The sequence below is a fragment of the Frieseomelitta varia genome, unplaced genomic scaffold (genome assembly GCF_011392965.1).
Source record: "Frieseomelitta varia isolate USP_RPSP 00005682 unplaced genomic scaffold, Fvar_1.2 scaffold_786, whole genome shotgun sequence".
NCBI lineage: Eukaryota > Metazoa > Arthropoda > Insecta > Hymenoptera > Apidae > Frieseomelitta > Frieseomelitta varia.
This window is the reverse complement of record NW_025110574.1, coordinates 238,939-311,027: the sequence shown is the minus strand read 5'-3', so window position 1 is coordinate 311,027 and position 72,089 is coordinate 238,939. Positions and strand designations below refer to the sequence as shown.

The 72,089-nt window shown below is 39.0% G+C and overlaps 3 protein-coding genes across 10 annotated transcripts in view; 2 read left to right on the top strand and 1 right to left on the bottom strand.

The window, feature by feature from the left end:
• Positions 1-11,870: 11,870 nt before the first annotated feature.
• LOC122535912 (disco-interacting protein 2 homolog A) lies at positions 11,871-53,436 on the bottom strand. Of its 6 annotated transcripts, none has more exons than XM_043667822.1 (17): positions 51,990-53,436; positions 50,823-51,709; positions 43,762-43,833; positions 38,245-38,448; positions 31,368-31,505; positions 26,867-27,061; positions 24,570-25,062; positions 24,110-24,446; positions 23,207-24,020; positions 22,145-22,575; positions 21,852-22,083; positions 20,644-20,774; positions 19,412-19,798; positions 18,889-19,224; positions 18,478-18,774; positions 17,828-18,378; positions 11,871-17,102 (listed from the first exon to the last, which is right to left on the bottom strand). In XM_043667822.1, exons 1-17 carry the CDS (start codon positions 52,877-52,879, stop codon positions 16,850-16,852), a joined length of 6,648 nt encoding a protein of 2,215 aa, XP_043523757.1. In that variant the 5' UTR covers positions 52,880-53,436; the 3' UTR covers positions 11,871-16,849. The 6 variants fall into 6 exon arrangements, with proteins under 6 accessions (XP_043523757.1, XP_043523758.1, XP_043523759.1 ...); XM_043667823.1 differs by having other exon boundaries at positions 20,644-20,756; XM_043667824.1 differs by lacking the exon at positions 31,368-31,505.
• On the top strand, positions 28,888-29,374 carry LOC122535914. The gene is made up of 2 exons (XM_043667829.1): positions 28,888-29,048; positions 29,150-29,374. Exons 1-2 carry the CDS (start codon positions 28,889-28,891, stop codon positions 29,365-29,367), a joined length of 378 nt encoding a protein of 125 aa, XP_043523764.1. The 5' UTR covers position 28,888; the 3' UTR covers positions 29,368-29,374.
• A 17,079-nt stretch (positions 53,437-70,515) lies between the features above and the next one.
• Positions 70,516-72,089, top strand: part of LOC122535895 (ATP-dependent DNA helicase Q4) — a 6,403-nt gene continuing 4,829 nt past the window's right edge. Inside the window, exons 1-2 of one of the 3 annotated variants that reach the window (XR_006308288.1) lie at positions 70,516-71,031; positions 71,408-72,089. The exon at positions 71,408-72,089 is cut by the window's right edge and continues 1,571 nt beyond it. Coding sequence is in view for 2 of the 3 variants with exons in the window: in XM_043667785.1 (XP_043523720.1) it covers positions 70,921-71,031; positions 71,408-72,089 (793 nt within the window). In the remaining variant the exon portion in view is untranslated. The remainder of the gene's footprint in view (positions 71,032-71,407) is intronic. The other 2 variants (XM_043667785.1, XM_043667786.1) reach the window with 2 other exon arrangements.

Here is a 72,089-nt window from a genome sequence, read left to right as displayed (position 1 = left end):
ACGAAGAATTGCGGGTGAAACACGTACAACGTAGCAGTGTTAAAAATTACAGGCAAACGATAAAATTGTTAACCCTCGCATGACCCAAGCTACCGACTACATATATACATACACGTTATATATACATACACATAGTGGAACGATGTACGCATATATGTAATCGTTGGTAGCTGGTTCAATTTTATTTCTTTTTCGTATTTTTATTATGATTGTTATAACAATAGGATAGTAGGAAGTAAAAACACCTTTTAAAAGCTACTTTTATTACCTGTAAATAATATGATTTATTCTTGTTGTGTCTAATACGTTAGATTGCACTTATGTTTGCTACAAGCCAAATTGCGACAATTGCTACATTTAGCGCTATATTTGTTGTCACTGCCTATGCAAATAAAACATCTCGATCGTTTTAAGTTTGGAAGTTTCAAGTTTTTAAAAAATGGAAAACACTAAGAGACTAAAAAATACAAAAAATGAAAAATACTAAAGAAACTAAAGAAATATTACAAAACTAAAGAATACTACTAATGAAAAATACTGAAAACAATGCAGTGTAATACACTTTCGACCATTCGCTACGACTGCTTTTCTTCAGAACTGACTCGTACGTGACTCGTTCGTCACCGATTTGACTTCTTATTGGAAACGTAATATGATCCCATTTTTTATCGCGAATCGTATAGGCTAACTTTGTATGATTCACACACAAAGTAGAACTTCAAACGGGTCACCGTAGACCCAGCCACCGTTATGCGAGGGTTAATAATTTTGGAAAGTAACAGCAATTCCACAATAGTCTATAGTTGTAGAATCTACAGTTCTTCAACTGTTACCAAGATGTCTTTGAAGAAAACAGCATTTTTGATAAAATTACTCACTTTCATTTCAATCGACGTGAAATTTTGCTATACTAGATATAACGTATAATCTGACAACGAGTCCAGTCGAGGACGTCATCGTTGACGAATCGACGGAAAAAATCGACAGGAGAAGAGATAATTTAGTCGAAAATGATGTAACCACGTGGTACAAATATATAAACGATGGGACTCTCGTGAAATTCGACGATCATTCGAGGATAAAACAGGTTTTTCAATTCGCATACGAGATTTATTATGCGCGCAAACGCAGGAAGACACGTTTGTCGAGCCTTATTGAAACATCTTACGTGACGAGATTACATTCGCACCTGATTACACGGGCGAGCGTGTACGCACAAGGCGTGTAAATCAAAACCTGTGGAATTCGAGATACAGGCTAACAGGCGGGATGGGTGTTTCGATTTGTTTACAGCAGCCTTGATCTTTCACGGCTGATGACAGAGCAAATAGACACGCCAGTGATAATTGGAGAAACGGAAATAACGGGGAGGAGCGATGATTGGGTGATAATTAGAAAAACAGAAATAACCGTCGGCAGATCGGCCAGTCCATCGGTAACGAAATTATCGCCAGCAGAGTCGTGACCGATAAATCAATTACTTTGCAATCATTTCCGCAATCAAATAACGATTATTTTTTAATTTTATTACTTAGCGGATTTTTTTTTATGCATTTGTAGCATAAAAATTATAATTAATTATAATAATTAGTTTATATAGCCTAAAAATTATAATTAATTAATTTATATAGCATAAAAATTATAATACTTAATTAATTTATATAGCATAAAATTATAATAATTAATTAATTTATATGGCATAAAAATTATAATAATTAATTATAATAATTTATATAGCATAAAAATTATAATTAATTTATATAATGCATAATTAATAATTATATTTATGTTCGTGATTAATTATAAAATATGAATAATTATAACATAAGAGAATATATAAAATGTCGAAAGTAGAGTGGTTTTTATATATATCCTGTAGATAAAAACGATTATTTATCGTGGGTCTAGTTTTTTAATTATATTCTCGGAAATCGGAATTTTCACAAAAATCCGCAATAACAACTGTTATCGGATCGGAGGAAATTTACTTCGATTGCTTGTTATAATTATCGACAAGAAAAGAACTCAATTTCGGTCAAATGTTGATAATAGTGTAAAATGCGAAGTACAGTACTTGTCGATACAATTACTATACTGTAGTGTTACTGTAAGTGACTGAAAAAAAATTCTCCTCGTCAATAATAATTATCGGTAACGAAAAATAATTTGTAATTACACTTGTAATTGTTGTTTGTGACCAAAACGTTTAACTTTTTAACTTTTCAATGCAAGTAGTCTTTCGAGAATTTTTTTTTACATTTTAAGATTTTCATCAACAAACAAATTTCAGTTACTGATCTTCTTTTCATAAACATTTTTGTGACAACTGTTATTTATCGTTTTGCGATAACCGATTACAATCATTGATCAATTCGTCATTGTCAAAACAAATTAGTGATCTTGATTAATTTTGTTGATTCTTATATTCGATATAAGCAAATGTTACATAGATAGAAAGAATAATATCTGTAATATTTTTTGAATTTATAATAATCTGTCAAAGCTTAGAGTTCTCTGTCACACATATTCTTGGAATAAGAATAAATGTGTGTCATAATGAAGAATTTCAAAATTCTGATCACTCATCAATCCCGTCTTCATCAAATTATACCAATTCATCAAAGATCATGCCAACGACAGCTCAGGAATTGTACAGATGAGATTTTCAATTATAGTCGACGGAAAATTTTTTAAACTGTCAGGTTGTGCAAGCAAACTATTGATACTAAGGTAATTGTGATCAAAAGCGTAATTATTTTATAATCAAAGTGTATATTATACTTTATAATATATTTATACTATTAATACTATATATTAATATAGAATAATATGTAGTATATAATTATATATTTACATATTATTATTTAATTTATAATTATATAATATTTATAATATTATACTTTATAATACGATTATTAAATCTCTCCTTCAAAATTTAAACATTTTCACAAACGCTCGAAATTTAAAATGAATCATCAATGATATTCATTATCTCCCTTATTCATTGATTATTCGATCAATGGATAGATTACGTTCCGCCGGACAATCTTTCCCCGATTATCGCGAAACTCTTAAGCACACCGATTTATAATAATGAGAAACGATACGCGTATGCAATATCTGCGATGCAATAAATCTGCCATGCTATCAAGCCGATAAGCGTTCTCATTAAACGCATGGAGGCTCTTGCAGCAACACGATAAATCAATTCCGCGCGCGCGCGCGCGCGCGCTAAAACATCAATCTCGCCTCGAGATCGATCGACGTCACGAGTCCGAAAATGAAATCGACTCTGACAACGCCCCGTTTCGAATTGTCTCTGTACTTTGAAAAATAAAATTCCGGCGACGAGTTACACTGTCCAATTAACAGATTCATCAAGGGGGACAAACGCTCGTAGAATTCCAAACGAAGTCCTCATCGGTATGATTCATTCGCCCGAAGGAGAGAATCGTCCATCGCGTGTTGGCGACATCTCGATTAAGCTCATTAAAACCGGCAACGTAACGCGTGACCGACTGCGCAAACAGTGTAAAACACGAATCAAACAAATTATCACCGATAATCGCTCCCTTCGCGCGAACGTTCGCTTGGCTCGTGCCTGACACGACAAATCGTCGGCAATGGGCATGTGACTTGGGGCTCCCCTCCGCTTTCCACCGACTAAATATGTACTAAATAAGCGGCGGTAAACATTGCGAGATAGCCTATTTGTGTGGCGGTAACGTATTCATCTAACGTAAATAGCATCGAAATATAGCCAATATACATAATTGGTAGGAGCATCTTTTTTCCAACGAGCTTTCAAGGTCATTGCTGCTTTTCTTGTCACACAACTGTGTATATGATATGTTTGTGTATGTGTGTATATATATATTTACAACTGTATGTGTGTATATATATATATACATATATATATATATATTTTTACAACTGTATGTATGTGTACATTTTTACAACTGTATGTATGTATATATATATATATTTTTTTTTTCTCTTGCTGGTAAAATAATATGTTCAGGTATGCAAAGGACATGACCTTGAAAATTTAAGTTTCACGTACTATAAATTTATCTCTATTCGTAATCGCGTGAGCTTGGCCAAGTTTAGCGTATCAAACATTGGCCGCGTGTACCACAAATGAACGTCATACCGATTGTTTCTCGCGTTGAGTATTCTATTGTGACAAATTTCGATATTGAGATTTCAAGCTGCTAGAAGAGATAAAGTAGTAAAAATGTTTATTGGGTCATTTTCGAGGTCACTGATGGTTTTTTTTTCATGCAGCTATATACATTTTTTTTGTTGCATCATGTAGCTGATAAAAAAGTGAAACATTCAGATGTGTATAGAATGCGATCTTGAAATTAGACACTGATGTCCAAAACAGCATGATGAGAGAACACGAGCGATGGGTGGGAACTGATGACAGGATAAGCAAGCTATAGCCTCCTGTCCAATGAGACCAGTAAACATAAACAGAACGTTCGCGTGCTTTCGTGCACCGGCTGCAGAGATATTGCCCGCCATCGAGTGTCATTTGCCGAACTGGTACAAACTGGTATTCTGTGATTTCTACAGCGATTGTGTCTTTTTTTCTTTTTACTTAAGCTTTGAGGTTTATTGAAAACGTCCTTTGAGGTTTATTACAGCTATATCTAAAATAACAGAGGGGAAATGAGAATATAAACTTGAGATGTTATGGTCGCAGTCTTTAAGGAAAGTTCTAGACACAATAACAGGCCGGGGGATATCTGGTTTAGCAATTATTATGTAGACTTTTAGGGGCAAGAGTAATTTATGTTTGCTGAGGTTCTTGATAAGTAAAGCGATTATGTTCCCAATTCCCAGGGTTTCTGGTATTTGTAAACTAATCATGAGGCAATTGTAAGAATATGTTTTTTTCTCCATTTTGAAGAGAGAGAGAGAGAGAGAGAAAGATAAAATGAAAATGACAGAAAATACAAGTTGTAATGGATAATGTTACAATTATAAGCTTCAACAAGCTGTCTTATTTGCAACAAGATCTTTTCTTACTACATTGGAGAACGCAGGTAAAAATATAGAAGTATGTAGATACACACACATAAAATAAACTTGTCACACTGCAGTTTTCTTCTCTTAAAGAAGATATTGTGGATTTTCAGGGGGAAGGAGGCAATTTTTTATTTCAAAAAGACTAAATAAGTTTGGGACTTGGGACTCTGAGAAAAACTCGGATCACTACAAGAAATCTCACACGTCTTCGAACGTCCTTGAAGATCAGGACAAATATCCGAGCAAACCCACGAATGACAGCCCTAATAAGAACAGAAACTATTGCCATCGCTCTATCATCTTCTATCCATTTTTTGATTAAATTAATCGAACACTGTCGTTTCTCTAAACGCTCACTTAAAATGGTCCTATATTTTAGCAAAGAAATGAAAACAGAGATCTGAATCACTGTGGATTTGGAGGAAACGTGCGCAAAGATATTGATTTTTCCTGGCGACAAGAGAGTAAAAACTCGTTAAGCGGAAGCAATCGGAACGACCTCATCAACTAGGTAGTAATTAGAAATAACTAGGAATTTCCGGCAATGGGAAAATACTACAAGTCGTTATAGAAGATTAAACGTTGATCGATCGGGAGCATTCTCAGTTTGAAAAGGACTGAAATTTAGAGACTTAGCAAGGTGTCGACCATTTCACGTTCACCAAGAGGACGTTTGTATTATGGTGCTTTATAAACATAATGAACATGGGTCAAAGAACAAAGTCGTAATAGACTTATTGTTAGTCTGACTTATTGTTGTTAATCGCGTTTGGAATACAGACGTTCAAAAAAAAAAGTATCGGCGAGACCTAGTTCCCTCACTATACTGCGAGAACAAATGATGCATTTACAAAATCTATTTCCGTGAATAGCTTACTATTCGTGCAACAGTAACGTGTACCGTAGCAATTTCCAATAACGAGTTACGTAATAACAATGCAAGTAATATAAAATTTCGAGAATCAAAAAGATAGATCTTTTTTTTTGCATCTCCACTATGTATTTCAGAGAATGTAAAATATTTTTAATCGTTTGAAAAGACAAATGTTCTTTCCTAATGTCGAATTGATATCGCCCGATGATATTTCAACATGTATTTACAAAATACAAATATTTCATATAATTTATATATATATATATATATATATATATACGTTATAATTTTTTATCATTTATATTATAATTTTAAATACGTTATTGGCTGAAAAATTCGACACGTTTTACAGTTAACTTCTGTCAACTATACACACTCTTGGATAATAACCTATTTTTGGTGATTAACTCCTCTTTCAGTTCGAAGAACCTCGCTTATTGTTGAAAGCAGGTAGAAGACGTGACAATAGGCAAGGCAAGGTAAGATGAAACCTCTTCCAACCTAAATTGCCCACGATATACATATATATATGGTTGCCCAATGGCGGTGAGCCACGTGTACATAGATGATTTTGCATGCTAGCACGACGGAAGTACCTATTCACCGGTGACTTCTTGGTTTTTCTAGAAACAACGTACAAAGCGTCAAGTAGCAATTTAACACGTAGAACTACCGACGATTAAAGGCATAAAATTTCCATCAGAAACATTGACGTCTCAAAAATAGAGAAACTTTATAGTACAATAGAGTATTATACTACAAGCTTTTATTTGTACATTTTTCTAAATCTTTAAAAATACGCTATTTGTGTCTCTAAAATATCTAAAAAAAATTATATATCGATCATTTTGACCACTTTGGCAGTTCTAGTGTTAAAGCATGTTTTTGTTTTCCTCACTTTAGGCGTGCTAAACTCGAACGTCATTTGTGTCTATAAAATACCTAACAAAAATTATAAATGACAATAACAAAAATTATAATTGATCATTTTGACTACTTTGGTAGTTTAGTGTTAAAGCATGTTTTTGTTTTCCTCACTTTGGGCGTGTTAAACGATTGCATACCTCGCAACGAACCTCGCTCAACGCTACCTTCAAGTTAACGAATTTTTCCCCTCCAAGGCCAGTGACCAATCCGGGCCAATTTCACTAGCGAGACATCGATCTAAAATCTACCTGAACGCGCTGTTCTGTGAATACCGAATGATTTGTTGCAATCGTTTCGTGTCGAAAATACGGCCGCGAACGAGCGTGCCATTTATTATTTCCCATTGCCCACCGCGCGTAACGGAGGAAGCTACTTTATGGTTAGGTTCGAAATGCGCATTTACTCATCACCTTTTCACGTCTATCTTTAGCAAAAAGCTTTCGATAATAGTGAAGCAGGGAAACTATATTTTGTGCCTGAATTTTCTTTTCTCTTCTTTTCTCCGAACTTTTTTTTTAAACTCCGAGTTCTTTTGTTAAACTGGGAAACACGGTGTGAATGTAACGTGAGACTGAAAAAATTCATAATGGCGCTCGGCCACCGTCTATTATATTATTAACATTTTATGACAATCGATGGTTACTTGGCAACTCTGATAAGGAAAAAAGTTTCAAACGTTTCCAATTACTCGTAACAATTGGATGATATTTCAATACCAAGAAGAAGCAAGAATTTTTTGATTGGTTTTTATCACCAAGGTTTGTTCCTGTTGTACGAGTACAACTTCAAAAACTATTTAGTCTAATCAATGTGAATAACTCTAACAATTCCAAGTTAAAGAGTAAGAGATACTTCATTATACAACAGGCTTTCAGTTACGAGACGAGTATTGATTCGATGTTTCGTGCAGTCAATGTACTATTGTACCTGCGTGCAGATATATACAGGGTGTCCCGAATTTAAATGTCAAAATTTCACGAATACGTGGAGAATCGATGAACTAAGAAAGAAACAAATCTTTACTCCGTTTGGAGGAAATTCGCAAAAAAAAGAAAGAAAAATGTTTTCATTTTCTCGCTCTTGTTCAGTAAATTTATTCGATTTACCAATCAATAGCCAGACTGTAGTTCAAACGTCATTAGGACAATGACTAGCTTCTCAATACGAGAAGATATCATTTTGAACAGTATCCTCATTAGACAAATGATGTAGATGATAGATGACAATAATTATAAATAAACAAATGTAAAACGGAGAACGTTTTTCTTTCTTCACAATTTTCTCCGAAATGGGGCAAAAACGAGCAAATCACTAAAAGACTTTTTTTTCTTAATTTATCGGTCTCCTACATTCTCCCAAAGTTTTGACATTTAAATTTGAAACACCCTATATGACTGCAGGACTCGAAAAATGAAGAGTAAGGGGAAAAATGAGGAACGCCCATTTTTCGTGATTTCTCATTTTTGTTTGTGATAAATAGAACTATTATATTAAACAGATACAATAGTTCTATTTAATATTATAACAAATTTTATTATAACAAATTGTATTTATATTAAATATTAAATAGACTAAAACTATTGTATTAAATACAATTTGTTATAATAAAAATTGTAATAAAATGTCCTCGTAAAATAGCGTAAGTATTAATTTTCTTACTAGCATACTAAAATATCGAAACTCAATTTTCTTAACCCTTTAAGTGCCAACCGAGAAAGTTCTAACTTAAATGAAAAACAGCGAGCGAAGCTGAAGGTTTGAGGAAAGAGAAGTGTAAAATTACACTAAAAAAAAATGATAATTACAAAATTCAAAAAGAAACATAGTAACCCTTTTGTTGCCCATCATAAAAGTACTTACGGGAAAAATACCAAATCAAGTTGACAAGTAGTTTAAAAAAAAAGTATAAGAATTCTGTAAAAAAGAATCTGTTAAGAAATAAAGGGAGACTAAATTATGTATATTAAATATCGTACAACATAAAAATTAACGAGCAAGTCTGTGGCATTCTCCGTTTCTTCCTCGTTCGTGAAGTATTTTATTCAAATGATGTTAAACAGATAAAACGTGTGGCTGAAATCTTGTAATAATGTAATTCGTAATCAACGCGCGGATCAACGTTCAACAAATTGCCAACAAAGATTAACGACGAACAAAGGTTAATTCGCCATTTGTGATCGTCTATAAATGGACAACGAACCAAAGCGTACGTGCACGTGTGTACTTTCTACTGCGTGTGAACTTAGAAAAACGAGAAACGCCTTTCCTTTCTTCGAGCCACGTAAATTCCAGTTCATCTACCGGCTTCGTCAACAATACGTTAATTCGATCACTCCGATTATACAGCTTCTTGTGTAACTGTATTTCCATAATATCGCTGTAACAAACACGTAATCCCGTGCGCCTCGTTCGTGTAAAGAAAGAAGGAAAGTATAGCACACGCGTGTATACACAGACTGTATATAATTATAGTTGTGCACACGTGCATAACTATACACGTTATACATATATATATATTACGCTGTCGAATGGACGTCAGCGCATGTCACGCTTTGAAGTTCGAAAAATAAGCAAGAGTTACGTTCCTCCACCGTTGTTCTTTGACTCAGTCTTTAGCAAGGGATAGGCGTTTCACAACAATGGCTACAAATGGCTACAAATAGCTACAAATAGCTACAAATCGCACTCTCCCTTTTACAGGAGAACAACGTTGCAACGTACCCACATACAGCATTTTTACGTTGTCCAGCGACGTCGTTTACGATCAAAATCTCGAGAACTGGCACGTACACACGTGCACCACGTGTTACTGTTCGTTGTTAAATCGTAAAAACTTTACGCCGGGAGACATTTCGGAGTCGTTGGAGCGTTATCCGGTGAACGTATACGGGGAGGCTTTTGTCAACCGAATATCACGCGTCGGCGATGATAAAAGTTAAAATGGCCACGCAATTAGTTACCGATACGTGCGACTGAGCAAGATTAAAAAAACCAACGGATGTCGTCGAAAAATCAAAAATCAAGAATCCTGTTCCCGACGATCGATCGGAAAAAGGGAAATCGAAATGTTTACATACCCTTGCTCGTGATCGAGGTGCGTGGAGCCGTTCCTAGAGGTAGCGTGGCCGTCGAGAATCGGCCTCGATCGAGAAAAACGAGACGGTTCGTATCGAGATTGACGATAATACTACTCGGTATTTCTAACCGCTGGAACAACGTACTGCGGTCATTGTTTTCAGGCGACACAGCGCGTTGCCAGCAGAGCCCAATAGAGCGTTTGCGTAGAAAACGTTTCTTTTTGTCCAACCCGGCACGTACAGGTTTCCCCCAAGCGTGTGCACGAGAATCGTGTTCGCGAAACCACCGTCACTGACAGACTGCTAGAGACTGGCTCGGCCCGAGGCCTCCTCTTTCGACTCGAAGTCGTTTCGTCGACTTCCCTGGGGAAAACGCGTTGCTCTCGGTCTCTTTCCTTCGCGCGACGACCGGTAGACGCGCGGTGGGAACCAGAAGAGGGACAGAGAGAAAGAAAAAGAAAGAACACGTAACGGAATCAAATTTCCACGCTGGCCAATCGCAGCGCGCCGGGCTGTTTATCGGCGCGAAAACCTCCGAACTGCCGCAGTTTTAACCTCTTGCGCTAGTAACTGCTTCACGGATCATAACGAATGACCAAATCGTATACAATAATTCGTCTTCTTTCTTGAATACATCGGTATATTGCTGGATGGAAATTACCAAGAAGTAATAAATTTATCATTTGTTTTGCCTAGGTTATATTTCAGTATACTTAAAACTGAGAAAATATTGCTATTTTGGGCCAGATGTTCTAGACGTGCGTGGCACGTCATTCCAGCGCAAGAGGTTAAAGCCTGTTACGCATTAACTACGAACCCCGCGCGACCGCTGTTTCGTGATTCTTGCGATACGAACTGTAGCTAAAGTTGTACCTTCATGGAACCGAGTTCACGTATTTAACAGAAGATTGTTGCCTGCAACTGTGGTCACTGATTTAGGCTAAATTTCCTTTTAATCTTTTCTCGTCACGAAAAGATGGCTTTTTTTTTGTTCAATGACGAGTAAACAAAAATTTGTATTTCCTGTGAAGTAAAATTTAGTGACTTTAATACATTTTAGAATACTTTGAGATAGAGAAAGAAAAATCGTTATATATAATTTTTAACATCGCGTATTTAATAGACGTTGCCTACGACTTTATTCCTGATTTAGGCTAAGTTCACTTTTAATCGTTTTGATATTTACGTCGAGTATACTCGTCAAAAAAAGATGGCTCTTTTTTTTTGCTCAATGACGAGTAAAAAAAAAATTTGCATCCGCTGTTGAAGTAAAATTTAATGACATTATAGAGTAGTTTTAAAAATATTGAAAAAATTTAATAAAAACTGTTATTAATTGCAATTACATGTAATTATTTATAAATTAATAAAATATAATATTTATAAAACTGAAAAATTTTGTTGTTTTATTATAATTTATTCAATTATTGTCGAGCATACTTCAGCACGCAAATGCATATTCTCACAAACTGAAATAATGCTTCAAAGGGTTAAAATGTATCTTGCATTTATCGTTACATATGTGGCGAATGTTATAAATTATAAATCATATATACTGTGTTAAAAAAAAAAAATTCGAGAAATTTAAAAAATTTATTCGGATACTCAGTATAAAAATACTGCGAGTTTAATAACAATAAACATTAGTAGTACACACTTACCTTTCACTTGTTAACATTTAACTGGAGAATTATGAAAATTTCTATAGACACACGCGAATTACACATAGCGACAGGTAATATTGAATAAAAAGAAGTACTTGGAAAATAAAGTCTCCGTTCTCGAACAAGTAATAAAATATAAATATAACACATTTAAATAAAATTAGAAATAAAATAAGAACAAAGCAGGAAAACAAAATCCTGTACGAATGAAATGGATCGTCGCGACAGTTTTCTGACATTTATTGCACAAGCGAGGAGAACAGCAGGATATAGCTATTAAAACAGAGTAGCTCGTTGCAAAAAATTTACATTACGTTTATTGATGGTAGCTCGCGAAGCTCCTCGTGAATATCGAGTGGATTACAAAGAGGCGCTTGGTTTAATGGGTTTCGAGTAATTTACGAGGGCAACACGTAGTAACGATACACGACCGTTTGTGTCGTACGGATTTGGATCGTGTGCCCTTCGTTTGTTGCTCTCTTTCTCTCTCTCTCTCTCTCTCGTTTTTTTATTCTTTCTTTCTTTCTCTCTCTCTCTCTCTCTGTTTCTTCCTTTAAATCTGAAACAAGGAAAAAGTCCGCTACGGACTATAGAAATTGCTAAGATATTCCTACAAGTTTCTGTGATTCGATTTCTCGCTTATGTCCTTTTTTTTTTTCTTTTTTTTTTTCATCACTCGTTCTCCTCGTCTCGATCGAAATGACACGAAGGAACGAGCGCAGAGGCTGATACTGGATAAAGGAGGATGGATACACGAAATAGTATTAATATTCTCGTTCGACTGTGATATACAGGCAAAATGCTACGGTTTGGTAAGGACAGCGACCGTTTATATTATTTTACTCTGTGTGTGGTAATATTTATATATATATATAATATATATATACTCCAACGTACAAACTATATTGTACCTTAATAACTTCTAAACGCAATGGATACAAGGGTAATATTTACACAGCCTAGGACCATTAAAACCACGGTGATCCAGGGTCACACGATACCATTGTTCAAAGATTGTCCTGGGGGACTTGACAATCGATCGACTCCTTTTTTTTTTTTTTTTTTTTTTTTTTTTTTTTTTTTTTGTTTGTTTTTGTTGTTCCATGTCGAACATGATAATAATAACGGCGGTCTTCAAAACGGCGTGACAAAGTACCTTTTCACGTTTCTATCAATTAGTTATCAACATTTATACATAATACAACCAAGTTCCTCGCACGCACGCACTCTCAACGCCACTCGTAGGATTGCGTAACGTTTTCTCTTCCTTCCCTTTCTTTTCGTTCGATCCTCCACCGGTGGTCCACCCCATTTGCGTGGCCCGTGTGTGAACATCGTCGTGCGTGGACATCGTCAACTCAACACTCGTCAATGAAAATACTTTTTCTCGACAGTGAAAAACTTTCGTGGAAAAGACTCTCAGTCGCTCTTTTTTTTTTTCCCCTCTCCCTCTCACTACTCACTCAAGTTGCAGCTTGGTAAAAAACACTCCGAAAGATGATGCAAACCGACCTGTACAAATTTTGTTTGTTGAACAGACATTGCACACAGTAAACGAACGAGCCACTCGAAAGAGCGAGAACACGATCTCGACGTTTGTACTTGGAAACCATACTTGGAACACATTTTGTAAATATGGATAGAGCAACCGGGGAACGAAAAGGAAACAATGCGCGCGTGTCGTATACAGCGCTGCGTAATAAATAGAAAAAAAAAAAAAAAAAAAAAAAAAAAAAAAGAAAACGGGGTTCCTTCTTTTTAGTCGAACTCGATAAAAATTTTTGCTGACGCTGCACATTCCTACCGGTGATCGGGGTGCACCGCTGTGTTATCGGATCTTCTACGCACGAGGAAAGCGATTTTTCGCCGCGCGGATTCGCCCGTTTATATCCGCAGGCATCTATTTACTTAGTTTACTTACGCTTATTACGTGGATTAATAACAACGTCCCGAGAATCTCACCGATCGGCTACTATATTTAAATAAAATAACCGGTGAATCGATACGAGCATGATTATGTAGTTTCGTTCGTTCTCGTCACGGACGTTTCGTTTCTTCGTGCGTAAAAGCTCAAAAGGACGCAAGGTGACATGGCACGATAATCATTAGAAAAAAAAAAAAAAATAATAATAATAATGAAGAGAGGCAACAGACCGACAGAACCGTGCTTTAACAACCTTTACGCTTGAAACGTTTTACATTTTCTTCCCTCATGTCTGATTAGTCACTCAACTCGTCGCTACCGAAATAAAATTGACAAAAGAAGGGATAAACGATCTTCTTTTTTTTCCTTTTTTTTTTGTGCACGTTGCGTGCTGTGCCAAACCAACATCACAATGAAAATTATACTTATAAACAGGGGAAGAAATTGTCAGAAATGTAAGACGTGTCGCAGAAAAGGATCCTAATTCCTCTGCTTTCGTACATACGTATTTACACGACGCCTGTAAATGGACGTCCGGCATCTGAGATAATAACTAATAACTTGCAATGACGTTTATGCGTTAACGAGAGGCTGTCGCCGATGATCGCTATTGTTCGCCGATAAATCAACTTCCAACTGACGAGGCTCGTATTAAATTTTTACTCGACATACTCCTCCGCTTTGTGTCGTTATAATTACTTCTCGCTTTGCTCGTTTTACTCGTCTCTTCTATTCACGTGTATTCGACGAGTTCTCCGCATTCATTGACTTAGATTTCGAAACGACTTTTGTAATCTCCGGGATCGACTCGAGAGATGCCACGAGCGAGAAATATTGCACAACACTCGCCTTAATTCTCTTTTGCATAAATTGCCAAATACCGTTAGCACAATCTAGATCTTTTGCAACAAGTTTTGCATTCGCGCCACTGTGTTCTTGCAGTGTGCGATAAAAAAAAAAAAAAAAACAAGACTATGATATGTAGAGCAATAGCAACAGGCACCGGAGTTTAATACGAGCCTTCTAACAACACCCACACACACCCACACACGCATACACACACACACATACTCGCAAGAAAAAAAAAAGAAATTGACAAATCTGCGCTTTTGTTAGTCGCATGAATCGATTTTTAGCAATGACCCTGGATGGGGTCAGTGCGCGTCTCGTATTCGTATGCCATTGTGTATTAAAATAAGAATATAAAATTATAAAACTATCAACAAATATACACATCGATAGAAAACGTCTCGAAAATAATAAAACTCCGTGCGAAGGAGAAAGGACACGATCGACTTTCGGGTTTGATTCGGAATTCTCTGCTCAATAGGCCAACGATAATGGCCACACGTTGTCACTTTTCTTCCAACTTCGTCCGGTTCTCCTATCTTAAAAACTCAATGATACAAGATCTCCTCAATGAACGACGCAACTAAACTTCTAAAGCTGAGGCAATATTTTATAACGTGTAAGAGTAAGAAAAGAAAAAAGAAAAGAAACGAAATTGGACAAACCCGAAAGTCGACTATAACACTGTTCATATACATAGATTGAGCTTTCGACCCTCAAGAGGGCCAGTTTCAGAAAAAGAACGCATTTGTGCACGAGAAGGTAAGAAACGTAGAAGAAATCTGGCGTATGTATGTATAATAGAAATTTTTGGCGTGTATGTATGACCGGATATTCATAGCTCGAGGGTAACTTTTTTTCTCTCATCGACTAAAGTGTGAGAAAAACTGCAGAGTCAGATGCATCGACGCTACCTTTTTCAACTGTACTTTTTTATATTTTCTTGCTTGAATTCTTTGTGCTATCATATTCCTTGCCTTTCTTTCTTCCTTTCAAATGTCAATCCAAAGAAAATTGTTCTACACTGTTTGTTACAAATGATCTAAAACCCTGAGATGCGAATTTGCGTTAATGGCGCCTTAGTCTTCTTTTGTTATGAAAAAATTGACTAAATGATTCGGGTGTTCGGTTGACTTTTCAAAGTGTACCCTTTCCCAGCACGCAATAAATCATTTCTTCACGTATCTTTCAAGATTGAAAGAAAACAGACTTAAAAAAATGGACGTTTATATATATATAAACGTATATGCAAAAGGAAAAGAAAGGTACATTTTCAGAACAAATATAACAACGTTTGTTGTGGGTTTATTGCGTGCTGCGCAATATAATATAAATACTTCAACGTATAAAAAGTGCGATGTTGTGCGCAACGCAGCTAAATATGATCAAACACCTCACCAATTTGAAACCATTCGTTCATGTTTCCAAGTCCATTCAATCGTAAATATCGTTGTAAGACGACCAACAACGTAGAAATTTTTCCGAAACGAAATCTGGATAGTCAGAGCGATAGCGAACTGTATGTATATTGCTTCTTCAGCAAAACCGTATATTAGAAAAAATGTCGATAGTTAAAACGTTTTTTTTACGTTTACGATAATTACGATTACGTTAGCTAACCGTTACTTTACGTAGTAAAAAATTGTTAAGCTACACGAGTCTACGCGATAAAGTGTATCAAATTCTTTTACTTCATTTTCTAATAGACATCAGATAGTTAGATATACCTGTACGTAGTTTGCGGAACAATCGTCCATTTTTTTTTTAAATAGTTATTTTTATTGTTATTATAATTATTATTATTATTTTTAATAACTTCTTCCGTCTTTCTCTTATAAAAAAGCTCACTACCGTTCTGATGTCGTTGATAAATAATGAATGGTACTATCCGTCACTTTAATATTCAGGTAATACAATGTATAAAAGCACGATTTTAGCCAAAACAGCTGAATCATGTCTGAGCTGTATACACCTGTCTGTGGCAGTCTGAAATTTGAAGATGTTCAAGATTTTACATTTTTCTTTTCTTTTCTTTTTTTCTTTTTTTTTCTGGTTCCTTCGCTGCGAATAGAGAATCGTTGATGCTGTATATATGGTTGTATTGTTCCTACATTTTTCATCGTTTCAAGTAGAATATTCTGGCTCGATGATTCATTTTTATGAACTGATCGTTTGTCAAAATTTCGCCTGTTTAAAGCGACTATTTCGCATCGTCTCTGTTTCTCGGTTCATACAAAATTCCCTCTCGATGCATCAACGACAAACGAGAAATGTTTCTCTTTCTCAAAGAAATTTAGGGATGACGTTCGCTTTGAGAAGTACGTACACGTGCGTTATACTCCAGTCCGTCCACAGAGATACTGCCTTGTTTAAAATAAGGACAAAAATTTGCGACTTCGAGTCGAGGATACTTATGCATCAACGTGGTGCTAGAGATGTAATCGCAAGGAACGATATCAGTCTCTCCCTCGGCATTTCCTACATCCACTGACATCGCTCACATGTTATACGCCACGTAAATCGGATCGAGCTGGTCCGCTAGGAAACCATCGCGCAAGTGCATTCGTTGCTTCTCGCCACGCGAATTTATCGGAACTACCCCGGGATCCACTACGACCACCACACCGACCACCAGATGATGCTCTTCCAGAACAGCGCTGGTAACCAATGCCACGAGATCTAAAGCCTCGCTTTCACTTCCGTCGAGCTCCACCACCACTACCAGGAGGTTGGTCCACGTAAATACGGCGCTGCGAATCGTACAAATATTTTTTATTACTAACGAGATGTCTTCTTCGCAATGTTAAAACGATCTTAGATCGACATTACAGCGTTCGTTTAACACATTGTATGCAGGAGACGTTTTCAACGTATCGCTGGTAGCGTAACTTTTTCTTAAGCGAACTGACAGACTGCGTTAAAGTAAAATCGTGGATTGTAGAGACTATTTTTATAAATTTACAAGAAATTTTAGACTCTACAATCCACCGAAAATTATAAAATACGTCGTGTGGAAGCATTATGGACTATATGTGTAATTTTGAGACTTATTGTGCTCAGAGGTTAAAATTAACTGAAACGATACGAACTATTGTGCCTCTATATGTACAATTATTATAATAGTGTTGAAAATTATGAAATTCTATTACAAAATATAAAATAAGATAATGTGTTACTACCAGAAAAAATAAATCTAAATCTTTACAACGTATGGACATATTATTTTGCTTGAAGTTAATACGTTTCACATCGCCAATAGTTTAGTATATTTAGTGTTTTTTTTTTCTTTTTAATCAGAATAAAAATTATTTTTTATAGTAAGAAAACATCGAGTAATTAAAGAAGAAGAAACAAATATTCACAATATATTAGTAAGTTTTTAACATCGCTAAAAATCACGCCACGTAGGACTGATGAGGCATGCAAAATGGCCCGCGTATACAATGTGTTAACTCGAATGCCTGTGTTCGCTTACCATTCCGCTATTTTCTTATGACACCTCATCACGCTGTTTTCAATATCGATCGGATGGTATCGCATTCCTCTAAGTAGAATGGCTTCGTCGAGCGCGCCGACCACGAACACAGCGTCGTGCAATTCAGAGTCGCCAGGAACGAGATCAGCTTCGGCGGAAGTGTCACCGGGAATGTCACTGATAACCGATTGCTGAACGCTCTCGGTACGTCTTAGGAAGCCGAGATAACCAGTCCTGGCGTAAACCTCGTTCGTGTTCCCTGTCACGAGGCGCGCGTTAAAGTGGTCCGCGTAGTCGCTCTCGTCGCCGTATATCGTGAAATAACCGCTGGCATTGTGCGCGGACTGCACCCAAATCTCGCCCAAATGAGAATCCCCGCACTGTCCTTTCGTTTCTGGATTGGCGATGATCACCTTCACTCCCGGTAATAATTTGCCCGACTCCATCAGGCACAGCGAGTGTGGACTGCCTCTTTCCACCAAGGACACTCGGTCGTTACGCAGCGCGCGGAGATCAACGTACACGGTGGAAGGTTCTGGACTCGATGCACCCTGTTCCGATAAAACGATTATTATTCAGTAACAGAAATTTTCATAACTTGTTAAAAACAACATGTTTAAATTCAATAAAAAAAAAAAAAAAAAGCGAACCTGTAAGCAAATGGCTGTGTTCACTCTACATCCGAAAGAGGTGGAGACGGCGCGAGGACTCAGACCCAGGGCGGAGAAGAGTTTGCTGAAGCTCGTGGTGAGCGCGATCCGTGGTCTTTCCTCGGCGACGACGACGCACGTTCGAACGCAGGCTAAGCTAACGCCTCTCGCTTTCAGGGCGTGAACGGAAGAACCGAGGCCCTTTGTGCACAGTTCCATCACACCGTAAGAGCAAAACGTGTCTCTCACTCTGGACTGGCTGACTGCCGACAGCCACAACGCTGGATTTGCTTCCACCTGTAGAGAGAACAGTAATGAAAAAAAATTTGTACACACTTGGTACAGTGTTGAGAAAGTTCTTAGTATTGTTTCAGTCTTTTCGGCATAAAAGATAGAAAGAAAGAAACAAACCTCCGACGGTGGTATAAGTATAGAATGATGACCACTGTATATACTGCTGAGACACCAAAGAGCAAATCCTAATCCAGAGTAGGGATCCAAACACAGAGCGATGTGTCTAGACGGATACAATTCGCAGGCAAGTTTCATGGCACGACAGAGAGACGTCACCGCTGCGTGAGACATCTTAATTCCTGCAAGCATTCCCGTTGTCGAGACGCTGAAGTCCAAGTATGCCAGCATCTCCGCCGTGGGTGCTCGATACATAACAGGTAGCTTCTTCTTTGGCATGTCGTCCATATCGAGAATCGTCGGCCAACTCTTAATGTCGACGACGTTATTCGCCTCCTGTACGACATTGAACAGTGAACAGTCAAGTTAATCGTTCGTCAGAGACGTTTTAACACTTTAACCGCTGATTAATAAGAGCCAAGTTAAGGTGTAGACGTTCAAACTGAGCAGTTAAAGGGTTAAACACACAAGATATCGATCGATATTGTGTAAAGTACATTGGAATCATGACACGTCGATGTACCTTTGTTTTCAACAGTTTCAGGATATTTTGATTCGTGAGCACGAGCACAGACTTACTAACGTCCACGATCATGCGAACGGTTGGCAGGGTGGTTTGAAGATTTTGCGGGTGAGGCGGCCTAATCGTAACTGGCACGGCGCCAACGTACAGGCAACCATAAAACGCGCATATCAAGTCGGTACCGGGGGGGAATATCAACGCAACGTGGTCCCCGGTATTGATCCTTCCACGATCTAGCAACAGATTCCCGATCCGTTCGGCTTTCTTGTGCAACTGCGAACACGACAACGATGTCGCCACCGCTCCCTTCGCGTTCAACGACGTGAATATCACGTGGTCGGAGGTACTGACAGCACGCCATCGAAGTATTTCAGAGATGAACTGATACTGAAAAACACAATAGAAAATGTAAGTCGAGAACAGGAGGAAAAAAAAACAGTACGAAAAACAACAATCCCTACTTGAGCGTCCGCAGTCGGGATCGAAATATCAGTGTCGCACGTCGGTAAGGTAGAGTGAGATAAGTCCAAATTTCAAGAATCAAGATGAAGATAGCGATAACGAACGATCAACTCTTTGGGATTAGGTGGATTTAAAATTGTCCCATATTTTTTTTTACAGTTAATGCATGGTGGGATATTTTTTAACCCACCTAAAGATGTGTTTCAATGAATTTCATTTAAAACGTTAGTGCACTGGTGGGATTATTTATGTCCCACTCTGAAAGATGAAAAGATTACTTTTTTTTCATTTTAAGAAATATTTTACACGCGCACGGAATTTTTTTTAATATAAAAAAAGGAAAGAAAACGTTTATTTCAATTATTAAACATAAAATATTTCTTAAAATGAAAAAAAAGTAATATTTAAATAAATCTTTAATGTGGGACATTTTAATCTTTTGCGTTGGACTAACGTGCCACCGCACGTCGAGAATTTTTTGTCCCAAATTGCAACATTTCCTCAATTTTAAGTATATTTAAATGGAACCCAGGCAAAACAAATAAATTTGTTACTTCTTAATAATTTCTATCCAGTGATATCATACCGACGAGTTAAAAAAAAAAAAAAAAAGATAACGACAAATTATCGTACACGGTTCGGTCACTCGTTATGGTCCGCGAACCAGTTGCCCAGCGCAAAGGGTTAAACCCACCTAACCCCAAAGAATTAAACGGGGGAAAAGTTCGGACGTTCAAGTGAGGACTACTGTAACTACTACAGAGACAAACCTTTTTAGCATTGTCACTATCCTCGTCCAGAACACCCATGTCCCGTCCTTGAGCCGAAGCTAGTCTATTACCCTGAACAATGTTGCCCACCATGACACTGGCCGGACCAACGTCTGCAACAGAATCCCCCGCTACACGCCCCCGCACCATTCCGTTAGTAAACCAACACAAACACTCAACCCAATAAATGAGTAGCTCACACACTCTCCCCTGACTGAGGCCGGAAAATCAAAGCTAGGTACGTGAACTGGTTTGTTATTGGTCGTAAGGTGATCACGCGCGCGTCCTTTATATACAGACGTGCTCTGAGCATTCCGTGGACTGTACATACTCAAGAAACAAAATAATTCGACGTTCCACCAAGGACGTATGGTCAAGTAGCGATGTGAAATTTAATCGAAAGCGTCCGAACCATTAATTGAAAATTGTACGTGCTACGTAACGATCGAAGTTGTTAGAAGGCAGTTTCCTTTTCGCGCGCGCGCGCGTAATTCAAACACAATGTATTTGCATATGTATTTGCAAAGAAGAGAACCGAGAAGAATCTCACATCGCTAGGAAACAACTCGTCTATAGGCTTGGGCTACTACAGGGTGTTCGGAACTCAGCCAAAAGAAAGAAGGGTAAAAATAATAGAACAACATGCCAAGCATGAAATATTTTAGTGTTGGGAGGGTTAACAAGATACATGATATGTAGCAAGAGACAGTTATATACTTTTCGTTTACTTTCTGTGCCAAGTTACTGAAAGCCTACTGATAACTTTGTAAGAAAGCGCAAGTGTTAACGTTCCTTTATATATTACGTTAATGAGAATAACTCTTTGACAGAGCGAAATCCGTGATCGAGAGTTAATTATAAAAGAACTGCTCATTCATTCTCCCATTGATCATTCTCCTGTACGTTTAAGCAAAACGATCCAACAAATTGGCAACGCTTCTGAGCAATCTAGCTCTTCAAATCAACGTCGTCAACATCGTCCGACGACAGAGTGTCGTCTTCGCACCAGTTTCTTGGGTCTTTGCTTAAATTACAATAGACAAAGAAGAAAAAAAAACGAAGTAATGTTACAACAAAAAAAAAAAAAAAAGAATGTATATACGTCTTTGTACTTGCTGACATTCATGTAATTCGTCGAAAGTCCGTGTAAGTTCAATCGACACCTGGGCACGGGGACAGTACTCACTGATGAATGTGCAATCTCTTACCTGAATGGACCTCGCGTGGTTTCGGTAGGTTGGTAACGCAAGTGTGCGGACAAAGAAGAACGTTAGCCGGGTGAAGAGTACCCTCTAGGAAACGTCGTTTCGTTTCCGACAGGTGAATACCGCCCAGCGGCGTTTTCGGAAGATAATTCGGCGGTACCAACGCCAGACAGTATATCCCAACGGCGTGGATGGAATCGACCGCTTGAAGAACCCGCGACATCCATTGGAAACTCTGAGGAAATAAACGGCATTTGAAGTTATTTACAGGCGACATAAACGATTTGGAAACGTACTTCCTCTTCGCTGCAGTCGGGTCGTTGTTCCGCGACCACGCATATTCGCTCGTCCCTGAGGACGCGCACGCTGAAAACGGCTATTCTTCCGCGATAAATGAACTTCATTGGCTCGACGGCTAAGACCGTGGCGATGATATCGTCGGCGTTGTGCTTTCTCCCGGTGACAGTCATAAGACCGTCGCGCGAGCCGCAAACGAACACGAGACCGCCAGGGCCCAAGAAACCCAACAAACCAGAACGTGTGTACTCGACGTCGCCGAGCGGGCTTGCGTCGGCTTGAAGCGGCGAGACTTTGAACGTGTTGTTCGTCAGCCCTTGTAGGCCCCAGTATTGATTTCCAGTCGCCGAGCTGTGCACGCAGATCTCGCCTACTTCGTCGGTCTTGCAGATGAACGGCTGACCTTCCATCTTGATCACAACTACGATACCTGAAAAATGGACAGGTATTTCCAGTTTCCATTTGGCCACGAGTCGCCAACGTACGACGTAGGGTGGAAAGAGAAGTTTACGTGTAACGAACTTGTAAAACTGATCTCGACTTTGAATTTCAAAGTCAAAAAAAAAAATTTTTTTTTTTTTTGCATTGTATTCTACTCATCACTTTTTCAAGGAACCATAGTTCGCAAGCTAATAGTTCCCTTGAAAAATGGCAAAAAAGTTTCTTAATTATTTAACACATGCGTTCTAACAGCGGCTTTATGATTCTGGACAGGTGGATGTAAAGTTTATATTTCGAATAATGTTAACAGTTAGTTTATTTGATTACTTGGACTCAAACTGATGCTACAACTATGATAAATTAAATGTTAGTGTAATCCAATCCAGCACGCGCACGTTAAGAAATTTTTCTACCATTTTTCAAGAGAACTATTAGGCTGCGATCTATGAAAAAATTTTACCTTCGTGATGAGTAGATTATAGAATACAATGCAAAAAGAAAAATTCAAGGCAAGTTCTTTACATGTATTTTCATCAAATCGAAGGTGTAGAATTCATCTATGACAGCTACGGACAAACTTCTCTTTCCACTCTGTACAACTCTTGGCGGAAAGAACGTACTTCCAGGCATGACTTGACCGCAATCTTGAAGCGTCAAAGAGGTGAGAGAGTTCTCTTGATCGACTCTGACGACGCCGTAACTCAACCCGGACATGGAAAGCACGCCTCGTCCTGTGGCGTTTACCCCGGCACGGCCTGGTCTTCTGACCGACACGGTGAGAGCTTCGCTGGAGGACGCGCACGGGCACACGGCGTCCGGCCGTAGACCCTTCGACTGGAATACGGAAAGGAACTGGTCGCAGGAAGAGAGAGACCAGGGATTGGCACCGTCGGCGACCAACAACAGCCTGAGCGACGACAAGGAGATATCCTTGTGATCCTTGGTGGCCAGAAGGCCCCAGTGGAGGTCCCGCGACTTCACCACCGCCACGCTGGCACGGTGCTTCGTGATCATCTGCATCCAACTGGCGGGATTCACTTTCATCAGGGCGTACGGAATGAAAATCACGTGCATCCCGTTGAGAACACTGGTGAGGGTGCTGTGCCAGAGGCCGACCTCCCGTTTGAAGTCCAAAACGCACACGGCGTTCTCTCCCTCGGTGTAGCCGCAGGCTTGCGTCAGAGCTCGACAATGTGCCAGCATCGCCGACCTAGTCACCGTCACGCCCATCACCGAGCCGTCCTTGTCGGTGGTGTACTCGATATACGCCGGTGTGTCGTCGGTGAGTCGCGGCGGTGGCAGCCAATCCTTCGGCGTTTTGCCCAAGTGCTCCGTGACGAACCAATGAAGCTTTGGCCAACCTTTGAACGCCACCACCTCGCCGGCCGCCGTCTTTGGCAGACCCTTCAGGCAAGCCTCGCTGGTCAACGCCACCTGGAAAACGCGAATTCCCGATTTCCCGAGAGAATTGTGAGATTCGGAGAGACTGGCGAAACCATTTGTTGCTCGTTTGGACTCATCACCTGAATTCCACAGCTACCCAGGAGAAAGCCGATTTGCTGGGAGCCCGCGTCCCGACGGGTCAGGGGGACTTCGATCGGTACAGGTACGATGCCAGCTTGAAGACAACCGTAGAAGGCGCACATGAAGCTTATCGGGTCGTTGTTCGGATAGACCAGGGCGATCCGGTCGCCGGGTTTCAGGCAGCAATCCCCGCCGCGGCTCAGCGCCTTGTTCAGCAGCGTGTACGCTATCTTGTGGGAACGGCTCAGAAGCTTTCCGTAAGTCAGCGTTACGCAGAGTTTGCCGTTTGGATCGAGAACGGTTGCCACCGGCGCTTTGTACGATGCCGAGCCGTACCTACGGGGGTATTTCACAGAAAGAAAAGAAACAAGAAGAAGAGGAATGAGAAAAACAATTCGGTGAATCATCGAACGACGGAAGAAAGAAAGTTGGAAACTGGCCCGGGCCCGGGTTGCTCACCTCTGTATGGCGGCCTCGAGCGACCTGGGCAAGCCAGCGGCGACCGATAGTGGTTCACCGACCGCGGAGGTCATAGAACCGCCCTCCGGTTTCGGGGCGTTCGGGTCTTTGGGATTGGCGGCGATCTCGAGCTCGATGTCATCGTCCTCGTAGAACTCCGGCAACGGCCGCCGTTTCGGCCGTTTCAACGTGTTGAGCAACTGTTGAATCTTGGCGGACACCTTCCAGCGGCCGGTGGTCCCGGTGTTGTTCTGATCCTCGACGACGTGGTAACGATTGACACGATCGGCGCCCGGTCGCCTGGTCGACTGCTGCGCGGCCGGTGTGTTGCTGGTGTGCGTCACGTCCGGCGGCTGTATGTTGCAGTACGCGTGAGGCGTGTACTCCGCGATGTCGGTGATGTCAGCACCAGGAGGTCTCCTGGCCGGTGGCCTTGGTGGCGGGGGCGTGTCTCGGGCGGAACCGGTGCTGCTGGTATCCGACAGCCCTGTGCCTAAAACGTCCACCATGGATCATCTCACATGGATCTCACGTGGAGAGAAGCCAACGCACGAGCCAACTTCTCTCCGGCTGAATTTTCTCGATGGTACTGAACACACAGTGTGTTCTCACTGGACACGGTCTCTCTCTTTCGGGCCGGAGGTCTGTTGTCTCGTGGCCGATCCGAGTATCTCGACAACGGATTTGCATTAACCGCGTGGAATCCAAGCGGCCCTCTCCGTACAATGGAAAAGTCGCATAACCAGTTCCACGTCATTTGCCGCGTAGTGCAAATAGATAAATGGCCGAGCTAGCTACATACATGTGTACACATACGCTCCCACTCAAAAAAAAGAAAAAGTCTTGGACGTTTTTATTTTTGATATACTTGTCGTCAATTATCGTGTATATATGTTTTATAATGCAACGTTAATGCTACGTATTAATGTACTGACAGAGTGTGTATGCTTTACTGTATATGCTTTATATTTGTTGTATTTAATTGTATGTATGTATGTATGTATTGTAACATAATAATACAATATATTAATATGTCTCTATTGTGTAAATGTTTTGTATCTATTGTATTTAATTATATTGCACGCATTGTATTTATATTTTAATTCAAAATTAAATTATTTTCTATTATTGTATGTAACAAACAATATATCAATATATCAACAGAATATGTATTATATAAATGTTTTATATTCATTGTATCTAATTTTAATTTAAAATTAAATGTATTCTGTATTATAATATAATAATACAATATATAATACACTATCATAATCAAGTTTCTATTGTATAAAACATCTTTTATACTTATATTTAATTATATAATACGCATTTAATTATATTGCACGCATTGTATTTATATTTTAATTCAAAATTAAATTATTTTCTATTATTGTATGTAACAAACAATATATCAATATATCAACAGAATCTCTATTATATAAATGTTTTATATTCATTGTATCTAATTTTAATTTAAAATTAAATGTATTCTGTATTATAATATAATAATACAATATATAATACACTATCATAATCAAGTTTCTATTGTATAAAACATCTTTTATACTTATATTTAATTATATAATACAATTATTATATATAATATTGTATATAATACAATATTTGTATAATTGTACGTATTCAACATATACTTATTATACTATATTGTACACAATTAAATATAACAAATACAAAAGATATTTCACGCAATAGAGACTTGATATATTTTACGTTGCAACATCTTTTATACTTATTATATTTAATTATATTGTATATAATACAATATTTGTATAATCGTACGTATTCAATATATACTTATTATATTATATTGTACACAATTAAATATAACAAAAGATATTTCACGCAATAGAGACTTGATATATTTCACATTGCAACATCTTTTATACTTATTATATTTAATTATATCGTATATAATACAATATTTGTATAATCGTACGTATTCAATATATACTTATTATACTATATTGTACACAATTAAATATAACAAATACAAAAGATATTTCACGCAATAGAGACTTGATATATTTTACATTGCAAATATTATATTCGTCGTGTGCAATTTATAATTTACGTTTATCGTACCATTTGTATTATACACAAAGGTAGTATGTACTTGTCCTAAGGTTTCTGAGCGGGAGTGTATATAAGTACATGTGTAGGTACACACACACACACACACAGTGGAAGAGACGCGTGTAATTTATCGTGCCGCGAGCAGCAGAAGGATGGCCGAGAGACGATGATAAACAATGAGGATACTACTCGAGGATATATACCCGTTGGACCACCAGCACCGGGACTCTCCTCGGTGACGACGCTGTCCTCGTCGCTGCTGGATTCACCGCTGTCGCGACGCTCCCGGTCGGGACTCCTGGCCATCACGGAGGTTCTCTTCGACGGCATCGGCAACGACGGCTTCGGACGACCTTGCATCGCTGCCAAAGCTTGCTGCACCGCCTCCTGGCGCACCTCTGTGCATTCAGAGTCGAATGATCAAGCGAACGAGCTCGCAATTTTCTCACTATCCGTCGACCATTCTCTAACTTTGCTGCGAGAAAGACACGCGAGGAAAATCTTGCGAACCTTTAAGTTCAACGCGGCGAAGAGCTTTCACAGCAACGAGCATAACTGAACGCAAGAAACTGATGAAAACTCGTCGATACTTCGTAGAAGGAAATCAACGAGTATCGTATTCAAGTGTAAAATTTCTATTTTGTTTTGCAAGTTTTTCAAAGATCAACGCAGAGAATAAGAACGTAAAGATGCTTTCAGTTTTGAAAATTATAAAAATTCAAACATCTGAAAGAACAGATGAATGAAAAAAAATTTTTTTTTTTTTTTTGTTTTGGTAACTTAATCCACCGTAGTCTTGAAAATTGAAATTTTCTCTTTACAACGACCCCTTAAAATCCAATTTTTTTATTGAACTTTGAACATTAAGATTAAATGCAGAAATGTTTGGATTTTTTAACTTTGATGTTCAAAGTTCAAAAAAATCATTGCAGATGAGGAACTTCAATCTTCAAGATCGCAATGGATTTAATCGTAATAAACAAAATTCTTCAGTGAATTTTTACAATCAAAGAACATTTGTTACACATTGTTAAAATATCTCGAGGAAAAAAAACGAATTCAGGACAGTGAAAAAGGAAACTACGTTTTAAAACGAGACGAAGTTCCAACACACAAAACATCAACAATCTTTCATTTCAACTAATCATTGTGGTGAAAAACTGACTCCACGAAGAACAGCAATGATAAACAAGGTCGTACGTACAATTTTTTTCGCGAAGCTGAAACAGTACACATTTTGCTTTATTTCGTATTTTGCATGCAGAAGCTCGATGAAATATTACGTATGTCAAACGTGTGTTCAGTTCTGCTCGTCACTGCGTAAGTTTTTCCTTTCTTTGCCTCTGATATGGATACCTGCGTTTACACCGATTACGGAGGAAATTTTCAAGCTTGTTTCACGGCGAAAGAATCCGGTGAATTTGAAGGTTAGGTGGATACGCGTCGAGCCTCTCGTAACTTCCTCTTGAACCCACGCGCGTATCGAATCGTCATATTTCCAGCGGTACACGTGCGCGATCGCGCCACTGCTCTACGTAACAAATTGCGTCCCGACGTTGCACGACGTCGTAATAATGATAGAAATACACCTCGAGCGGAAATGTAACGATCGAATCCGGCTCGTCTCTGTCGCGCCTCGCCGCGCAATTTCGTTCTTCGTCTGCCCTTTTAAACGTCGTTGCCGATCAAAAATAAGATATGCTAGAATCTAACGTTTACGAGAACGAACGAACGAACGCTGAGAGGAACAGCAGGGCGAGTCAAAGTTCGTGCATTTTTTTTTTTTTTTTCGTATAACTTTCATATTCCTCTCGTATTGACTAAGGACGAATGAAATTCAATATTCAATTGTTCTGTTTGGCACGTGATTCTGTGGGTAATTGAAGTGTTTTGTTTTACCGATTGGAGGTTATATTGCCGAGGTTACATTATTGGAGGTTATATTATAAGAAATATTGTACATAGAGGTTATAATATAAGAAATATAAAAAAAATTTTAAAATTCGTATGCTTTTAGGAAAAGAAATTTCAAAGCGACCGAAGCGGCGAGGTTGAAGTTTCAGTTTGTACTGTGCAAAAATGATTTGAGAAATTCAGTGCCGTAGGAACCAGCATCGAAGATCGATACCATACTCTTGTGCAAGTTTTACATGAAAGCTGTGTGGATTTTAAATCCATCAAAGAGTACTCAACAATTATCCGTTTAAACTTTCATAATCTTTGCCATGGCATCGCATAAGATTGGTAAACGACGTCTCGAGATAATTTGCAGAAACTTAAGGGCAGAAATTCGTCAGACATCGTTGCAAAATCCGTTTTTATCCGCCGAATTGGAACGTGCGATGAGAAGAGGATCTACTTCATTAGTTCAGATAAGCAAAATCGGTAATTAAATAATTAAAGATATTGCTGTATGTTTGGTGGAATTCTACGGGTACGTACTAATTAACGTTGACAGACCGTATTAATTAATATTTAATTAACAGAAAGCCTGTTTTACTGCAACGCTTCATCCGAAAAAACAATGAAAAAAATCCAAGATCTCAACGCCACTGAATCTTGCTCGGATTCTTATCGGATTTTTATCTTTTCCGATTCAGCGTACATTTTTTACATGGATGAAATTTCGAAACATCAAAGCTGCCGTGAATTTTTCGCATCGAAGGATAGGGCGTGCTCATCGAGGAATCCAGCAATTAGCTGAAAGCTACTGAATGGCCCTTATTTCGAAAAGTAAGGTTATACGTTTGAAGTTTTAATTTAAAAAACGCACTAACTCATGAGTCATTCTGGTAGAAGACAGAGGGAGAGATCTCTCCAAGACGATCGGCATTTCACAAGTCGAGAGTTGTGTTGATGTTTACGCGTTTTATGTGTAACCGTTGGCAGACGTTAGTCGGATGGGCAGCGATTTATCCTCGCGCGCGCTTCACGCTCGTCCTCTTCGAGCGGTAACGGTGAACCAGCTGCGCGAGAGATTGCCCGTGTGCCGGTCAAGCTTCGTTTTCTCTCTATCTCTATCTCTGCCTCTGCCTCTGTACAAATGAAATTTCTGCACGAAGTTCCTGCTGCACCAGAGAACCGTTCGTTCGGTTTTCGTTTCGTTCCGACGAGCACTGAAGTATAATACACACGATATACAATGGTGTGCGCAAGTTTGATTTTTCCATAGTCTCCATCCAAAGACAGTCCCAAATAAATTTTCGTTCGTGCTGTTTATTGGAACGCATAGTGTATGAAGGAATATTATGAAAAATGCAGCGGTTTTTTTTCACCATATATTTACAATTGGTTTTTTCTTATATTTTGATGTTTTATAAAAAAAAAAAAAAAAAAAGATGCGAAGAAACTTTAGGCCCATCCTGTATGATAAAGTTGTGCTTTAATTTCTATTCTGATTCTATGCTACTTTCGCAAAAAAGTTTCATGCGAAATATCGCCAGTCTGTATAATGGATTTCCATTGGTGTGAAAATACGGAAAAATCAATTTTTGCGCGCTACTGTAGCGATCTCAGAGAGCAAGTCGCGAGAGGATCGAAAAAAGTTTGAAAAAAATCTAGACTACAATTTCCCGCGCGTTGGTGGAATTCGCGAGGGCAGTCGTGTCCATATCGTGCAGTGGCTGCAGGTTTGACGATTTGCTTCGCGAGTTAATCGCCAGGCGAGTGTATACGCGCTCGAACGCAGGAAATGCTTCATCAGAGTTGAAGACCACTCGCGCCGACCAAAGCGCATTCCATGCGCTCCGCGAGCGTGTTTCCGCGTACCCGAGCTAATCGAGCTTAATGCACGCTCGTTCGGGCGTGAGTTACGATTTTCAAGCGTGTTCAGTCTGGCAGATCATCTTAGGTCTAACGTCATTCGATACGTCTACCTACGATCGACGCATCCTCGATCAACCGACAGAGCAGACGAAGGACAAACGACAAATAATCCAAGAAGGCGAGCACAGCTGGTTTTCGCAACTGCGGGACATTTTTATCGACTGCGGCGGGCAAGCGACAGCGTGCGACTTTATTGATCGAGAATCTGTCGCTCGGATAGTTTCTACGGTTGCTGGATTAACCCTGGCGGCGACGGCCTCGTTGCTAATTCCTCCATAAAAATTTGAATATCCTCGAGTGGTTGTCGCTGTAGTGCTGCAGCGCTCTGCGCGGAATATTTCACAAGAGCTGCTGTGTATAACCAAGCCGTAACGGCGCGAGGCAGACGTTAAAAGAGAAAAAGAGAGAAAACCGGGGAAAATAAAAAGAAAGATCGGTTCCATTCTTGAATTGTAATCGTTTCAGAAAAAGAGACAGAGAGACAGAGAGACAGAGAGACAGAGACAGAGACAGAGACAGAGAGAGAGAGAGAGAAGCAAAAAAGCTTGGACGATGAGAAAAGAAAAAAGGACAAGCAGAGGAGAGGAGAGAAAAAAGAAGAAAAAGGAAGGAAACGAGAAAGAGAGTCGTAGAGACGAGAAAGTAACAGTGAGAGTAGGACGAAGCTGGCTTGCGAAAGGGATCGATGGAGACACGAAGACAGAGACGGGTAAGACGCGGCTGGTGGACAACCATGTTTTTCAGTTACAGCTTGAATAAGTAAACGGTAATGCATGCAGAGTCGCCGTCGTGCCAGGGTTAAGAACCCGTTAACGTATCTTCTCGCCACGCTTCGGGCCGTTTAATCGTCCAGCTGCAAGTGTGTGATAATGTACTCACCGGAATGATAGCGGCTCTCATTGCGCGTGAGTCTGCGATTGCCGCGTCTCGCGGCCGCCGAATTCGAATTCCCGGTGTTTCCGGTCGAGCCGCCAGATCCCGGGGGACTGGCGATCCCGCCAGGTACTAGCCGGCCTCCTGCATGCAACACAACAACAACAACGCCACATAGACAGAGAAAGGAGATCTACCGGGATCAGAAGGCGGGGAACGTAGCTACGTTTCTATAGCTCGGCTCTCTATCGGTTTACTATGGCGGCAGAGGGTAAAGGGGGGGGGGGGAAGCAGGGCTCTGTTGTATCTATCTCTTCCATGTTGTATCCAAACCCAAATAGAGGGCATTACCACCCGGTCCTTTCGCTTTCTAGGATTGGATCCTAAGGTTGCATTCTTGAATTAGATTGGAGGTTAATTTTGGAGAGCTTATTGTTAGATTTAGATTAGAAACGTGAGGTTAAGTCGGATTGGAAATATGAACATTGGAACATTTACAAGTGAGCATCTGCAATTTAACCCTCTCAGTACATTGCGATTCTATTTTTATATACATCGTCTAGAACAGGGTTTCTCGAATGAACTAAATTTGGAGGTTGCAGGAATTTTAGCAAAAATTAGATCAAGACTAAAATATTATTCTGAAATATCGGGCTTTGTCTTTAATACACGGTAAAATTGTGTGTACCAAAGAATTGTTTTCGAATAAATTTTCTTTACGATTTATTGTCAGCGAAAGTTTTGATTCGTACTCCTAGTTTATGTACCTCTGTATCCAAGATCGTGTAAATATTTACTCGGGTGAAGAGAATCGCCAAGTGGAAAAGTTTGAGAAGCTCTGGTCTAGAGTTGCAAAGTGTTCGCCGTAGAAACAGATCACGGCTACCTCTTTAGAAATATTTTTTATAAAAATAATTATAAGAGCCGAAACACTACAACTGTGCGAAGTGTTGAAACAAGACAAAGATTACGAAGCTGATATATTGACTCTTGGGCACTAAATTCGATTTCGAAAGATATGTGACACGATTCGAGCCATCCTTCAAGAGGAATCTTCGAAGATCACAGGAACGGAAGTTCGATGCAACGTCGTCTTAACGTTATTTCGCGATGGATTTCTTCTTCAACCCTCTTAGTACCTTTTTTTAGCAATTTTTGTACGTATTATTTGCAACTATAAAACATTGTCGTGGAAACAGAATGTGTAAAAATCTCGGTGAAACATATATCAGCCGTATATTTTTTTTTTTTGAAAGTGGTGTAAGTTGAATTTTAAAAATAATTAAAAAATCTTTCTAATCGTGTTAATTATTGACGTGCTTTTTATTATATACTGTTTTTATAACGTAATAAAGAATTACTTTCTTTTCTATTCATTATTATTATATAATAAAATTTAACACATTTCAAAACGAGTTTAAAACATCTAACAGTTTCAAAAACATTTCTTCCAAATTTCTTAACGTTTCACAATATTCTTTAGTTCATTCGAGTGAAAACTTAAATATATCTCAATGTATGAATAAATGGACTTGTTTCTCTTCAAAAAAAAAAAAAAAAAAATACTGCCTCTTGATAGTAAAAGATAAGCCCCCTGTAAAAAGATAAGCCGAAATATTCAAAAAATATTCGGAGCTAGAGTAAAGAGCCGATATATCGTAGTATCTTTCGGTACAAAAAGGGTTAAACTGGATGTGATTTGGGAACTGAATAGAATCGTTTGTCCGGGTCTTGGGCAGGGTGTAAGGTTCTAGGCGCCGTGTCGACGATCGGTCGTTCCACCTTCGGAAGCTGCGACGACGATTTCACTTTTATCGATTGTTTGCAGCTCTGCAGTGGCGCAGGCAGGTCGGAAGAGGAGGTGGGCTTGTGACTGTGACTGTGACTGTGACTGTGACTGTGACTGTGACTGTGACTGTGACTGTGACTGTGACTGTGACTGTGACTGTATTGTGACTGTGACGCGATTCAATCTCGGCGACTCCTAACTCTGGGCAGCTTTTAACACTAGAACCATCAAAATTCATAATTTTCTATGAAAATTTTACACATTTACAACAGTAAACGCGTTCTCCATTGCCAACGAACGAATCTCGTCTCCCTTCCCTGTTTCGTCTCCGACTCGTACGAATCTTTCAATCCCGGCTGATCGTAAACCCTCTCCGCGCAATTTCAGACGTTAAACAGCTCATTGCTGTACCAAAATTCATTTTCTAATCGATCCTGTGGCCATCGTAGAACCCCCGTGTTTGGAAAATCGAAGTATTCACCGGTCACGAACTCACGTGTGTGTACATTAAATTTCTGATTTAACGTTTCGAAAAATATCTCGGACTGTTATAATTTCGTAACTGGAAATTAAAATCGCACGGCAATAAATCTCAGCTTTCACAATTTCGGAAAAGAATGTTCCACAATGATGTTTTCACATCGTGTAGTAAGATATTTTATACGTTCTTTCGCGAAAATTCGAACGTTAATAAACTCTCGAAAAATTGAAAATTGAAAATTTTCGTCACTGATTTTTGCAACGATATCCTAAAACCTGCTGTGTCGTTTCTTTTCGTCGAGTTATTAAACTGAATATATATATCCAGGAACGACGAAAATTGGAAATCTTAGAATCTCTTGAATTTTCAACGATCAACTGCTATTCAAAGTTCGATAACTCGGCGAAGAAAAGATCATACAGCAAATTTTAGAGGTATCAATCTTCAAATTCATAGTAGATTCATTGAAAAAAAATTTTTCAATGCTTCGTAGATTCATAGCGTTTTCGAGGAAGAACAGTATTTTTTTTATTTTCCTTTACTACATGATATAAAAAAAAAAAACGTTTTTGTGAAAAATGAATTCAAAATTGCGAAAGCAGAAGTTTCACCCTTTAAAAAGAGCCCAAATTCATTCCTATATGATTTCTTACTACGAAATAATAACAATTTAAATAAGTTTGTAGCCGACTACTGTATTTTCCCTCTTTGCTTTATTCTGAATCCTCGTAGAACAGAAGTTAGTATTACTGTAAATTGCACAGATTTTAACGAAAATTTTCACCTCTTAGCTGCGAATGACGAGTATACAAGAAAGGTGATTACAATCTGTTACTTAAATTAAATCTTTCGTGGAAAATAAAACGTTACAAAATTATTAAATCTTAGATATTTCGGAATATTTTGAGACTAGACTTGATTAGATCATTTCTAAATATTTTCCCGTTGTTAACATTAATTATTATTATAATTTAATATTAATTAAATTAAACAATAAAATTATTGATTTAAAAAAAAAAACCAGCGTTATATCCTAACAATTTAATTCAATTTTACAGCAGCTATACATAATCTGTGTTTGACGAGTATAATCGTCACTGACACAACGTGGATACACGCTTTTAAAAGCGTGGCATCACAGCCAAGAGGTTAAGCAACGGATTTGAAGTTACTCTGCGCGCCGAATGAAAGATTTGTTTCGTAATGGTCAATCAATTCCCGAACACGCGTTGCAGTGCATTCTGCAGATCAATTCTGGTCAATCAGTTTGGAGAAAATAAACGAAAAAAAAAAGAAGAAGAAAGAATAAGAAAAAGGAGAAACGAAAGGAACAAGGAATAAAAAGGTAAACAATATCTCGGAAGCCATCTTTGAAACGTCATCACGAGTTTCCGGGATTAACATCCGTTCTCTACACGGAAACACTGAGCGTCCGCGATCATGTACGATCGGGTATTGTCGATTGTCGAACCACCGAGTCGGCTAATAACACGGGACAAGGAAAAATCATAATGTCACGGACAGATCGACGTGTGTGTCGAGCCGAGTCGCAAGAATGTTTACGATCCTCGAGAGTCACCCAAAGGTGGAACAACCGGTCTCGGAGTAAGTCGAATTACAAAGGTGTATCTAAGGTGTAAAAGCATCTCTGCGCGAATTGGCACGCACGATTGGGGGATTACAAGCAAGCCAGCTACATGAAAAAAAGAACAACGTGATAACCTCTTCAAGCGTTATGCCCCTTTCAATCGTTCACTCGATCGGTAATATCAATCTCTCTTTTTATCGTTTATCGCCTTCGGAACAATTTCATTGGTTTTTTTCTTTCCTTTTTTTTTAGAGAAAATGGAAAAGCAGTAAACAGCGAAGAGAAATCTCTTTTTTTCTGTAACTTTTGTGATCGTTTGATTAACTGGCAGTGAAGCAATGGCGTCTGACTAAATTATTACCGGCCTGGACGCGTTAAGGCTAGAATTACGGCAATCTGCATAGAATATGAAGAGGTTAGGTCACACGTACGTTACGTTTATGATCGCTACTGATGAGAATGATGATTCACGGACTATCGAGATTAATTACGGATGAATCGTGAAACGTGATGAAATGACGATGGCTCGAGTAACGATTCGATCCCGCGATCCTTTACGACTACGCGTCGTAAAAGGACTGCATCGGAAATCGAAATCGAGATTGAAATCGTCGACGAGAAAAGAAGAAAAACAAAAGAGATAAACTTAAACTTAATCAAATAGGAAAAAAGAGTAACGAAATTGGTTAAACTTCGTTCGATCGATAAAGCAGAATTGGACTGTACATGATATATCTACGTGCGTGGATAAATCATCTAAATCGTGCAAACTTACAGCGGAGCATCCGGTGGATCGTTATTTTTTGCGAAACAACACTGACTCGCTGAGAATATTCTACGTTTTATTTACACGTATCGTTGCACGATACAAATCTCGTTCGATTCGTTAACACGTTGACTGCTACGTTGGTGATTTTTTTTCCTTGATGGGGGCTTATCAGTGACCGGGAGCGCCTCGAATAATAATTTCAGATAATTAAGATAAAGTGAATACCTAACTAAATGATTTGGAACATTATGGCTAACTGACGATATTATGAGATAAAAAATGCGCTGTTCAACAATTGAAGATTTTAATTAAGATTTAATGTTATAAAAATTACGTATTAAAATATTTTTACTGATTTTTTTCTTTCAATTTTTAGCATTTGTCGAGCCATGATTTGCAACATTTTTTTTGGTAACACTTTGCCCTTCCTTCTTTTGCATTTCGTCGTGTGCATTGTGTCAATTTGCAAGAAAATATTCAAAAATAGTTGAATGAAGAGTAATTAAGGGCACCAGGGGCCACGGTGGTCACCAAGATAAACGCGAATAACTATGAATAACTAAGCATGATCTTACACACTTTTGCACTCTACATTAATCGTTTTACAGATCATATTCACTTTTTTGCAAATCAAGTTTTTCTACAAATTTGTTTTCTCAAACTATTGAAATAAAAATTTTATTGCATGTAATAATATTGAAACAAAAATGACGTAAAATTGGCAACAATCTGGAGTAATAGTTGCAACAGAATGATTAATAACCCATTAAATGTTAATGATTCGAAGGATCAGCCAAAATATCCCTTGCACGGAACTTAATTTTTTCAAAAATTAAATTCTTCAACGGGGTTCATCATTGAAGAATAAAAATAATAAAATATATTACTTCCCCTGCGAATTTGATCCGTGAGAGGATAAAATTTGATTTGCAGAGAGGTGAATACGATGTACAAAAAGGTTAATTCGGAGTGCAAAAAAAAAAAAAAAAAATTACGTTTCATTATAAGTTCAGAGTAATCAAAATTCTCTTTTGACGCTCCCTGAGAGTCTAACGTGGCAGTCAACGTGTTAACATTAGGAAATTTCATATGTACAACCGACCGTGCTGACCTGACTTCCAGGTATCGTTGAATTCAACGATATTTTATTTCCGTTTGAATAACCGCGCTTAACAGTTCGTTAAATCGGAATTACCGACGGGGTAATTTTTTTTTATGACGGCAGTGGCGCCGCGTACAGTATACGAGAGGATTGGATTCCACGAGAAAATTCGTCGACGACCGGTCTCGAAACGCAAATGCTGCCGGTGCCCGTGAAGTGCAAAGCCCGAGGGGCTCGCCGCTTAATTAAGACGAGGACCAACGGCATCGCAATTATCCAACGAGCGCTCGACAGCCTGTCAGCTATTCAGCCATCCCTTTCTGACGCTTGCCGTTCCTCATAAATTTTTTTTTCCCCCCTCCGGTATAAAGACAACTCTCTTTCGAGAATATATCGCGATTCTTGTACATACGTCGACGAACCCTATTATTCTCTCTTTTTTTTTTTACGGGCCGACAATGCCGCTTTACACCGAGATCCCGCTGGAAATTTATATCAAAGACTTTGTTTGTTTCTACGTTATTTAGCAGGAACAATGATGCGTTAAAAAAAAAAAGAAGAAAGAAAGAGAGCGAACAGAGAAAACACGCAACACGACGAATTAACTTGGCAACGGACGAACAACGTTTCAATTGGAAGTCAGATCTCGAACGTTCGTACTTTAAACCGTTTCCTCGTACGTACACAAAATTTCACGAATGGACGAAACGATCGTAAAACAAACAAGGGGGGGGAGGGAAACAACGAAACTATGGTAATTAGTAAAAAAGACGAACGAACAAACGAAAGATCGGTGAGAATAGAGAGCTACACGAACAGTGAAAAAATGCACATTAGAGTTCGGTGAACGTAAATAACATTGGACGTCTAATGAGAACGATGCTTCCTACCGAGAATGACAATCCACACATGGCTAAACAACGTCGTATATCTAAGTGACTAAATGCTGGTAACGGCGTGGTGGGTTATGTACGTGGAATCCCGCATCAGCCGCAAAAGCTAAACTCTAATTTCTCTAGATGGCGTGATGCGAGACAAAAAGATAGAAAAAGTATACAGCATGTACGTCAATCTATAATATCGTACGCATGGTGTATAGTATATTATATGTATATGGTATACAAGGTTGAATCGTGCAATAGTTCAGGCGCTACCTGAATGATAGCGCTTCTCGTTGTGCGTGACACGGCGTTGCGTGCGGCGTGCACGTGGCTGTGGCCGGCCACCGACGCTGACGCCGACGCCGACGCCAACGCCGATGCCCCCAACGACGCCAACACCGCCACCGCTTCCATAACCCGTTCTCTCGACCCCTCCGATACCGAGGACGCCGACACCTCCTCCATCCTTTCCAGCCCCTGTGTGCCACACACGTGCATATGCAGAAGCCACCCTCCACAGGCTCTTCTCCTCTTTATACCCGTTCCGATTCTCAAACGAGGGGAGTTTCTACGCCGGGCTAGTTTTTCACTTTCTTCCATCCTCCTCTGTTCCGCTTTCCCCTCCCTTATTCTCCACCTTCGCCGCCGTCTCTCATAACATCTTGTACAAACTCGCGGTTACCGCTTAATATGCGCACGCGTGTACGTGGCAAATGCATCGGACAAATGGTCTTTTTTAAATAATAATTTCTTTACGATCGTGGTGCGGGGTGCATTAACGCCGATGAATAATTATCATGCCAATTTATTTCAAGAATATCTTTCTAGAATGTGAGAGAACACACTTTTGAGTAGTAAACGAAAAATGTGACTGGCGGAAGTATTCACACGATGAGAAAATTATGAACTGAACAAGTATTTGTCCTACTTTATCGACGTAAAACAGAGAAAGGAGAATCGTGATAATTTATTTTAAGAATTTTGAACATGAAAAACATATCTCTGAGTAATAAACGAAAATGTCACTGACAAAAGTATTCAGACAATAAGAGAATTATGAACTAAACAAATATTGGCTTACTTTATCGACGTAAAAGAAAGGAGAGCTTAATATTTTGTCATCAACAACAATGCATCTTATCAGGCATTTAGATTTCAATCAATTTTGTATTATCAGAGGGATTAATTCTGGCATTATAAATTCGATTGTATAAATTTTTCAGCTTTGACACTCAAATTTAAATGTTGGATTTAGAGTCGTACTTTGATGCAAAGGAAAAAATCACACATATTTGCCTAAACTTTTTTAATAAAACCCATTAAAATTATTATTGCATTATACTTTATACTGTTTATATAATAAAAGCAATATTCAGCTTCCTGTCATTTTAAAGTTTTTCAATTTTTAATACATGTGTACTAAATTTGCTTCGTCGGTCACCGGTCGCAGCTTGTACAGATAGATTACTGTCGGTCACCAGTGACCGACACGGCACTTAACGTGTCAATCCTGTATATCTGTTTTGCAACGTCAAAACATCGTGAATTCATATCTTTTGTCAAACTTTGTCCTTGCACCATCTTACAAACAAAATAAAAAATATAGAAGCAAAATTTAAGACTTATTTAAAGACGCAATAAGTCACAAAATCGTACGTGAAAATGAAACATCCGACTACTTTTGTCCGCTTTGAATGTAAATAAACTTTACTTTAACTTTCTGGTAGGACGCAGGCCATCTCTGTGCAACTTGTAGTAAATGTTCGACTAATAATAAACAATATGTAGAATAAATGCAATCTCCATGAAGAGAAACATGAAAATTGTTTTTGCATTTGTCCGATACTGTACACGTATCTCGTTCGAGCGATTTCAAATCGTCAAAAACAACTCTCGCCTGCTTCGCCGACAGCAATTCCCCCCTTTTTCACAATTGCGTGCCCGTGTGTTCAACGCGTTTCCAAGTTTACGGTTATGGTCATGGTTGGTTCAATTACGATATATTCGACGATAGAGTTAACGCTCGCGCGTAAGTCACGCTCCGTGAAATTTAATAACGTTCGAGCGAACTGTGACAATGTCATAACCGCGTTAACCTCTTAGCTACGGTGAGATTTTTCGCGAAACTATACTTCTGTTCAAGAGGCAAGACCTGACGCCTTAAATCGTAAGAAAGTGTAACAATGAAATTTATAAACTTCGAAAAAATTGAAGTTTTGACATTGAAGAAACGAATAAATTTGTTTTATAAGGAAGAATTTGAAAAATCATAACAACGTAGCATTTCTTCGATTGACAATGAGAGACAAGTGGGCAAGTCACTATAGCGGAGACGTACCGTTTAAAAAGATGACATACACGAAAGTCACTGTGCGAACTCAATGGCGTTCTCTGTAGCTAAGAAGTGAAAATAAAGCTTTTTCCACGAAACGAGAAGTTGATCGCTGTTTCTCGATATTGTCGCGTAATGCGATACCTACTAAGAGAGGTCGCTGCCTCAGCCTTTGGAAATAGACCAAGCATCGTTTTTACAAACGATATTGAACGTTCCAGGCAACGAGCCGATGAACCACCGAATACAACGAATACACCGACGGGATAATCGTTGGTTATACGTAATACGTCCCCGAGACTAGAACTACCTTTTGTTCGTATTGTTGCGTGTTAGCGCGGGACAGTCGCGAATCAAAAGCAACGACAATCGTCGAGAGAAAGAATCGCAATTTGAAAACACCTGTTCTTAGCCACATGTGTATTTTCAATTTCAATCTTGTTATAAATTTTTAATGTTTTAGCAAATGGACATTCGAACGTTCGCTTATCCGATTACAAGCAGATTACGTATATAGAAAGCTAATGTTTTCTGGCTCGACGATAGTTTCAGAAAAATATTGTCCGTTACAAAATTATTAGCTTAATATAATTTCACTTTTTCGTTCCTCGATTTACATTCCTTCGGTATTGTATTCCTCCTTAATAGTGTTGGTATTATACAATTCCTTAAGATTTGTGAATTTCCTTCTTTTTCTGTATTATCCAGCATTTGTCTAGCAGCGATGTAAATAGCAGTAAATATTGAAAGTATGTTACTAAAACTTACAATTTAATTAAAATTGAATAAAAAATTATATATATATATAAGTTAAAAATAAATATTACATATTCCATAGCGTTATAATTTTGTAACAAATATCGTACAATAAGCCTTTAATTTTAAAATGCATCATTGTTGTATTTGTTTGCTTATCCCGTGTTATTTTTCCCTCTTCAAATAAACAAACAAATTGAATTGCTTTCTCTCGTTGCGAATTCGTTGCATCTGAATAAGACACGAGCAAGGGAGCTTCCTCGAAGGTTCGCGACCAAACGAAATGCTTGCAAACAAGCAGCGGGGCGTACATCGTCGAGATCGTAATCGAGTTAAGAAAAAAAAAAAAAGAAACGAAAGGAAACAAGAAAGAAAGCGTTGGAAAAGCACAAGTCGAACGTGATACGAAGCACCGAGGAAATAGTCTTCAGTTGGAACGGTGTACGGCGACAATGGCAGATGTACGTCGCGTATAACGAGTGGATAACACGGAAGTGGTTCTTCCGCATGCAGGTACAGTTAAACAGTATGTATGTACATTGCAGTCGATCGCAACAGCAACAACGGAGCTGTTGCCGAAGGCGCGACCATGCTCGTGGCTCGTGTGCTCGTGCTCGCTGACCGAGCTTAACCGTTCCACCATCTCGCTACGAAATCCCCCATGCACTTCACATTCGTTTCGCGATCAATTTCAACAGCTTTCGTCCACCAGCGATTTCCACCTGTCCATTCGTCTCGTACGTAACCTAACCTAACCTAATCTAACGGTCGCACAGTGGAGAGTATCTGGCCCGAAAAAGTCGATTTCAAGTTTTTGTCATTCAGAGTTGTCAAACTGTAAAAAATTGTCTGAGGAATAAAAAAGTATTAAGCTTCTTTATAGTAACTATACGTATGTATATATATATTATTTTTGTCCAGTGTTATTTTTTCTCGGAAATGGTAAACAAGAGGAAAAAGTGGCAGGGGACAAAGTTGTACAAGTTGGACACGGTTTTCTATTATCGTAACAGCAGTGTACAACAATATACATATACATGCTTTTTGTGTTTCCAATATTTTTCACGAAATTAAGACCTTCAATGTTTCATACAGAATGCCACTTTTTGTTTGTTTGTCATATGAAAACGGCTGTTCAAGACGAATTCAGTCAGTATGGTAAATCTGATATCCTTTAGAATTACGAAAGGTTAGGAACGAGAGCGAGATCAGGAATGAACGATTAAAAATATTTTGCCACCTTAAAAATTATATTCTTGTTCTGTGTCAAACAATTTTTCATTAGACGCGCAATTTAAAAGTTACGTGATCACGTCCTGTATATTACAGGATAAACATTCAGCATAAGAATAACGTTAAGAATATTACAATTTTTTTCTCAGTTTTTCGAACCAGATATGTACTTCATCGTGCGACGAATTCTTCCGAATTCCTCCGAACTCTTCCGAGCTCTTCCGAAACTAGACGAAGCGAAAGAAAGGGGAGCCCGGTGGCAAAGGCGATCTTTCCTTCGATTGCGAAACGCAAGAGGCGGAGTTGTTTTGCGGGAAAAGCGAGACGACAGGTCGTTAAATCGGCGGAAAAATCTTTGACACGGCTGCGGGTACACGGAGGCCGTGAACGCGCGCCGTAGACAAGGCAATGCCGCGATTGCGTAAGAAAGAAAAACCGGTAGAAGATGACGGATGGAAAACGGATGGCCGGGGAGGGAGAGCACGCGGTCCCGTGTCCGCTCGGTTCCTCCTTTTATTCCCATTACGATTGCACACGCCAGCATTGTGCATGGAAAGCAATGCCCGTGCCTCTTGAGAATCGGAACGTGATTAATATTACCAACGACTAGAGAGAGATAGAGTGAGAATGAGAGAGAATGAGAAGGCCGAAGTTGCGTCTAGATGTGGCGCAATGGGCGAGATTATCGCGCCAGCTAACACCATCGCGACGACCACGAGGACGAGAGAAGCTTTGTCGAGTAACGCGACGAAACGCGAGAGAGAGACCAACTTACTTACTCGCTACTCTCGACAACCGGCTGAAGGATCGAGGGGGGAAACGAGCAATCGGTCGCAGCTACTTTCGTTTTCGATTCTTCTTCGCGTGTCTGCTCGTACAAAGCACTTAAAATTCCAAAAGCAAAGATGATACTTTTAGATGTATTTACGTATATATATATATATATTTATTGACATATATTTATATGTGTTTACATGTATATATATATATATATTTATTTATTTATTTATTTATTTATTTAATTTTATTTACGTCTTGTACACTAAAGCTACCGACGATTAAAGCGTAAAATTTCCATCAGAGACATTAAAAAAAAAAAAGAAAGAAAAAAATAAAAATGTCTAGAGTAACACTTTGTAATATTTTTTACACATTTACGAAGAATCATTTAAATCTTTTAAAAAATGCATCGTTCTATATAAGGAACTGCGAATTGGTCATTTTGACCATTTTGGTAGCTCTAATGTCGATATTCCTGAATAAAAATGAACTTATATTATGAAAAATAATTTGCTTTTAATAGTTAGGTAGAAGGGGACTCTATCTAGAATAAAGAGCCCGCGCGATCACGACGCGAGCTTCTCGTCCACGTGTGTCGTTTGGCCAAGGATGAAAAACGACGATGAGCGCGACTCGTTTTCGAATCTAATTGTAAGAGTTACTGCGAGCAATAGAAAAGTCCGACTCACCCAACTGCTTCGAGGCATACTGTTGTAGCAAACGTGTCCGTTTCTTCTCGTAGCCCTTTTGCGTAATGTCCCCTGGAACGAGAAATTGTAACGATTAATGGGAATCAATGGCTTCGTCGTGTTTGTCGAACTTGAGGAGAATACTTGAAGCAACGATAGACGATCGGCTTCTCCGTTCGGATTTGTCGATTTGATTCGATCGACTGGAGGGCAATGAGAAAGTTCAACTTTTTTTTAAAGAAATATTTATAAATATATATATATATATATATATTTATAAATATATATATATTTATAAACATAAAAAAAAAATGTATAATATTATTCACGTGGGATTCTGCTTGTCATTCTGTTCTCATTCACGTTTCATGAAGCTAACAGGACTAGCGAAGAGAAAAACTTGATGGAAAAACATATTAGACGTCTTCATGATCTTTGAGTTTCGAAGCAATCAATAACTTGCAATGTACATTCAATTATTGCATATATATTATACAGGATGATTCGTGTAACGTGCACATCTGAAATAACTTAAATTATGGGTTATCCAATAAAAGATTGTTTAATACAAAAGTTGTATGGTTTTAAAGGGGAAATTCTTGGTTAAAACAATGGCTAGTGCTTTGCCAAATCAGAAAACTTTTATATTAAAGAAAAAAAAGTCCTTGAAAATCTAGTTAGTAGATATTATAGGAAAACGTGACAAAAAAACGGCAGAAAGTAATAATAAACTAATTTTTTTTTAGTAAAATTTTCGTTTTGGTGACGGGTTGTCCACTTGTCTCAATTTATACATAAAACTTAAATTTTCAAGGTCATGTTCTATACATAACTGAACGTATTTCTTTTACCAGCTACACACTGCAATAAAAAAAAATACATAATTGCATGGTAAAAAAAAAAAAAAAAGAAACATAAATGACTTTGAAAAGAATACTCTTGCCAATTATTGGCCTTGAAGAAAGGAAAGAAATGACCTTGGAAAAAAATACTCTTGCCAATTAATGGCCTTTCGATACCATTCACGTTAGAAGAAAAGATAAGAAAAATTTTTCCCATCGTAACAATCCGAAAAGATATCCATTGAGTTGCAACTCGCTTAAATGGACCAATATAATATATCGACCCTGTGTAACATATGATGAAGCTGGTCGTCGAATGGAAAGGAAGTTTGCAACATGCGAACATACGCAAATTACACGATCGCGTGTACTCAAAAATAGGCAAATAAGAGGACGGATGGATTGCGCGTCGAATCAGCCTGTCCTCAACCGAATGGCTAAATAAGCGAGATGAATTTCTCAATGCTGCGTTCCATCGAGCGATCGAGACTGAAAAAGGACGTATTTCGAGATGGCTGTTCGCGCGATCCCGTTCAGGCTAATTTCTTCTGCAGACGCGAAGAGAACCCCGTGGAATTTCGAGGACGATCGGCTGGTTCAAAGCCGAAGCTAGAAATCGCTCGGACAATCCGCGGGGCGACCGGTTGGAAATGGAGACACCAACTATCGCCGAGAGCGCTACGTGCCTCGCCAAACCGTGCCCTCCTTTGCCGAGAAAAGCTAAGGAAATTCCCAGGGGACTCCGAGGTACGCAAATTTCCAAGACCTGTTTTCTGGAACTAGTAACAAACAAACGACTTACGATGTTTTTGGTCCTACACGCTAGACGTGAAAAGGACCATTTAGCTGAAGAAGGAGAAGAAGCTAAAGACTTCGTTTCTAATAAACTTTGTAATATTATATATTATACACTGTTTCGTAACTTGTGGAAGTCCACTTCGGGAGCTGATTGTGCGCCTAAAAATAATGAAAAAAAGTCATATAAATATATCCTGTCCTATCTGTCTTCATTTATGAGATATAATGAAGTTTATGAACAGAGCAAACTCTAGTAAGCTAGTTTTACCAGGTATATTCAATTTTCATAATAATCATAATTGGGTCTCACAAGTTACGAAACACAATATATGTGTATTAATATATCAATAATTGTAATATTATATATTATAATCGCATAATGATTCCCAAAGTCTTAGCTTAAATAATGATCAGACAGCCCGCAAAACTCCAATGATCAGAACCTTCTTTAGGCTTATCTGCCTTTTTCTCTCCTTTATTTACAGTGTGTTTATTAACCTCTCGCGCTGGAATTTCTGTTCCAATATTGCAATATTTCCTCAGTTTTAAGTATATTTAAGTATAACCCAGGCAAAACAAATAATAAATTTATTACTTCTCAATAATTTCTATTCAGTGATATACCGACAAGTTCAAAAGAGAAAGAAAGCGACGAGTTATTGTATAACGGTTCGGTCACTCGTTATGGTCCGCAATCAGTTGCCAGCGCAAGTGGTTAATAAGAAACGCCATTTCTCCGAAAAAGATATTCCTTTCTGTAAAAAATTTTGCACGGATCGAAAGTACGTCTAAAATACTATTACGTACTCAGTCGTACTGAATAAGATTACTATCGCAACGATTAGTCATAAATAAAGAAAAACTACCCTCTCTCGCGACAGTCACCAGTAAAGTAAACCTAACCTGTCTAACGACAGTGGTCAAATTCGTAAATTCGAACAACCGACTCGACAAAAATGTTTTTATACATTCGTATATGTGTATATATATATATACACACAAACTTGTTTAAATAATTTTTTGTAAAATATACAAATAAAGTTTCTCTATTGTTTTGACTTCTCTGATGTCTCTGATGGAAGTTATTTATATTTTAATCATCGGTATTACAGTCGCGTGGCAGGGGCTCTGATTCTCAAAACATCAGAATATTTTTTTTCAGAGAAATATATATCTATATATATATATGTATATTAAGAATATTAAGAACATGGCCGCCATTTCTCTGAAAAAAAAAATATTTTTCTGATGTTTTGAGAATCAGAGCCTCTGCCACGCGACTGTAATACCGACGATTAAAGTATAAATAATTACCATCAGAGACATCAGAGAAGTAAAAACAACAGAGAAACTTTATTTGTATATTTTACGAAAAATTATTTAAATAAATCACGTTTCACGTCTACGAACTATCTAGCAAAAATTATAAATTGGTCATTTTGACCACTCTATAGTAGTAATTATATATTTAATTTATTTTAATTTATATATTTAAATTACAGTAGTAATTATATATTTATGACAGTTCTAGCCCCGTGGTTCTCAACCACGCCCCACAGGGGGACAATTCGAGAACGAATCATTAACAGTGAATTTTTTTCCATTTCTTCAAATGAAAATTTGGAACTTTCGAATTTTTTTTCTTTCACGAATGTCGCATTCTTTGGAAACTTAAAGTTAATGGCGTCTTAGGCTTCCTTCACGTCAAAAATTCACTTTCCGAATAATAAGAATTATCTGTGTCACAGAGGTGGGTTTTCATTTTCAGGATTTTAGAGATGCTTGGTAAAAAAAAAAAAGATTGAGAACCACTGTTCTAGTGTTAACCGACAGTGAATTAATCCCGCGGGAATTTCGCCGAGAGGAATTTGTCTCAAGATCGTCGAGACACGTGTCGTCAGCGAGGTGCTCGATCAATGGGCCATTGTTTTCCAAACGACGATGATTTATTTAACGAGAAACGAGTCTCTCAGCGAACTTCAGTCTCTCAGTCCGCGAAATTCCATTAGAAAGGGCATGCATCCGTAAGTTTCTTAAGCGGCAGGCAGCGGCGTGCCCACGTGCCTCGGCGCGATGCGAAACGAGCTGGCATGCTTGCCTGGCGTCACGCCTGGTAACTCGAGAAAATGCCTAGAATCGATCGGCTAACGGCCGAGACACGATTTTTCCCAGGTGCAAGCACCGGCGCAAAACGAAACTAGGACGATGGCCTAACGTTATCACTGGATTGATTTACTTGCAATTGTGCCGACTCGAAACGAGAACCACCAATTTTCTACGGAAAAGTTGAGAACACGCTCGTGTTCCGTATGTTTACGAGTTGGGCCAACAGCTGGGAAAAAGAAAGAAAAAGAAACAGGTGCACGGCTCGAACGAAACGATCGTTATCGATCGTAAAGAGATATACTCGATCCCCTCTCGTTTCTCTCGGCAGCAATTTTAATTGTCGAACGATTCGTTTTCCACGAGTGATGGCGAGTATCGAGCAAATCGTTGAAAGTGCTACGATTCGTAACTAATTTTCTACATTGGAGAGGTTTCAGTTATCGTTGAGGTGAAGATTTCGTAGGGAGATGGACATTCAAAGAAGAAAATTCAACGAGAAATGGACACCGTCGTTCGTTACATGGAATCGATTTTAATCGCTTAGAATCCGCGATTCATTTGATGATTGTGATTTATTTATTTATTTATTTGCTTGACGGAAAAAGTCACGCAAGGAAAGAAAAGTAACAGAAAATAACAATCATGAGATTGTAGATGTAAAGGAAACAATGTTACAGAAGAGGACGCATTGCATCACGCGTTTGATGTGAATCTGAGAGACTGACAGTCATTGAAAAGATCGAGATCAAAGTAGTTAACCTCTTGTAATATTGTCTTGTAATGATAAGTTGTACCCATTATGGTACAAGTGGTTTCAATTTTTGAAGGAAAGAGCAAATTGCAAACCTACGAAACTTCAACTCGAATTTCAAGTTCAATTTCTTTAAACAAAATTCTTAAAAAAAAAAGAGAGAAAAAATTAAAAAGATGTGAAGAAACTAATGTCAAAAAAGATTTTTTCCTAAATTTCAATTTGATGAGGATATCAAATCTTTCTTGAAACTTTTTTTTTATCAAAAAAGGTAATAACTTTTTTGAACACGGAATTACGGTACGGAATATATATATGTAATATAATATAAATTTAGGTTAGGTTGTATATTTAAATTTAACTAACTTCATTGTAACTATATATATATATGTATATATAAATGTAACTGACTTGAACACACCAACTTATTGTTAGTTAAATTTAAATACATAACCTAACCTAAACAAAATTTAAATACATAACCTAAATTTAACCTAACCTAAACAAAATTTAAATACATAACCTAAATTTACATATACATATATATATTTAAATGTAACTAACTTGAAAACACATTAACTTATTGTTAGTTAAATTTAAATACATAACCTAACCTAAACAAAATTTAAATACATAATCTAAACTTAACTTAACCTATACATATATATATTTAAATGTGACTAACTTGAATACAAATTGCCTGAAAAATGGCAAAAGGTGTTCGAACAAAATAAACAATATATGAAATGGCTAATATATTAATTTTAAATTAATAGTTTTTCTTATTCTTCGAAAAATGAAAAATTCGCCTTCCATTTGCACATAAAAAAAACACAGTTTTTGGCCAACGTAATAGTTAACACATGGCTGGGAATGTACCAGGCAAATCTTGCCCTTACTGAACGCATGATTAATTCCTTCTACAGTCACCATATATCTGCTCTCGTCAATTTTTCACGCGTATCTAATCGCAATTTTTTTCAACGCTGCCCCTACTTGCTAATAATACCCGCACTTGGGTTTGTTTACCTGTCAATTAACCCTTTACCCTCTTTTTGTTTTGCATCACGTGCCAGCAATTTATTTATCAAACGGCTAGATACAATAAAGTATCACTTCAAATAAAATAACACAGCGCTGGAAATGATCATCCTATTTAACATGAAATTTTCTTGATTTTATCTCTCTAACAATATGACACTGTTTAAAACAATCTAGTATGAAGAAGTTAATGACACATAATTTCAATCTCTTGAAAAACAAGAGCCTCCGCCATTTTATAAAGTAGAAATAAGAAGTTTAGTTTATGTGAATTATCCATCTGTCAAGAATTTTTTCTTTTGAAGTTCTTTTGTTATAATTATCAGTTCCAAGCACGATATCCCCTTAAAAGGGGATGTGAAGGGTTAAAAAAAAATCACTAAAAATTTTATTGATCAATCAGCCGAGCGAAAATAGCTCTCAGTGTTGTCGAGTACGACGTTCAGTTTCCTGATCGCAACGAGAATAAATAATCGCGTACGGGCGATCGAACTCGAATGAGAAACAGGCGACAATTAGTAAGAACGTACGTGCACGGATTCTTGGGCAGTTTAACCGGAGCAAAAACGACGGTGAAACCAAACTGACCGAGTGATCAGGCGTGCATCGAGTGGAATATCGAACGAGAAGCCAGTAGAGACAGCAAGAAGTAGTGTTTAAGGAGACAATTGCTTCTCTACCAAAATATGGGCAAGTTGTAATCTCAAGTATCACAAGGGGCCACAAAAATACAAAACTCACCCACCAGTATCTCCCAATTTGTGATTTGTACAAAAGTAGTTGAACTAACAGTGAAACATATCAGTACAGTGCAGAAAATATACTTATGAATAAGACCTTAACTGTACATAAATTCTTTCTTGAAGAAAAGGACGTATGTTCAAGAGCATAAATCTATATAGAACAATCTAGTCGAGTTGTTTAAAAACAATCTAGATGATAAAGAATCAATCCTTATACAGTCTAACATGCAGCCTGTACAATAAATTGTAATAATTGCTAATACCTGCACAAGCAAAAAAAAAAAAAAAGAACAGTCTTCTGAAACAGTCTAACCTATATAACAAATTTCAATGTTTAATTCCAAGTTGATAACCCTTGATAAGAACATATTTCCTAGATGACAACCTAAAGAATAAAGAATTAATCCTAGAATACAGTCTAATCTATAATATGCAATAAATTGTAATATTTATAGTTTCAAATTGCTAGTAAGCCTTCATAAGAAGAACTTAAGCCCCTCCCTGACTGACACCTCCCTAAAGAATGAAGAAAATTGGGTTCCAAGTCGCTAATAACCCACACGTGGTTGAAAATGAAGAAAAAAAAAAAAGAAGCAGTGATTATTAGCCTAAGTGGTGAATAAATACCTTGTATCGATTCCGACGCGGATTGTCCAAAAAAAAAANNNNAAAAAAAAAAAAAAAAACGCGAAAGCAGAAAGAGTCAGCGTGTTAGATTTTGAAGGAAAGGTTTGCTAGAAACAGCGACGACAGAGATCGCTATGACAGAGCTGTCCTTACTGGGTCTCTTCCTCAATGAGGAGCACTTTCGCACGAGAAAGACCGGCTGACCGGAGGCCTTTCGAAGCTGCGACTTCCGCCTGAGAGGTCTTCTCCTGAGGCCGGACCTTTGCCTCTTCAAATGCTGCTGCCGGTGCATCGCGTGAGAGCTCTTTCTGCGCTCGGGCGGGCCGAGACTTTCGGTTTCGCTCTCGGTAGACGAGAGACACCTGTAGTAGCACGTCGACGAATCGGTCCTCGCCTTCTCCCTGCCAACGAGGCTGCTCGAACCCTTGGACAGAAAGTTGAGAAACTGGTTGCTGGCGAAGTAGTTGGAAGTCACCGGACGCCACGTGGTTCTACGGGCGAGCACGCCGCTGGTCCGCAGCTCCTCGGAGAACAATTTGTCCTCGTTGAAGTCGCTGATCTTCGGTGGCCGGCGACAGGCCGACGACGAGGAGGACGTCGCCGAGAAGGAGCCCAACGACGACGAGACCAACGAGTTCAAGCCCCCGTTGTCCCGCCTGTCGTTGAAGTCTCCCGAGAGCAACAGCTTCAGGTCGTCGAACTGGTCCAGGTCCGACATGTTCGACCAGCAGTCGTCGATCCTCTCGATCACGGGGATCTCCGTCTCGGGGAAGTATCGGATCTCCCGCCAGACTCGCCTCTGGCGTCTCGAGCGGCGCCTCTCCGGCGGGACGAACCACACGGGACTGTTGGACCGCGCCGCCGCCGTCTGAGGCGGCTTCTTCTTCGTCCTCTGGGACGTACGCCTTCCGCCTCCTCCGCTACCGCGGCGTCGACAGCTGGATCGCCTTAGCGTGCTGCTACGTTTGAAGTAACCCTCGACGCTCACGCTCGGCGTCGACTTCTTCGTCCTCCGGTTAAAGAAACCGTTCCTCGTGCCCCTAAACCGTCACCGTCATTATCGAACACTGCGCCTCCTCTCTGCCGCGAGAGACGATCATCGACCGATGAAATTCACGAAAAATTTCTCGCTTCGTCAGAGACGGAAGAAGAAAGGACAAAAGAAAAAAAAAAAGAGAAAAAAAAAAGAGAGAGAAAACCAATGCTTCGCAATTCCCATCGCTCTCTATCGATCATCAGATTACGTGATTTTCGTGATTTCATCGTCGACGATGATCAATTAACACGCAAAACGAAAGTGTGGTACGAGTGGATAGCAACCCTGGGCGAAAGTCGGCCAGCCTGGCGATCCTCAGCGAGAAGCCGAACGCGGACGAGACGTCCTTGCCGGCGACGCTCTTCTCCGGAGCGGACACCGTTCTGGCCACGGTGGGCTGCGGCTTCCTCTCCTTCAACGCGCTGTCCAACGAGTGGTGAATCGACGGGCCGGAGGTGGCGGGGAACGGCATCGGGACCGCGTCCCTCCATATCCGACCGAGATTCACGCTGACGCTGGGCGGTGGTCCCTCGACCGACTTCGTCTCCTGTAGCACGACATGGTCCTGATGGCCGTTCTTCTCCTCGTTGCGGATCGTGATCGTCTCGTTGGAGATGATTCTGTGGGACTTGGTGGGCAATACCGGCGAGGCGTCCAGCTCGAGAACTTTCAGTTCTTCGGCCACGTGGTCGGCGGCCTCGTTCTGCCTCTGGAACTTGCTCACTTGATTGTTCCTCGCGGGTGCAAAGTGCTGCTGCTGCTGCTGCTGCTGCAGCTGCTGTCTGTTCTGTTTGTTCTGTTGCTGTTCGCGGTGCAGCTCGTCCAACTTCTCGCGCGAGGACGAGCTGACACCTTGCAGCCACTCGTCGTAGCTGATCGACTCGCGGCTCAGAGTGTCGTCGTGAAGCTTCTTCGGCCTCTGCTCCTTGATCACCGCCTGTGATTTCTCGATCGTCGGCTTCGAGTTGGCGTCGACCTGGCCGGACCTCGCGTTGCCATCGACCGCCGGCGACTCCAGGCTCTTCTGGAGCTTGTTGCGCCGCTTGCCACGGTCCAGGTAACTCTTCCTTATCGATATCCGCTTGAAGGACTCGCTGCGCTTGAAGGACGGCTCGTTACGGTCCTTCTTGCGGCCGACGAGCCTCCTCAGGTTCTCGAACGACAGCGGCCTCATCGGTTCGGCCGGTCTCTCTCCGCTCAAACCGCGCCGATCCTTCGCTGTTTCATCCTCTCTGCCCTCTCTCGACGCGTCTCCGAGACTTTTTCTTCCAGTACCGCGATCTCATGTGTACCACGCCCGGAAATTCCCCCCCGTTGTTTTTTTCACTTTTCACTCAAATCCAATCCAACAGGCCCCGTCAAACGGATCGTTTTTGGTTCGACCTGAGTCACTTTGCTTTTCTCTTGGGCTCTCGAGAGTCCTTACATCCTCGCTACGAGTAGAGAGCGAGGAGAGAGAGAGAGAGAACCGAGGAGAAAGTGAGAGACGGAGGTTGCGAGGCTGCACTGGTTCTCTCCTCTTTCTTTCTCTCTCTCTCTCTCTCTCTCTCTCGTTCATCCGTGCCTTCTCCCGTGGTTCTTCTCCCTCGCGGTTGATCTCTGTCGCGCACGCTTGCGCGTTCCTGCTGCTTCTTGATCACAGAGCTGCAACACACCGAGGTCTTCCAGTCGCGAATCACCGCGATGGCCCTTTCCTTTTTCGACTCGCGCGTCTTTTCTTCCTCTCTCGCGCCTTCACCTTCCTCTCCTCCAGCCGCCTCTTCTCGCACGGATTTTGGATCCTCGGTTTGGCGAAAAGACCAATTTCCCTTGCTCTCACTGTTTGCTCGACACGCGGTAGCTTCAGTAGCAAGATTAATATCGCGAGTCAAGTTATCCTGCTGGGTCGACACACGCGTTCGACACCGTTCTCCATATTATATACGTGCCTTCTCTACGAGAGCATCCAGAATCCCTGGGAAAACAACGTTGGACGATACTTTCTCCGCCCTCCGACGATTACGACACCGATTTCACCCTTTCCTTCGCTCCACGTACACGGAATGGGTTTCTCGAGAGCTACCAGGTCGCACAGCCGATTCTCACTCTCTCCTTCTCTCTGATTCGTAGCACCAAATCAAATATCGTCACACCACGAACTCGATTTCGTTCGACTGGCAGCAGAAGTCATTACACAGAATTTTCCAGTAGACACGAGTAGCTTGTCGCTGAAATCACCGGCCTCGAGAATATATATATATATATATATATATATATATATATATATATATGTGTGTGTGTGTGTATGTTGCTTTTACGAACGAGTGGCTGAGATTTTTCACTCTTGCTCTCGGTGGCGTGCGCCGCGCGAGCCAGTTTCGAAGCAGTTAAATAACGACGAAAAACAGCTTCGTGTTATCGTTCCGATTCGCCAACGCGTCCTTAACTCTGGTATCTACGTCTACGTAAGGGGGGAGAGAGAGTTCACTTGGTGATACTTTCGTACCCGAGGGGGCAAAAGTCACCCTACGTGATCAAGGGACGACTGGTCTCTCCAACTCGTTAATGGCCAACTTCTTCTTCACCCACGAGACTTTCCCTCTCCCGGCCGGATTCCTTTTACGACACTTTGCCGCCGGCGAAGCGACCGCGGATAGTTTCCAGCGCGGAATTACATTCGAAACTGGCTTCGCCCCGTTTGTTCGCCGAGAAAAAATTATCTCTGTATCTCTGAACGTGGAGAACACTTCTCGCGAAGCACGGCGAAAATGGAAAGGAGATATATATATATATATATATATTATAGTGACTCAACAATAACAACGACAAAGAAACAGGGGGAGGAGAAAAAAAAAAAGTAGAGCAAACGACGGCGCTAGTAGTACGAGCGTGGTGCAAAAATAAGGAAGCGAGTAGGGTTGCACGGTCGGTCGTGTTGAACGCGCGTGGAACAGCCGTAGTACTTGAGGGCAACAGGAGCGTCGCGACGCGTACAGTCCACCCCTATCGCGAAGGGCGGAGGAACGAGCACACACGGCCCCCTCGTCTCGCGAGGAGAAAAACTACTCGTAGTGCGCGTAGTCCAAGTCGCGTCGAATCACTGGCATTTCGCGAGCTCTCGACGCTGCTGCTGCACCTCTCTCTCTCCCTGGCTCGCGAGAGAACCGCCGCCACGGACCCGGAGAAACACCGAGCGAGCGAGTCAGTTGAACGAGGGAGAAAGAGAAATAGGAGAGAGGGAGTCGCGCGGTGGCTGGAAGGAGGCAGCGAGCGCAGAGAAAGAGAGAGAGAAAGAGAGAGAAGCGGGGCCTCTGGCAAACTGAGGGCCCCCGTGAATAAAAGACACGCCACGAGACAGAGACGCACACAAAGTCAGCGAACATCGAGGGGGGTAAGGAGCGGCAGTGGTGGTATGCCGTCCGTCCACTCTCGTCTCTGCTCTCCTGCCTCGCTCGCAGCATCCCACTTCTCGCTCCCTCTTTTTCGACCTTCTCTCCGGTATGTTCTCCATCTTTCTCCTCCTCTTCTCGCTCCTCGGACCTGCAGCGCAAGGCACGATCTTTCTCTTTTTCTCTCCCCCCTCGGTTGCCCCTTTCGCGCTCGCTCTCTTCTCTCCAGACTTCTCTCGGGGCTCTCGCGTGTTTCAAGACTCCACACCGCCGCCGTGTCTTTCTCTCATTTTCGCCGTCTCGCTCTCGCCGTCGACCGCGCGATTTTCTACCGCCGCCCATGCGCGGACGACGGTTTCTTAAGGCAGGCTCGCGAGGATCGTCGGGATCGGCCCGGAGGGATCCTCCGGCGATGCGAGTGATGCCCTCGCGAGCGGTATCGCGGGATTTTTTCTTTTTTTTTTTTTTCTTTTTCATTTATCGGGAGAGCCCGTGTGTACACCTCTTCCTCGGCCGGAGAGGAAAGCCGTACACGCGAGGAACCGAGGAGCGCGTTCGATTCGACGTCTCTCGTTCGTCGCTAGGCAATAAAACTCTAACAAAAGATCCTTTTTTTTCTTTTTTTTTTTTTTTTGTTTTGGTATCGTTGACTCCGGACACTTTTATTGTCAACGTTTGCTGTTCTGAACGTCCTCTATGTTCTTACAACTGTAATATACAATCTCTCCTCTTTCTAATCTAGATATTGTTTCAACGTTGATCAACGATCAACAACACTTCTGGCTAAGGTGTCATGATGTAACACTCGATATATTAATATCGAAGGCAGGTAAAATTTTTATTGTTAGCGTAAATTTATTGTTACATTACCTGCACGAAGATCGCCGCAGTAGTACGTAGACGTCGTATTTCAACTACGTTACATCCGCGGACCATAACGAGTGACCAAACCGTGTACAATAATTTGTAGCTTTCCTTTTTAAACCTGTCGGTATATCATTGGATAGAAATGATTGAGTAATAAATTTATTATTTGTTTTGCCCGGGTTATACTTAAATATACTTAAAACTGAAATATTGCAATTTTGGGACAAAAGGTTCTTGACACGCGTGGCACGTCACTCCAGCGCAAGAGGTTAATAAATTTCCGTAGAAAAACGATGATTAAACAATGAAACTGTCCAATAATGAAATCATTTGTGCTATTATGCTCCAAATTGAGGATTTAGTATTTTTATTTCATCATATTTATTTATGTATATACAGAAGGTAGTTTTTAACTTGCATTAATCTTCGCAATAATCTTCGAATAATTGTATAAAAAAAAAAATTGAATTGAAATTGTGAAATCTATGCATGAAAGAAAGAGGAGTTTCATTGGTCTTCATACGAGATATACTTTGCAAAATTAAAGTTAAAATATCTCTCGAATTAATTTTTTTATAAAAAATATATATATCGAGCAGTATCGATTAATCAATCATTTCATTGAAAAAAGTGGAGATGACGTTGAAATCTCCATAACGCCTTCATCAATACACCACGGAATGTGTTCCTCGAAACCATGCAACTTTTGCGTAAAAACTTTTTTTCATAAATTATTTGAAATGAGTAAGCAAAATACGCAGGCCACCCTGTATATACACCCTGTATATAGATTAAATTATAATATGTCATAATGCTAAATTAACAGCATTTTAATTAACATGAATTAATTTGCACACATATAAATATTCAAAGAAAAGAAAGTAATATCTCTATGTTGCAAATGTCGAAGGAACTGTTACTAAACAATAATAATGCTAAATTAATAGCATTCCAATGAATATGAATTAATTAATATACGTTAAATTATATGTATACAAATGTTCAAGGGAAAGAAAATAACCTTTGCGTTGCAAATGCCGAAAGAACTGTTATTAAATAATAATAATGCTAAATTAATAGCATTCCAATGAATATAAATTAATTAATATACGTTAAATTACACGCATAGAAATGTTCAAGGAAAAGAAAGTTACCTTTGCGTCGCAAGTGTCGAAGGAACTGTTACTAAATAATAATAATGCTAAATTAATAGCATTGCAATGAATATAAATTAATTAATATACATTAAATTACACGTATACAAATGTCCAAGGAAAAGAAAGTAACCTTTGCATCGTAAATATCGAAGGAACTGTTGCTCGATCGGAACGAAAGCGTGGTTCCTGTAGAGAGGGCAGGCAACGACCGTGGCAAAGAGCGAACAACATCGACGTTCGTTTTACGACGAAAAAAAGGTTCAAATTGACGGGCTGATTGCTCGGTGCTCTCCGACCTCCCACTCTTTCTCTCTCCCTCTTTCTAACGCTAGCAGCGACCCTTAACTACTCAAAGATCCGAGCGAACGTTGCCGTGCGTTCGTACTTTCCACGAATACAGCTCGAAAACACCCACGCTTGTTCGTCTCGCGAGCAAGTAGCACGCATCCCGGCGAAATCGACGCCTCGCCATAGAAGAAAGCACGGAAATCTATAAATAAAAACTTTGTCGCGCTCCGACCGCAGCCGCTGCCGAGAAAAAAAAATCGACCCGATTAGTGGAATTTACGAATGTCGAGGACAAAAGACGAGGCGAAAAGGAAACACACGAACGCGTTGTTCGAGATATACTCGGACGAGAATAAATTTAAATCGATGAAATAAGCTTGACTGTAAACGATACACCGCAGTTATCGCCGAGATAACGGCCCTCCTCCTCTTTAGCATCGCTGTCGAGAAACGAATTTTTCGGAATGTTACACTCTTCACGCTTTCAGATTATGCTGACCGAAATTAATCCGAAAATTCTGTCACCATTAAAAAAAAAAAAAAAAAGTGAGAAACCTCGGCTCTGACTTTTCATGGTCGAACGAAAGATTAAAACTCGGAATTCCTGTGTCAATAGATGAGTTTAAAGGCGCGATTCTTTACTCCGCGTACGTAGAGTAAAAAGTGAAGCAAAAAAAGGCGCATCGACGAAAGCAAAAGCGCAAAAAAAAAAAAAAAAATAAAAAGAATAAAAAAAGGCTCGAATCGATAACCGATAAAGATACAACACAATTCGGCTTGGCCGATCGATAAAGGAGACACGTTGGACACGTAGCTTTCTACGGTGCATCGGTATTGTCGGAAGGTGCGGAGGAGGGACGTAATAGCCGATAAGCGTGTGGTCCCTCGGCCGTATGCAACCGCGGCTCGGTGCAACGTGCAACTCAAGGCGACTGCAGGACGTTTACCCACGAAACACCGGCGACCTTGATCTTACAAACGGTCCACGAACGAGCTGCGACAGCAGCTGCACCGACACCGACGGATGCATTCCGCCGATGAGTGCAACCGCACCACCTGCGCCACCTAACCAGAGCTGCCGCCCCCTCCTCTCTTGTCTCCTCTGTCAAAGAATTCCCTCTTCCTCCTCCTTCGCCATTTTCCCCCCACTTTTTTTACTTTTTCGATACTCGCCCAATCCCATACGGCATTGAGTTGTTACGTGAATTGGTACGATGACTTCTTCGTTGAAATTTTCCTCCTTTCTTTTTCTACTGAAATTCCTGTTTTTCGCAATCGCGTGTCTCTTTCCGTTTCTCGCGCTTCATTTTCAAGTGTTTCGTAGAGATATTATTACGAAATAAATTTTTTTGCACATTATTCACGCGTGTTTTATCGCTGTTATTACACAGCTAACTGATAATAGCATCCCGCGTTAATCAACTGATTAGAACAGGCCAAGTCATAGGATTTGTTTTGACTGTGCGGATAAATGAAAATTCCAAGTTTTGCTCGCTCTACTCGAGCGCGTCTGCACTTCTCTCCCCATTTTAAGCGTCTATCCTCGCCAATTCTTGGAATTGGGGCTATTTGACTTTAACGCCTGTCGAAGGCCGCGTGAAACAAGACACCTGCACAATACAAAGAGAGCGATACCAGATACCGATATTTCGGCACAATCGGGAACGCTCGAGTCTACTGTGTTTCCTAATCTCACCAGCAAAAAATTTACCTCCTTACAAGCGAAACGTAATCTCGAGAACCTCGTACAACGATTTTTATAATAATCACATTGCTGATGGTATCGCGATGTTTGATCTTTGATCGCACTTTATCGAACGCTTGTCAAACAACGAAATACCGTGATACGCGAAAAGAATTTGAAGAATCGATTGTAACGAGTCGACCAGCTCTGTCCGGAAGTGCTAATCTCCGAACAGCGAATAGAGGCGGAGGAAATGACGGTAAAGTGCAGAGTCAGGTTAAGATAGATCGCCGCAACCGAGAGCTGACGTCGATGAAAAAAGCCGGGAAGGGTTTGAGACTTGTTCTTTCTTTTTTTTCTCCAAGCGTATCTCTCGTCACTCGGGTGAATTCTTGGCGATAACGTGTCCGACTAGTTGTAATCGAGAAGCAGAGAACTCTCACGACAAATCTAACGCGAAATTGGCCCCGACCGGTACCACCGTTCCTTCGCTTGTCTGCACACCACGTATCGATCCCATCCTGGCCGGTGTACGGTTACAACGGCACGGTTGGCCAACCTCGGAAAAATACCATCGTCTACGAGCAATTAATTCGCCAATATCGACATTACACTCAGCCGACAATGGTCGGAATTGATCCGAACTTTGTACGAGATGTTCCGCGATTGCTTCTCGCTGGATATAGAGTTCCTTTTCGAGCAGGTTGCTCGGCCTCGCAGGGTCAATGATGTCTTTAAAACAGTGATGGCTTTTCCCTCTGGAGAGAGAAACGATTTTAGGCTCTCTCTCTCTCTCTCTCGCTTTCCTCAAAGCGGAATTCATGGTTTTTCGAGTACCTACGACCGCGGTGGTCCTTCGCGAGTTACGAGTTCGACGTCCTCTGGCTCACAAGGTCATTCAAGGTCAAACTCCTGAGAAATCTAAAAATAATTTTACGCGAGAAATCGAGTACAACAGCGAAAAAAAAAGAGCGAAAGACGCGTTTTTTTAAATCGTTTAATATTTTATATTAAATTTGGATACGGAAATTCTCATAAATAACACGAAATAGCAAGTTGAATTTAGATCGCGTAAACGTCTCCAAATGAATGACAATATTTCACAAATACGGACATTCCCTCTCTAAAGACGATTATTCAACTTTCAACCGGAAACATCTTACAACGCTGTAAATATGAACGACTGAAAGACGAGTCGTTCAATTTCGTTTGATGAAATAACTTCGAAAACGAGAACGACAGAAGTATCGACGGACAAGTCGACCAAACGAGTTTCTTCGTTTTCGACAATTCTTTCGACAACTAATTAGCGCAGAGAGGGTCGGTCATAGGGAACTCCTCGTTTCCACGCGATCGGTAAAAACACTTAATGGCACGAGCCGAAGAATTATTCACAAGACGCGTACTTAATTGCTCGTTACTCGAAAAAACCAACAGATAACCGTCCCAGATAGATTTTCATTCGCGTTAGCGCCCGGTTTCCTGATTCATCAGAAATCACTCGTTTTACCCGCAAAAGGAAGGCATTAGCTGCAGTGTGAACAACCACAAATGCAGCGGTCCGTGAGACCATCGAAATCACACGTCGAATGAAAGTCCGTTTTACCTTCAATTTCGACTACGTTTATTAACACGCTTATTATAAAATCATAGGTTAAGACCGATTTTTATTCTTTTTGCCTATATGGAAAGAATTAACGAGTCGCTTGGAGCCTGACAATTTTTCAAAGACCCGTAATGGCCGACTGATTCTGCTCGTACTGTACAATTATCGACGGAGATCCGAGGAATTATTGAAGAGTCTTTTGTAAAAAAAATCATTAGTTCCATTTAGTTGTATGTACTTCTATAGTTGAAAATAAAAATAATATAATACATTTATTTAAAAAAACGTATTTTTTATTTTTCTATACACGAGTAATTTAGGAATGAACAGGATTCGCAAGTTTAAACGAATAACTTTTTCCTTCCTCTTGAAAAATTTGTTGCATGGCACTTTTAATGTTTTCTACAAAGACTCTTCGAAAACACTTGCAAAAATCAATCATTTGACAAATACAAAATATTTCATACAATTAGCAAATCACCAAGTCAACATTTACGAGCATCTTCGAACCATTCGCCTATTCTATATTCATAATGAATTACAGAGAAACCTTTAAACCATCAGTGATCAACAAATATGAGAATAACAAATCCGTCCAGGCGGATTGCATTTCCTCCAGAATTTGACGTTTCAAGAAAACATCTCTGATTATTTGCTCGTGGATCATTCTAATTTCCTAGAGATAACTAGATCTGCTATTTATAGAACGATCATCGACAGAATTAGTAGCACAGTGTTCAATTTAATTATGAAATATAATGTCTTTATCGACAAAATCAAACAAATGAAGAGAAACGATAACTTTATCGAAACGCGAACTCTGTTTAAAAAATTCTTCCAAAAATAAATCGCGATAGCATTATTAATTAAAAGATAACAAAATTAATTGTCATCGTTGCTAATAAAAACAAGACTATCTCGATCTTTCCAACAACTCTCAATTCCAGATTAAATGTAAAATGCATGAAACAATGCGGTCTCCTCACAAATATTGCTTCTTTGACATTTACATTTTCATTCTTGTGTTTGTCGTTCGTTTTCTGCCCGTTATTTTACATTATTGTTATTATTATTTTTCTTTACATTAATTTTTCCTTTCCTCGGTGGTGTTTTTCTCCATTTTAAATAAATAAATAATATCACGTGAAGAAGAAAGTTTGAGTTTAGATTGTTAGTTACTTTCAAGCAAGTCTCGCTTCCTTGACAAAATTTTGCGCCGCACCGTTTATGTGTATACAAGTGTATACTGTTTGTGCAACGAGAATCTATCCACTATCTGGCATAGCTCAAAGAAAAAATCTTTCAAGATCTACAGCATTTATGTATGCACGTCCGACATGAAAAATACGCGCCCATCGACGTATTCCACATAGCGAACGAATCGGCAAACAAAAGAAAACAATTATCCCAGAATTACGAGAAGCGTAAACACGATTCGTGCATCGTTCGTTGGAACGTTAGATGGTACGTGGGATAACAGGTGGCGGGATATGTGCCGGCTGAAGCTTTAATGACTCATGGACAAATCCTATCGTGGAATAAATGAGCCAACAACGCTTCGTTGCATCATACCGCCGATTATATTAACGTTGTCGATTACGGGCTCGATTAACACTTTTTACGCCGGGCGTCATACATATGTATGTACTTTGGTTGACGTTGGTTGGTTAAAAAAAAAAAATATTACTATGAATAAACAAAATGAAAATATCGATGAACATTGAAACAACAGCAACAAAATATTCTTAAATCGTTATAATTTAAACGATAATTGAAATAAATAGATTTATACAATTATACTTCCGTCCAAATAGAAATTAATGTTCATTGAATGAATGTCAATTCTGACATTCGTACTTTGTAATAACAAGCACTTGTAAAAAACGAAAGATTGCGTTCGATTTTTACAGTTGAAACAATAAAATTTTACAATGATTTATATGAAATTTCTATAATGACAGTTTCTAGTAAATAATATGTGTCTCAGTATTACCAACTGTCGTTTCAAATATCCCGCCGAATCGAGGCGTGATCAATCGACGTAGATCATGCTAAACTTACTATTAGAAAACGATGGGGCAGGACGAAGAAATGTTAATACTTTAGGAAAGCCACGTGCTCGCGGTTTTCTTGTCAAATAAGCTTTCATTACGATTACGTCAACCTAACCATCATCGAGTGAAATAACGCCGCTCTTGCTTAAAGTGGGACAATGCAACAATCAGTATAGCGTGCCAGATAGCGTGAGAAAAAAAAGGAAACAATACTAATTGTAAGAGATTGAAATTTTATGTTCTTTATTCTGTTTAGATGGGATGTCTATTCGTAGATATTTTAAGACATATTCTCACCAGTTATTGGCCTTTTGGATACCATTCATGTTAGGCAAAAAAATATTTTTTGCATCACCACAATTTGAAAAGATATGCATTTAGATAAACCATTTTGTATAGTGTAATATTTGGTCACGTTAAAAGAGAAGGTTTCATCTATTACTGTAACTATATTTATCTATCTCACTTACTCTTATATATATTTATCTGTCTTCATCTTACTTATGTTAGTTTCTAGCACTGTAATTACTATATCTATATATTAATACCCCCCACACCTTATTTATCCGTGTATTATAATACTGTCCTTGATTTTGACGTTTGATATTATTACTTTATCTTTTTTCCTTCTCGTATATTCTTTTTTGATGTTTGTGTTTGAGTATATTCGTCATGAAAAATGGCTCTTTTGCTGTTTGATGAAAAAATAAATTTGCATTTATTGTTAAAATAAAATTTAGGTAAAACAAAAAGCTTTAGAATACTTTAGAACAAAAGCTTGTTGTCAATTGTAATTATATATAATTTTTTAAATTAAATAATATTTTATAATAAATATTTATAATGAAATATATATTATGTGAGAAGCATTACAGTAAATTATAATGAGAGAAAAATTATAGTGAAAAGTTACAATTATGCTATTCACTGTATAATAAAATATGATCTTAAAAAAAGAAAAAAAAAACAATTAGATTTACATCAATTTTAATAAAAAATGTGCTTGCTCCTGTCGAGCAGTTTAAAAATAATTTCAAGTGCACGTTCTCAAAATGAAACGAATTCAAAAGGATTGTTCTCGTTTACTTGAACAAATTGAAAAATTACGTCAAATTGAATAGATAATCGAAATAATAGAAAGAACATCGTACATGCCATAATTCCAACGTAAAAGAAATTTTTTTTATTTTCAACGAGGTTTGAATCGTTACCGTAAACGTTGAAATCCTACGACGTGCACATGATTCGAGAAACGGAATACCTTCTATTTAAACGATACCAATCTACCGAACACGCGAAATGAGAACACGCCTGCAAGCTCGGACGATAAATGGAGCCGTGTGAACCGAGTTTGCTATACTCGGTGAAACTTCCCCTCAGATTTCCATCGAAAACTGTTCAAAATTCCTAATTTGCGCTAAGAAATATAGAATTTCAATTGAAATCGAGTCTCAACACGTTGAATGTCACGGGGGTCGTCGGTGACCGGCGATGCCAAATAAAAACACACAGTTCAAGCGAACGTTCATATTTTTCAAATTTTTCAACATTAGCTTCGTTCGTAACTACAACAGCGTGAAGAAATTAAAATGCAGTACAGAACATATAAAATTAATTATGCCTATAGTATGTACGCGTAAGTATTATTCTCGATGGGTCACCACAATATTGCCAACTAGATTTACGTCATTATCGCACGTAGCGAAAAATATTTCGGATGAAGTTGGAATGGTTTCGAGAGGGGCACATTTTGATGATACTAGTTTTCTTGTAGGTGAAGATGTAGAGGACATATAGAGGTCATTAACGTTTTTCTAAATGGAAGCATATATTTTTTATTGCATCAGTTGACGCACCTTGATATTCTTTAGAAAAAAGTATCAACTAATTTACGTTAAAAAATCACTAGTTTACGAGATGTTTTAGTTTTAATTTTGTAAAATTATCGTATGAAAGACACGGAAGAAGAAGGATAGTATTCTTATATTTATACTGTCTTTGTCTTTCATGCATAGATCACGTAGACCCCCATTTCTTGTAGATTATATTTCAATATAATATCGTACAATGCACGTAACAGATTCTTGTTGACGTTTTGAGCAAATCAAGTAAAATCAGCGTGTTAATAATCGACCAGAGCTCGATTATCAAACTACCTACTTCGAACCAAGATTTTAAAATGAACTGTGTGGATTGTGTGTTGTTTACGTCAAACTCGTGAGACTCGTGAAACTAGATAAATTCACTGTTTGGGTCCGTGTCTCAAGACAGTCCGTTTCAATTGAAATACGCCCGAACGGGTAATCTGCGCAATTACCTCACATGCAAATAAAGCTTCGCGAAGATGGACGGTGACCCGTCCAGTTGACGTCACGTCGCTACACGAAGATGGATACCGTGTTAGAAATGACACCATACATACCGTTCCCTAGTCACACTAGCCTTGAATTTTACCGTTTCCTCGTCGAGAAAATATCGAGCAATGATTTTCCACCGGCAATTTTGCCTTTATCGAGTCAGAAGTACAATCTGTTTCCGCGTTCTCGGTAGAAAAAGGGTTAAACTCACGCAATTTTCTAGCAATTTTCAATTCGTTCCGATAAATTTATAATTTATGAAAATCTTACATTTCATATTTCTTCAAATGGTGATTTTGTTTTCGACGACTTGAACAACGTCCTTGTTCTCTGGACGACCACGATGCAATGTATTATCGTTAAATTATGCTAAAAAGTTGACGCGAGATCACGCGCGCATTTGCATTAGATTGCTTATGAGTAAAGAAAAATTATCCGGGTGCACAAGATAGTTGAGACTGCACATCTATCGTTTCTATTTATATCTGGTGTGTACAATGTAATTAATGTTTTAATGATAAATAATAAAACAGGGAAATACTTGTACCAAATTTTCACAAAAATACTAATAAGATGTATGTACTATAAAAGACACAAAATGGTATTATAAATAAATGTATCATAATATATTAATAAATTATATATTATTATATTAATAAATGTATCATATCAATATATCTTTATATGTTATTACAGCTATACCTATTTATTAAATTTGAAATATATAATATTAAATTAAATTACGTGTATATCATAAATTTAAACTATATGTATACCATATTGGAATATATATTGTATAAAATATAAAATAATTTACATGTATATATATACATTATTTTTCTTTTATTATATATATATTATTTCTACATTATATCTTATATGATATATATATAAAACTTGAACAAAATTGCAACTCCGACGAGTCAGATAATAATAACTCTGGCCTCAATTATCTCGTAAGATAGCTGGATAATATCCTGGGTACTCGAATATCTCGCAAGACACTCCGAGCATCTCACATATCCGAGTAAAGCCTGCCAGCTCTAATTTGCATTCTTTTGTATTATTTTTCCCGAGTCGAACGATCAACAAGGTGAGGACGCAAGCAAAGTGAACGGACCCTGGAGGATTGAAATCCCTTTAAATCGCAAGAGGCGACGAGCCCTCTTTCACAAAGGGGATGCAGGGACGCGAAACCGGTCGAGGAACCATTCTAACTGCGAGCGCAAATAAGAAAGAACAGCCCCGTGTGGTCGATCACAGGGAAACGCAAAACGGTCGAAACTTCACACCTGTAACGTCGAATCCCGCTGACACTGCCACGAGACACTCGTGCGAACTCTGACCAACTCTTTCCCACCAACAGCCACCTAAGTATACACGTCTATGTACACGCGTACACGTACACAGGCACTCGCCAACTTATAAGAGATATTTTCAGGAGTCGTCGTCGTTCGTTTCGAAACATTCCCTGCTTAGCCTGGCCACTCTCGCGTCTCTAACTATCGGGTAACTTCATTTCTTGCAACGAAAATTTTCGTCAACGCCCAACTGAATCAACTCGTCTGCCGGTTAACCCATTTGCATCGCGAGGCGAGTAGATAAATTACGCGAAATAATTCGTGAGCAGCGATTAAGAATTATATTTATTAATACATATCAGAAGGTTCAAAAGTGTGGGTAACTTCTTATTAAAAATTAATTGTATCGTGCTTTTGTATTGTCTTTTTGTTGTTGAAACGGTCAACCGGTAAAATAGTTTAGTTGTTCTAATAATATCCTTAATAGTTATAATTATTATATTCTAATTCTAATTTCAGTTATTGTATTTTCTATAAAGTTATAGCCATATTCACAGTATAATAGTTATAATTATATTATACAGTATAATAATTGTAGTTATATTCACAGTACGATAATGACTAAACCGTTTTCTTAATTAAACAGATTTTATCAAAACGGAGGATACCTTCACCAGCACAAATTGTTCTTCATCGAAAATAACTTGCACTGATCAGATCATGAGCTCTCCATATAACACATACTTTGTCCCTGGTATTCTGATATTTTATTGCGATCAGTATTAAGAGAGAGTAGCTAACATTTGAATTTCCAGATTTGACGAATTATAGTACACGTGAACATGTGCAATCTAAATTGCAATGCAAATTGATTAAATTCACTGATTCGAAGGGAAAAGCATAAGCAGCAAAAAGAACCAATGAACTCGTGTTGTATCAGTTTGCCTCCCCCTCCCCCTACCCCCTTACCGACACCTAACGATAAATTCGAATAAATTCCTAGCGTATACGTGTTTACAATGAAGAGCATAACCAATGACAATGAAAAATTGTCGATAACATACGCTGATATAATTTTGTAAAAAAGTTAAGAATACTTTTTTCTTTTATCAAAAATTGTAAAAACATTAACAAATTTTTTTCGTAACTAAGTCTATTATTTTGAAGACTAAAGCCTTCTCTTTATAATTTATATAATTTTATTGAATATCAGCGTTAAACGACAAAAATCTAACCCTAATGTTTCAAGTTCGATAAAATGGTTGAAAAAAAAAAAAAAAAGTAAAGCAAGTTTTAAGAGGTCGTTGCAAAGAGGAAATTTATTTTCACGACCATGATAAGACTTGGCAGTGAAAAAATCTTTTAATGTCTTTACACGCGTTTGAATTTTTACAATTTTCGAGAAGATAGTATACACGATGTGAAACAATTTTTGGAGAAAGAAACGAACCAAGGTTTGTCAAAGTAGAAGCTTCACACTTTATAACGAGATCAAATAGATCCTCGTATGATCGTTCTTCACATCAGTTATATCAGTTTAAATCATCGATAATTTTTCAAATGTCATTGGTACAGTTGTGCTTTTCATCGTATCTATAATTCGAACGAAGATTCCGGTGTATAATACATATCTGTAATCCGTTAGCTCGTTCACAAACCTACCAAACTTTATACTTCTGCGAGACTGATAAACTCTATCTTCATCTGAAACGATACATTCCAACGATTTCGAATATGTAGAAAGGTCACGAAGAAAGTAGAAATTCGGGTTGAGGAGATGTTGCGAACGAACGATTTTACACTGACGAATCCGGCAAGAGAAAGAAGCGTGTAATGGCTTATTAAATGGCGAATACCTAGCAGATAGGAGAATGTCAAGTATTCGGAGATGACACGAGAAAACCGGTCGATACTTTGTTATGAAAGGCGAAACTTCAAATACAAATAAGCTTGTGGGATTCCGCTAGTCTGTCGGATGAAATAACAGAGGGAAAAAACAACGCGTGGTGCGCACTTGTGTCTTTCGTATCATCGTTTCAATGATCGACGTTGTTTTCCAATTTCCCGATGAGATCAAATTCAATTAAATTAAACGAACGAACAGATCGTTGTTTTTCAGGCATTATACCCCGAGATCTCGATACACAGATCGTCCAAAATGTCAACGACATTTGTTTTTCGAAATTTCTCGAAAATGGGACGCCGGTTATTCGACGTTTCCACACCTTTTCACCGGAAAAAGAGCGAAAAAGGACAATGTCGAAATTTTTACGATACATCGTGTTTCGCAGCAAAGCGGACACGTTCCGAATGCTGCACGGAACCGATTCCGCGAAACGTCGGTTTCGACCGGGTTTAAAGGGGCAGAAATTTCGAACGATGAGTCGAAGATTGGAAACGGACGATAGAAGAGAGAAAAAGGAAGAGCATCGGTCGTCGGTGATCGATTGTCGAAAACGAGAGGCAAAGGACGATGCACAGAGCGAGGCGCGGTCGATAGGTGGACTCGAGTGTCCACCGCGGCCGAGGCACACACAGACCTCGCTTTCGGAAGAATTCCCCCGGATCTCGTCTCTCTCGGATAATCGAAACGTTTGACAGGATTCGGGGTGAGGCGTTCCGCGAACAGAAACCGATGCCCGAGGACGTGATGCATGCAGCCACGGGGAGGTAAAATGGCAACAGCCGAGAGCTATTATCGATTTTATCAACGGGGACTCTGGGGGGATTCTTTCTCGCACCGTGTGCACCCGGGGTGGTGAGTCAGAGAAAGGGTTTCGCCGTAACGGCGCCGCATCGTGAATAAGCTGTCTACTCACCTTCGGACAACTCGAGGTCCAGCTCAGCAAGTTTCTCCCGCACGTCCTCCGGGAGCTTGCCGATATCGATGTTGAACTCGGCCATCACTAAGCCATCCGCGCCGAGATCACCAATTCTCCAGCCGTACATTCCACGACCCGTCACCACCGCTCGGCCATCTTGCCTTACACTGATGCTGCCAGCTCCCGTCAGCTGGCGACACCGTTCGATCAGACACCTATCGCCACCACGGTCGGAGGAGAGGGGGTAAACAGTTGATCCGCAATTGGCGATTACCCGCGTCCTATGATAACGCGTTCGTCCATCGCTTATTCAGCGTCCTTTTTTTTTTTATCCCCGATACGTTTATTCGTTTATAAAGGTTTATGAGAAACCTTCGCATTACGAGATTGTAATGCTACAAACTTTTCTCAATACGTGCTATCTGATTAGATCAGAAGATATTTGAAAAAATTAAAGTTAATACGCTCTGTCGCGTAAATGAAGATACTTATTTTATAAATCAAGATACTGCGTAAACTTTTATACTTTTATTCAGATAAACTGTTAAATTGTTGTACTTTTATTCATTTCTAGAATTTCTTTGATATATTTGTTCGTTTCTTTTACAAGAAATCTTTCCTGAAATCTTCCACACCGTGAGATTGTAATAATACGAACTTCTCTTTGCTCGTGTACACACACGCATGTTCTCTGATTAGATCGTAAAGTATTTTAAAAATGTAAAATTGATGTACTCTAATACTTGTATAAATAAAGATACTTTTATTCATTCATAGAATTTTTTCAATACATTTGTTCATTTCTTTTTGAGAAATCTTCATCTTAGGATTGTAATGATACTTTTCCTTGCTTATGTACATACACACGTGTGCTATCTGATTAGATTGTAAAGTATTGTAAAAATCTAAATTTAATATACTCTGATACTTATTATATAAATACAGATTCAAAAATATTTATTCGTAAAATTTCTTCGATATATTTGCTCACTTTTCTTTTTTCTTTCTCTTTTAGGAAACCTTCACCGCGAGATTGTAACGCTACGAACTTCTCCCTGCTCATGTATATACGCGTTTGCTTTACACATAAAGTGTGATTGCTACGATTAGTATTCCAAAGATTTAAAGTTATACTCTGTTGCGTGTTATATAAATGAAGATACTTATTCATTCCTAGAAAGAATATAATCTCTGCTTGACTTTCAAGCACGAGCTGATACGGAGGTAACATTTGTCCGTTTTTCGTTTCAAGGTTACGCGTAATTTCGCAGGTATAGAATTCTTCAACCAATGCCTGCGTGTTTATTTTTACGTGTATTAATTCTATCAGAAATAGCCAATCAGATTCAGGTTCTTCTGACTAATCATCCTCTCTGTGTACGCTCGTCCAATTTAAATACCCCACTACCGTTGTCTTTTCGTCAGTCGCGAACTGACAAATTACTGTTACTTACGTTGCGTCGTTCAAATATCAGTGACACATCTAGTTCTGTGAAATTAATTTTTCTGAATGAAAATGTTTAAAGAAGTTGCACAAACGATATTTGCCATGTGATCTCGTGTCGCGAGCGTTTGATTCATTCGACGTAACTTCAGAAACCGTTCGGGCTAACCTATAATTTGTCAAAATGAATTGAATCAAGTCGATGCGTACACGTACCATACAGAGACATTTACGAACAGTTGTAATTTTCTCAATGTTTGTGACAAGATGGAGATATTATCGGACCCAGTGTTCAAGACACAATATCAAAAATATAAAACTCGTGTTAAATTATGGGAAAGCCGCTTCACCGCGAAACATGGACGTAAGCCGAATAAGGTATTGCACGCAACTTTTGTAAATTATAACATAAAATTAAGACGATTGCAATTATCTCGTTGCTATCCAACTTTGACGATAATTTCTCAGTTTCATTTTGTCATCGAAATGGTTACTTTTAGTTGAAATTGTTCAAAGATAAGGAGGAGCTTACTTTCTTATATGTAATTAATCTATTTTCCTACAATTGAAATCACTCTTCCATAGTCAGTAATTTTTCTTTTCATAAGAGATTTCAGTACCAGTCAGAATTGAACATTTTTATCCTTTCTCATTTGATGTTTCTTGATTCACCATTATAAGAAATTATAAAATTGTGAATTATGTAGAACAAAATCTTACGCGATATTAACTGATCAACTTTTTATTGTTACAGGACGACATTAAAGAGGCTGACATAAAAATCAAAGAATCTTATAAAATGTACTGGAAGTTAAAAACGCGTGCTTTGGAGGAAACACTTGTAGACATTTCGTTTTCTGATGAGACAGAAGATAATGTTACTCAAAATGTAACGTGTACATTGTCTGAAGAAATTAAAGATGATAATAAGTCTTTAAAGGATAACGAAAAACATGAGCAAAACGAGAACAGCACAAAAAATATAGAGGGTAATATAGAAAGTAATAAAAAAAATACAAGTTTAAAAGATATAAAAAGCACGGAAAACAGAGATAATGAAAATATAAATATTAATAAAAGTTCGCAAGAGTGTCAGAGCCAACATACTATTAATAGTTTGATGGCAGATAAAAATGAATATAAAAATGTGAAAGGTGTATGGGGTGATCATTTGAGTAAAAGTAACGAACAAATACCTAAGAAGAAACAAACATTAATAGGTAGATCATCTTCTTTTCAGTTGTCGCAAAATAAATTCACAAGTTCAAGTTTTATGAAAAGAAATCCTAGAAAATCTCTGTCTACAACAAAAACAAAAAATAAATCTGAGAAAGACGATAATATTGATACAAGTACATCTAGTATTGTACAAAATACAAACATAGAACTAAATAACAAAGATGATTTAAATGTTGATGAACGAACAAAATCTATAC

What these genes read in the sequence shown, in the direction of transcription:
- LOC122535914 (XM_043667829.1), top strand. Translation starts at nt 28,889, where the DNA reads ATGGCATCGCATAAGATTGGTAAACGACGTCTCGAGATAATTTGCAGA. An exon ending in AGTTCAGATAAGCAAAATCG is followed by an intron (nt 29,049 to 29,149) that starts GTAATTAAATAA and finishes TTTAATTAACAG; the next exon opens with AAAGCCTGTTTTACTGCAAC.
- LOC122535912 (XM_043667822.1), bottom strand. Translation starts at nt 52,879, where the DNA reads ATGAGGCCGCTGTCGTTCGAGAACCTGAGGAGGCTCGTCGGCCGCAAG. An exon ending in TGGGTAGCTGTGGAATTCAG is followed by an intron (nt 24,021 to 24,109) that starts GTGATGAGTCCA and finishes CGCGTTTTCCAG; the next exon opens with GTGGCGTTGACCAGCGAGGC. An exon ending in CGGTCAAGTCATGCCTGGAA is followed by an intron (nt 22,576 to 23,206) that starts GTACGTTCTTTC and finishes TCCATTTTTCAG; the next exon opens with GTATCGTAGTTGTGATCAAG.